This window comes from Cheilinus undulatus, linkage group 13 (assembly GCF_018320785.1).
Source record: "Cheilinus undulatus linkage group 13, ASM1832078v1, whole genome shotgun sequence".
In the NCBI taxonomy this organism is placed as follows: domain Eukaryota; kingdom Metazoa; phylum Chordata; class Actinopteri; order Labriformes; family Labridae; genus Cheilinus; species Cheilinus undulatus.
The window spans coordinates 46,422,421-46,494,509 of NC_054877.1; the positions used below are offsets into that span (position 1 = coordinate 46,422,421).

Genomic DNA, 72,089 nt, shown 5'->3' on the forward strand with positions numbered 1-72,089 from the left:
TTACTCACAGCTGGAGGTCAGTGCAGTTTTCCAAGTTTCATTCAACGTGCCAGCCAAGGAAAAATGGTTGGGAAGCAGTGAATCTAAGAGATGGTTTAATTTATGCAAATTTCTCTTAAACAACTCCTCATACGAAGGGCTGGACTGGGGGGAAAATTCGGCCCTGGCATGTTTTTGCTTAAACCGCCTCTCACTACAGGTTGAATGGCGTCAAAGTAGACACCATTCCTTTTCCACCCTTCATATGTGGAGCTTTCAAATCATCAGACTATCTAGAGCAGGTCCTGGAGAGTAAGCAATTCTTTGCAGCATCCTGATTGAATTTTTATTGATGATTTGTCATTTACTTACAGATCCATCAATCATTTTTGTGCCTAAGTTTCGTTTTCTCAGAACAATTTCACTTTTAAATTGTAGCTAAGTGGGGAGAGGAGGGGTGTAAGTGGACCTTTAGGACACGTGATTGGGCCAGTAAACTGTCATTATACAGTAACCCATGAGCCTCTGTGAGTGCTCTGTTGAGCCGGCGCTAAGTGGAAATAAATAAATAAATAAATCATACTGGCCCCAAAGCGCATCGGCCCACTGGGAAAATGCCAGATTGCCAGTCCACCCCAGCTCATACAACAAACTCCTTTTAGCGCATTAGCTTACAGTAACTATGTGGGAATTGTGTGCAGTGTCCCAACATTGAAAATGTCTCATTTTCATATTTCTCTAAATCATTTCCTATTAAAAGTATTATCATGTGTGCTTCTACTCATGTAGTTTAAGCTACTTGCCCATCCAGCCTTGCATATATTGGCTAAAGCACAACAAAACGTGAACATGAACATAAGAGTGCAATTTTTAAACATGACAAGGAATTCCCAGTAGCTGCCCGCTTCAGTGACACAGGACATAACGTGGCCTCCTGCCCAAGGTTATTGTAGTTCACTAAAACTAACTAAATAACTAAAACTAAAATTCAAAATCATTTTAGTTAATTGTAACTAAATAAAAGCTTGGCTTTACCAGAAAAAGGAAAACTAACTGAAACTGTATAGTGCACTTACAAAACTAACTGAAATAAAAAGAAAATAGACATAAAATATCCTTCGACACCATCATACTGACTGGAACCTACACCCAAGTCTAGGGAGTGTAAAATGGCCTGATTTGATTGGTTAAGACTTCACACAGTGGTAGTTGTATGTCTGGAGTTGTATTCAAACATCTTTTGGTAATAAAATGATAAGTGATGAGTAGCCTGTTTAAAAATGTTTTTAAAATATATAACGTTCACTCAGCCCCGACATCTATCCGTAAAAAACAATAACTAATAAAAACTAAAGTGAAACTAAGCATTTTTGCAAAATAAAAACTAAACTAACAAACCAGAAGTAAAAACTAATAAAAAATAACTGTAATTGAACACACAAAGTATAAAAGAAATACAAACTAATGAAAAATCTAAAACTATTATTACCTCCTCCTGTCGCTTCTGTGGCCTCAAGAAAACCTCAACAGTCAGAAGTTAAACTGAGTCTGACTTTGTCTTCATCATGACAGCGACCCAAAATGTACCTGGCCAAAATGACCTTATTGAGTGTCCTGCACAAGGCCATGACTTGAACCCCACTGAAGATCTGTGGTGTGAACTGAAGACCACAGTCCATGCCAGAAGACCATCAAATCTGGAGCTTGAAACATTGGCCCAAGAAGAACGGGCTGGAATTCCTCAGAAGACGAGTCTGGGACTGAAACTACAACAAACGACTGCAGGCTGGTAGTTTTGACATGTGCTTTCAAGATGGTCCATCTCTGAGGGGAGGTGGTGAAGAGGGTGAGAAGTTTCTGGCGGTATACTGAAGTAACTGGGGACATCTGGTGAGCTTTAAGCTGCATCAGCGACTACCAGATTAAGTGTTGGTACCCCACAAGACACAAATACAGCTCTGGGCTTCATCCGTAAGAGTCTGGCTTGGTCTTCTCTTCTCTTTCCCCTCATATTTGCTCCATTATTGCAGTCTTCAAACATGTTGCTTAACTCATCCAGTCTTTTCAAAATGAGGGCTGTAAGGCTTTCCCCGGCGGACGCTTCAACATCAAGGAACTCCAAAAAGTGTTCTTTAATTTGGGGGGAGTCTGTAGCATCAACGAGCCAAATTACTACAGATAGTTGCTCTTTTAGGCCCAGATCTGGGGTGCAACCAAGGATCTTTCCACTAATGTAATCGATGAGTTCATTTTGGATGATATTACCTAATCATGATGTATTCTGGCCCTCCTTACACCATGGTGTTTAAGGATCAGGTCAAACTCAGCCATGAGCTCTACCTCTGAAAATAAAAGCATTACTTGGGAGGAAAGGTTTGCACATTGTCTCCCTAAATACAATACGCACTTCACATAGACAGACCAATAGCTGCCAGTCTAATTAACACATCATGCCGCCGCCTCCTCTGAGCCTTTAGAAGTTTTAATTCCACTTTATCAATTGTTTGCACCTTTTTAAGACCAGTCTCCAGTTCTGTCCATGATGCCATATGTTTTAAATGTTCTGCACTGTTTTCATGGGATTTAAGTAAATCTTCACAATTCTTCCAGTCATCGAGCCCCTCAGTGATTTATCTGTAAATATTTTTGAGAACTATTTGCAGCAGAATCACTAAAGACCTACAGCTTTGGCTATCTTCTCTTTTAGGGAATACACAGTCTGATTTTACGGTGGTCTTCTGTGGGCGAACTCGATCCAGACCTGGTCAGACACTGCTGGTCAGTCAGCAGGATGGGTACGGCCTTGCTGGACGAAGGCGCTGAAGCAGAGGTTCCAGTGGATGCTGTGTAAGCTGGCTGTGACAGTGGGTATTGTGCTCCTTACACCACCTGCAGAAATCACAGAGAATCATAAATTATGAGACTAGTGCTTAGCTAGCTAGCTAGTTACAACAGGGACTGATTCATCACACGTTCCCCACAAAAACAGCTTTTATGTTCTACGGACGGCGTACCTCTGCATCAGGCTCTTTTCCTCCTTTTCTTTATTTTCACCCTTGAGCTCCTGAGGCCTTGGATCCTGTCAGTACAATCTAAAACACTAAGGGGTAAATCTACTATGATTTTCTGTGCTAATAGCAGCAACTAAAGCGAGAGATTCGTGCCCACAAATAACTCCCACATTAAGAATCTGCACTAATGACATGCAGGTGCAAACATGCCCACGTCTCAGCATATTTAGCACGTTTTCCCACAGGCCAGGTTGCACATCAGTGGCTTTGTGCTTAGATCACCGAAACCACAACAACAGAGAAAGAAAAAAACAGAAAAACACAATTTTCAGACTGATAAGTTGTTCCTGCAGAGCAGTGTCAAACTCAAACATGGCAGGGGCTGGATCCTGCATTTAGGTCTAACCTGAGGTCAAATTTTACATTTTCAATAGTAATAAATTTAAAAAAAAAAGTCAAACTTATTAGTTCAAATGTTTAAAACATGAACTCATATGTCAAAAGTATGTTTTTAAAAGGCAGATATATGAGATAGAAAGTGGTGGTCATAATTCACAGGTCAAAATATAGGACAAAAATTTTAAATTGAGAGTTTTTATGGATAACATTTTTGATTGTGAGTTTAGAGGGTCAAACTGTGAGATAAATTTTTAAATTGAGAGTTTTAAATGTCAAAATATGGTATTAAAAGTCAAAGTAAGGAGTTGAAAAGGTCAAAAACTGGGATAAAATTCATATAATGAGTTTAAAATGTCAAAATACAATTAAACGTCAAGTTGAAGTCATAATTGTAGGCTGCAAAATTAAGAATTTGAAATGAAAACACAAACTGATTGATTTTCCACATCCTGACTTTTGATCTAATGTTTCTAGTCTTTAATTTTTCATTTTTTTATGACTTAAAAAGTATATTTTAAATCATCAAGGTGAAATTTACATTTTGATTAAATAAAAAGGTGGAAAAACTGGAATTAAGTGGCATTTAACTACAAATGCAGCTTAAATGGGTGAGGAGTGGCAAAAATAGGCAAAAGTGGCAAACAATTGTAAAAAGCAGGATAAAAGTGTCCAAAATGGATGAAAGTGACAAAAAGACGTGGCAAAAATGGGCTAAAAGCAGGAAACACTGGGAGAAAAGTGGCAAAAATGGGGAGAAAAATGGTCCAAAAGTAGCAGAACTGTCCCAAAAGAGTGTGAAAAGTGACTTAAATGGGCAAAAATCAGTTACGGTGGGAAAATGGACAAGAAACATTAAAGAGTAGCAAAATGGGAAATCGTTTGCATTTAATTGCAACAGGCTGCTTAAATGGGCAAAAAGTGGCAAGAAAAGAAAAAAGGGCAAAAATTTGCAAAAAGCAGGATAAAAATGTCAGATAGAAGTGGCAAAAATGGGAATAATATTTCAAATAAAGACATAAAAAAGCCACAAATCATCACAAAAGCCCCCCAGGTTGAGTATCCCTGCTCTATACAAACTCATGAGTCTCACAGCTGTGAATCTAAGAACTGTGGACAGACTTTTGTCTTCAAGATTTGAGTGTGAAGATGTGATTTACTCCATCATGTTAGCCTAATTTCAAAAAACCAAACGTTAGTTGTTAGTGTGATTTTCTGACAACTCTTTACTTTGGTCCCTATTTAAAAGTAAATCACAAAAAAAATCTCCAGGAGAGCTTCTGCGTGTTGTAGCATTTGTTTCTGCTCAAAGACAAATCTATTTTCAGAAGCTTTAGCAAACAAACACCATCATGTTGCCTGAACAGCTGTCAACAAACAAGCAGCTTCTCCTGAGATCTAACCTCAGTCTCTGTCTCCTCTAACCAACGCCGCTGAGGTGAAGAAGCAGCAAACAGCTGAGGGAGGGGACTCAACAGATGGGACCACTAAGAGCTGGTACAGGTGAGAACTTTAAATACAGATCAGATCCTTCTGTAGTCGGCTGATATCTCTCCACACACACTCAGCTGTTTATTCAGTTCAGAAACATTCAAGTGAAGGGATAAAAGAGATTAACACTCCCACTCACCAGAAATATGATCCTCTCAGATTGAAAAATGTTACAATCTGAATGTTGACTTTATGATCAGCTGCCTGCTTCTGTGCCAGAGGAGAGACAAAGTTCATTTTCTGGCTCAAATCTCTGTGATGATGCTTTAAATCAGTGTTACTCAACCCTGATTAACCAAAGAGACACACTGTTGAAAAGTACCTTTGCAAGAGCCCCAATCTAAGCGGTGAAAAGTGGAAAAGACTGCTTGAAGTAGCAATAAAGATAAATTTAAGGTGGCAAGAATGGTCAAAAAACAGCAAAAATGGATGAAAAGGAGCAAACACTGGGGAGGAAAGTGGAAAAGAGTCAAAGTAGCAAAAATGAGTGAGAAGTTATTTTAAAAAAAATAAGTTACAGATGGCAAAAAATGGTCCAAAAGTTGTAAAAAGAAGGCAAAAAAAGAGTGAAAAGTGACTAAAATGGGCAAAAAGCAGTCAAAAGGGGCAAAGATGGGGAATCAAATAGAAAACTAGTAGTAGTTAATGGCAAAAGGCAGCTGAAATGGGTGAAAAGGTGGCAAAAATTATGGACAAAAGGGCAAGAATTGGGGAAAATATTGGCAAAAATGGGGAAAGGAAACTATTGGTTTTTAATGGCAAAATGTAGCTGAAGTGGGTGAAAAGTTGCAAAAATGGCTTGAAGGAGCAATAAAAATAAGTTAAAGAGGGCGAAAATGGTCAAAAAACAGCAAAAATGGATGAAAAGGCACAAAAATGGGGAGAATGATTGGAAGAAAGAGTCAGCTGCAAAAATGAGTGAGAAGTTACAAAATGAGTTAGAGGTGGTAAAAAAAATGGCCCAAAAGTGGTAAAAAAAAGAGTGAAAAGTGACTAAAATGGGCAGATAGCAGACAAGAGTGGCAAAAATGGGCCAAAAATTAGAAAACTAGTAGGATTTAATGGCAAAAGGCAGCTTAAATGGGCAAAAAGTGGCAAAAAGTGGTTAAAAAAAAGAGACAACAATGGGAGAAGGAAACAAGTGGTTTTTAATGGCAAAATGTGGCTTAAATGGGCAAAACGTGGCAAAAAAAAGGTTTAAAAAAAAGGGTAAAAATTGGAAAAAATTGCTAAAATGACGAAAAGGAAACAAGTGGTGCAAAAGGTGCAAAAACGGCTTGAAGTAGCAATAAAAATAAGTAAAAGATAGCAAAATGGTCAAAAAGCAGCAAAAATGGATGAAAAGGCACAAAAATGGGGAGAAAAAGTGGAAAAAGAGTCAGTAGCAAAGATGAGTGAGAAGTTACAAAAAATAAGTTACAGGTGGCAAAAAATGGTCCAAAAGTGGTAAAAACGTTGCAAAACTGTGGACTGTTGGCATCATGAGCCCACAAATGCCCCCCCCCCCACACACACACACACACACACACACACATGAAACCCAGCAAGCAAAGAGGTGAAAAACTTTCTAACAGTCTAAATCCACAATCCAGTCACATGTAGATCTCAGTGTTTCCACATGTTTACAGCAACCATTCCAACATTTCCAGAGTCTTAAAACAAAAACTTTGGATTTCACTTTACAGGGTCTTTAAGATGTCAGTATTGTTTTTGGACTTCTTGCCATCTGTTGTGTAATTTATCCTAAAACTGAACACCTGCCTGAGGCTTCCATCAGGTCCAGTCCTTGTTAGAGGGTCTTCTGCATGTTTTTAAAGTCCTCCATGGCAGACTGCAGGTCCTGTAAAGTCTCAGGGATAAAAGAGCCATTGTCTTGGACTTTACCTTTCTACCGGTTTGCCGTGTATTTTCCTTAAAACAAATGCTGGTCCTGTAAAGGAGTCTGCATCTCACATAAAAACCACTGACCCGGGATATGAGGGCAGGGAGGGGGTCTGTCAACGTTCAGTGGAGGAAGTGTGCCTGCAGTCAGCAGTGAGATTAGGATTTGTTTCAGCACACACACAGACACTCTCACACATAAATATACTCACACATGCTCTTTCTGTAAACCATACATTTGTATTAAGATACAACAAGGAAAGAAAGCTGCACACACACACTTCCTCCTCCTCAGAGCAGATTCTCCAACCGTTCACCAGCAGCATGAGTGGGTTTGTTTCCTGTTCTTTCCTGTGTGTCGGCTCATCCTCTCATCTCTCCTGCCTCCTCTTGTTCTCAGACTCTTTTACCTTTTTGTTTTTAAATAAATATATTTCCTTGATCGTGTTGCTATGATCTAGTCCCTTATGTCTTCTTGTTCTTCAGCTCTGTGCTGTTTTTAAATAACTGTATTCACATGTTCCTGCCATGTGAATCTACAGTAAGAAATATTTTCCCTTTAACTGTCCTGAATGAACGAGAATGAGAAAAGCTGTGACTGCATCAGATATTTAAAGTACTGTATAGTCAGTAGTAGAGTACTTCCTTTGAGGAAGACAAATGTGAATTAACTCCAGTCTAAAAAACAGGAAATATTTTAAGATACATGCACCAGATGTGGACACTCCTACTCTATAAGTTGTCCATTTGTCTTTTTAACTTCCAGGATGACTGTTAAACACCCTGTAAAGTGAAATCTAAAGTGTGTCTTAACACACTAGATATATTAGCGTGTGGTTGCTGTAAATGTGAAAACACTGAGATCCACATGTGACTGAATTCTGGATTTAGACTGTTAGAAAGTTTTCCACCTCTTTCCTGGCTGGGTTTCATGTGGGCGGGGCCAATATGTGGGCTCATGATGTCACGAGCCCACAGTAGGAAATGACCCCCCCCCCCAACACTACAATCTAAAATCACAGAGCAGCTCATCTCAGTCCAGTCTGTTGTAGCTGATGTCACTGCCTTCATTCAAAGGTAACTGTCAGATAAATGCTGTTTTTGATCCTTGTGAGGTAAATTTACCAAATCTATCAGCCACAGTGGTCTATGGATCATTGAAAGCATGGTCAAAAAGTGGCAAAAAAGGGAACACAGTTGAAAATTTGGGTTAGAAGTGACAATAAAAAGGGTTAAATGGGGCAAAAATGGTCAAAAGCTGGCGAAAACATGACAAAAAATGAGTGAAAAGTGACTCAAAGGGGCAAAAGGTGGTGTAATGGGCAAAAACGCAGCAAAGAGTGGCAAAAAAAAATTGGCATTTAATGGCAAAAGGCAGCTTAAATGGGTGAAAAGTGGAAAAAAATAGCAAAAAGGATAAAAGAGTCAAAAACCAGAGAAAATGGGCAAAAACTGGGAAAATAGTTACAAAAAGAAGTGGTAAAAGTTGGCTTAAAGCAGTAAAATTGGATTTAAAGTGGCAAAAAAATGAAAACAGGGGCAAAAAATTGCAAATAAGGGCAATCGAAATAATTAGACAAAAAATAAAGGTTGAAAATTCAAGTCTACTGTGTAAGTGTGGGAAACAAACTCATTAATGTGACTTGCAATAGATAATTTCTGAGGTCAAAGTTTCCTTTTTTTAAGGTTTACTGAGGAATAACACTTCAAATTCAGACATAAAAGAGCCACACGTTGAGTATTTACTGATTTAAAGCATCATAACAGAGATTTGAGCCAGAAAACAGACTTTGTCTCTTCTCCAAAGGTCAACAAAAGGTCAGGAGGCATGCTAATTGCATGAGCGCTTTCCTAAATTCAGATTGTAGTAGTATTTTTCTGTCTTATTTCTCCTGAGTGGGCGTGGCTTCAGCTCATTTTACAGACACGCCCACACCATCCTGGAGCAGATTTTACTGCCTCATTTTTCATGATTTTGAAGCTTAATTTATAAACTTAGATTTTTATTTGACTGAAACATGACCTGTCATCATAAATTGGAGGTCTTGGAGGTTCCGATGTGATTTGAAGCAGTAACATAATCGTGTTGACACCACACACACGAGGATCATTCAGACAAAAAGTCGTTTGCGGCGAGGCTCCGCTCGGCCCCCACGATGGTCGGGGGAGGCAAATCTTGCCTCAAATCAGGCTTAAACTCCTGTAGTGTGTGGCCAGCCTCAGTTGGACAGTCAACCTGCTCCAGAGCAGGTTAGTTCTGAAGTCTAAGTAACCATGGTTACTCAGCTGAGAGTCCAGTTAGCCACGTTGATGGAATGGAGTTCCTACTAAAACAAGCCAGACTAACCGAAGTAAGCCAGGCTTAACCCTTCATCCACTTTCACTGGAATGCCTCAGGCCTCTGTCCCCTTCCTTTACTCCGTTTGTATGTTGATCAGGAGTTGAGCTGAGATCACCTGCTGCCAATCAAGCCTCCACACCTGCTGCTCACCTCTGATCAGACACAGCTCTGCAGGATAAAAGCTGGCTCAGACCTCCACTCATCGCCAAACCGTCCATTTACCCAGCATGGTACACAGCTGCTCAGGTTCATAGTCATGTTTGAAAACCACCTTTTTTGCATCGTTCTAATTCTGCATCTCAGTCTTCAGGATTTAAAGTTAGTGATCAACCTCAGAGCTCCATGATACACAATAACTAGACTGTGCAAGCTGGGGCAAAGCGTGCATCGATGAAACACTGCAACAGGAAGGGAGCGTGAGAGCAGAAGCACTAGGGCGCATTCATTTTGCCTTGATTGCACCGTGATTAACAAAATAATAATATTAAAAATCTCTGCTGTGTTTACTAGTAGTGATCCCAAAATGTGTGAGGTTATAGAACCTGATGCTGCTGTACAAACTCCAAACATCTGACATTATTACTCCGTCAGGCTTCTTAACAGCACACAACTTTGTCTGCATAAGTGTCAAAGATGAATGAGTGACAGGCTGTGATTTTGGGTCAGCATGTTGAATTATTAGCGCCGCCTTGTATTTCAAAGAGAGAATCGGGGCCGAGTTTGTCCTTGATATAACATGACTACATAAGGGATCTCTGTGGCTTTAGCTCGGCCTTTCCCGTCCTCATTATAACAATCAAAAGTCCAGGTTCAAATTGAACTTGTTCAGGGTAATGTAAGGTAAGGCATTTCTCTTGCCTTACCCGATTGATACCGGTGATTTTAAAGAGAGGACGGGCTGACTGCTGCTGCTGTCAGGGGGCTTTTTTCTTCTCTTTAATGAGGAATTTCTGAGGGAGACTACAGACAGAGAGAGAGGGAGAGAGCATCAGTGCATGTGTGGAGGCTCAACAGCTTGTATCACTAAGTGTGGCAGCCCAGTTAGCCTGGCAGCCTTGATGCTGCCACTGGAATAACGAGCTCCTCCACCTTCAACACCCAATCCCCACAAAGGGAGGGAAAGTTCACTCTCTCGTCCCAGAAACACAGCAAAACATTATAAAAGTCCAAATTTAACCACACTGAATCCCCCTTCATTTGTTGCTCACAGATTTCTCCACCATATCTTGTAAAGATTTATTTTTGGGCATTTTTGTGCCTTTATTGGATAGAGGAGGACGGTGGATAGAGTCAGAAACAGGGTCAAGAGTGGGGGAGAGACATGTGGCAAAGGGCCTCAGGCCAGTTTGAACCTGGGCCGCCTGCGTACATAGGGAGCGCCTTTAACCACTAGGCCACCTGCTATCCAGAGAGTGGAGTTGTAGCACCAGCATGTTCACACTGTAGGCCTTTATGCTCAATTCTGATCATTTGGTCTGATCTGATTTTTTTGTTTGCCCGTTCACACTGTGGTTAAATTCCAAAAGATCAGATATCTATCTGATTTAGTTTCACATACGAATGTAACCTGAACCTAAAAAAGAATCAACCTTATTCATGGCCAAAGTCTGGCAGTTGCATTCATGAAAAAACTCAGTTAAAGGCATCACAGACTAAACAACATTTCATAAATGAAACAGAGAAAAAAATAAGGGGTCTAACCCAGGGGTAAACCATTTATGGACCTGCTTTAGAAGTAGCTACAAAAACATTGGCTCACTTTAGCTTCATTAGCTTTAGCTAAAGCTAACGTGGCTATCCTAAGCTGCATAGTTAATTTTATAACCTAAGCCAATGTTGCCAATGTAGGCTTTAGTAATGTGAGTTTGAGCAAATCTAACTATTGCTTATGTAGCTATGTAAGCTGTGTAGATAACAAGGCTATGTAGCTTGCATAGCTAACGTAGGCTTTGCAACTTTGTTAGTATAGATATCCATGAGCTTTGGCTTGAGCTGTGTAGCTTCATTATTTGTGTAGTTTATGCAGCTAATGCAGCTACATAAGCTATGTAGATAATGTAACTATGTGGCTACATAGATAATATAGCTATGCAGCTATGCAATTACATTAGTATAGATATCATGAGCTTTAGCTGGGTAGCTACATTAGTTATGTAGTTATGTGGTTAATGTAGCTACATAAGCTACATAGATAATGTAACTATGTGGCTACATAGATAACATAGCTATGCAGCTATGTAACTGCATTAGTATAGATATTATGAGTTTTAGCTGGATAGCTACATTAGTTATGTAGTTATGTGGTTAATGTAGCTACATAAGCTACATAGATAATGTAACTATGTGGCTACATAGATAACATAGCTATGCAGCTATGTAACTGCATTAGTATAGATATTATGAGTTTTAGCTGGGTAGCTACATTAGTTATGTAGTTATGTGGTTAATGTAGCTACAAAAGCTACATAGATAATGGAACTATGTAGCTATATGGGTAATATAGCTATGTGGCTATGCAACTACATTAGTATAGATAACATGAGCTTTAGCTGGGTAGCTACATTAGTTATGTAGTTATGTGGTTAATGTAGCTAAAAAAGCTCCGTAGATAATGGAACTATGTAGCTACATAAGTAATATAGCTATGTGGCTACGTAACTACATTAGTATGGATATCATGAGCTTTAGCTGGGTAGCTACATTAGTTATGTAGTTATGTCGTTAGTGTAGCTACATAATCTACATAGATAATGTAACTATGTGGCTACATAGATAACATAGCTACGTGGCATGACCTTAAGCTTTGTGTTCTTGCTGGAAAACCCTCCAGTGCTGCTGAAATAAAACAATTCTGCTACACTGAATAAACATCTTAAGTTTTTCCTGTAATCTGGACTACCCTTCCAGCAGAAAAGTCTGATGTTTTTGAACTTTTCCATGATGCTCATGTGTGCAGGAAGTCAGCCAGGGAGGATCCTGCTCTCAGTACTAACAGCTTTGGAGCCAGTGAGTCTCTCTTTAGCATTTCCATCACATCTAAAGGATCTTCACGTAAGGCCAGCATGATAACAGAGCAGCTGTTCTCCTGCTCCACTCGTGTTCAGGCCAGGTGTGAAGTGTAGATTACACTTTGATGGCAGTATACACTCTCTGTTTCTCTGCAAGAACAGAGCTAAAGCATTAAGGTGAAGTTTAATAAGAGACTGATGCAGCCATACTGAGTGTAGACGGCTGTGCTGAATCAAACAGAAATGTATTTCCCTCCTCAGAAGGACGATTGAGTTTAGATGAGTTTATTTAATGATGGGAATGGAGCAGCAGTTTCCTCACAAGAGGACACAATCACATTTGTTAGTATTTCCGCAGCGCCACTGTGGTATTTTGTCAAATCTAATGAATGAATGTGATGGAGATGTGCGTAAAGAGGAAGAGGATTTAATCTCAAGCATTTCCTCAGACAATGAACTCCTGAGGGTTTGGCCTTTTTTTTTTTTTTCTTTTTTTTTTTTTTTTTGCATTATTTTGCAGCAGCCATCCTGTAAAAACAAGTGGAGATTTACTGCCAGCTTACTAGTTCAGCTGGGTATTTCTACATAGATTGTTCAGTTCTATGATTCTAAATGCCTGATGGGGATCAGGAAGTGGGGACAGCCATTTGAAATGAATGGGAACAAAGGAAAGTTAGTACTTTACAGCTCTTACGGGACCTCTTCTGAAATTATCAGAAAATCTCTACATACAATGAGTTCAATCCCTACACTTTACAATAAGTGTTTTGTTTTTATTATTTTAACTGATTTACCTGGCGTGGAGGTGACCGATCAGTCCTACAGACCTCCTAGCATCTACCAGACCAGTGGTTCTCAACGTGGGGGGTCACTTTGACATTGAGAGGAGGTCTCTAGAAACCTTATAAAAAGAAGAATATCATTTTAATTATACATTTGCCACTTTGCAATAATTTTGCAAAGTTTTTACCCACTTTCATCTCTTTTTCCCAAAAACTGTGCCCATTTTAGCACAATTTCTGCCACTTAAAACACATTTTTGTCCATTTGAAACCCTCTCTACCACTTTTTTCCTGCCTATTTTGCCACTTCTAAAACAATTTAGGAACGTGAGAAAAGAAATTGTGTGTTTTCATTGTAATTTTAAATTCTGCCTCTCACAATTGTGACTTAAAGTGATGATTTTGAATTTTTTTTTCATATTGACCTTATAGATTCCCAATTTTAAATTTGAAGTCACATTTGACCTTTTAAAGTCATGTTTTTTTATTTTATTTTAAATTTTGCCTTTAAACGTATGATTTAGACTTTCAATCTCTTATATTTGACTTTTAAAAGCATTATTTTGACTTTAAATTTTGTGTTTTGACCTTTTTAATTAATAAGTTCAACTTTTCATCTCAGATTTTGACATTTTGACATTTTAAATCTAAAAAATATTAAATTCATTACTAGTGAGCATGAGGTTGACCCTGTTAGACTCCTAGGTTAGACCTAATTTCAGATTCTGGCCACTACTGTTTTACAGGCATCCCTGTAAAGGACTACACATATATCCCTTGGGAACATTTTCTGCACCTACTTTAATGCTAAAATTGATGATTTATATTATTTTTAAAAACAATTTTTAGGTTTGTTTCTGTTATCACTTCCAGCTTTGATCATGAAATAACAAATTTTTGGTCATTTTCAGGATTTGATTTGTTTTCATCTCTTTAAATGCCAGTTTGTTCAATTTTCAATTCAGCAGAATGAGGTATTTTCCATATTAAAAACACTTAGTGGATTTTTTAAATTATTATCAAAAATGGTCAATGGTCATGAATTACCACCAACATCAAGTTTTATGCATTTTCAGTTTGTGCAGTGTCCAGAAATTGGTGGAAATTATGCAAAAGATGGGCCCCTAGGAAACATTTTCACCCCTACTTTATGTGGTTATATTCATAACTTGTTTTTGTTTTTCATAATTGATTTTTTTTTTTTTTTTTTTTTTTTTTTTTTAATCACCTCCAGTTCTAATCATGACATTATTTGAAATACCTGATACTCTAAACTTTTGACTTCCTGTTTGGAGATTTCTGATCAGTGGGTATTGATGCCGGCACTGAATATAGACCTGCAGCTTATCTCCAACAAAGCACGTTAGAGTGGCGCTTCAGAGATGCAATTTCTCATATCTGACATGCAAAACCCAAGTTTATATTCATATTAACACCTACAGACATTTTTTATTTCATTTCTTTATGCCTTTATTTCACAGAGCTATAAAAAAAAATCCCACTGTAAGTGCGTCTTTTAAGTGCCCTACAGTCTAGTCTAAGGTTCCTATTCAAAATTGCGTCACAGATAATGGCGGTAACAGAAATACATGGTATTGCAAATTTGCAATCAAAATAAGCAATTATAATGGGTTTAAATGGCCAAACTTTGTCCTCAAGGGATGTATAAAAGTATTTTTCCTGTGCACAGTACCAAACAGGTCAATGTAGTGATTTGGCTTGAAAAATTAAAAATGAGCAAAAATACACATTTTAGTGTTTTATGCCAATTGCATCAACAGAACACAAACTGGTTCAAGAATTCCAAAACAGAATGCAAAGAATGTGCCCAGGTACACCTAAGGGTTAAAAATGAGGGAGGCCACAGGCATAAAGACAATTCCAACTGATTTTTCCTGTTTTAGTCCTCTGAGCGCACACACTAGACGCCTCAGCCAGACTGTAAGGCCGCTGAGACCACGTACCTGGCGACAACCTCGCAGTAAGGAATCCGCTCACACGGGACAAACATGGAGGACTATCGATAACCTTGGCTTGCTGTCCTTCACAATAAGCTGTCCTGGCACATGTTGAAGCGAAAACCATAAAACAAGTACAAGAATCAGGATGAATGATCTACGTTTTCGACACAGTGTTAAGGCGAGCCAACATACAGTATTTTCTCGGCCCATTTTTACATAAAACTCTTTAAAGTTCGCAGATAAAAAAATTCCCATCTACAGCCCTAGATCTCTCTCTGAGCTCGTAATAACCACAGGAGAAACTTTCACAGAAATCACTGGAGGCTTATGCCATGACTATAGCCAAGTACCTCATATGACCCAACATCAAAAATCCCAAAATATTCCTTTAAGACCTACAATCCTAAATACCAGATGTGTTTGATATGAATCAAAATCTGGGAGGCTATGGCTAATTGTGTTTACACCACACACTTCATTATTCAGACAAATCACTGTTTGCCCTGAGCCTCCACCCCGGACACACCCCCATGATCATCTGAGGTAAATCTGTCTTAAAATTATGATGGTGTAACCAGCCTAACTTTACAAATCTAAATTTTGTTTTTATTTCATCAATATTTCATAAGAAAAATGTCAGACCTCTGCGGTTTGGTCTATGAAGAGCTCATTACCGGACTGTGGAGTCTGACTCAGACGTTTTCACTGCAGATGAGGGGGAGATATTTCACTGAAATCAGTGTTTGCACTGATGAATGAAGATGCTTTAGATGCCTTTTCTCTTAGTCTGTACAGACAGAAAGATTCAGGGCTGTAGAGTAAAGCATGTAAAGCTTTTCCTGTGATGCCTCACAGGAGGGAGTACACTGAGAAACGGAGTCCTGCCGAGCTTCTAAGCTTTAGATTTTCTTAATCTTTACCCCCCAAAAGCATCTCCCTTCATTCAGCTGCAACATAACTGAAACAACCTGAGCCTGGTGATTAGCATACAGCCCTAAAGCTGAAATTTTAGCAGTCCTGCTGTAATGGAGCTGTAAAATGGCGATCTGTGAACTGCAGGTTGCAGCTTCTTGTGGGAGGATTTTACCGTACCATTAGGGACTGTGTGGAGCACCCTTGAGAAAAGTATTTAACCTTTAACTGCTTCTCTTAATGTCACACTGCCCCGATAAGGGCCGAAGAAAAGAGAGGAGGGTGGAAATAGCATGGAGCTATGCTGCCCTCTGCTGGCAACTCTGAAAGCTACAAAGTAAAAACAGTTAATTCTGTTGCTTTACTTTGTGAGGGGAAGAAAAAAGACATCACAACTTAGAATCACATCATCAAACCTGACAAACATAAAGGAAATAAAAACAAGTCTGAGAGAGATTAAGTCCAGCAGGTCGATCACAGAGTTAGGCTCAAATAAATAAGATCTATCTGAAGGGACACATGTTGCTAATTAGCCTAATTAGTTTCACTTTCCCAGCCTTTTGTTGCACCATCCCTATGTTTTTGAGATGTGTTGCTGCCTTCAAATTCAAAATGAGCTTATATTTTTTCTATGGAAAAGCTAAAATGTTTCAACACCTGATATGATGTTTATGAGGTCTGACAATCATTGACTTCTTTACATTTTCAGGGTAAACACAAATTTAGCACTTTTAAGGCCTTTTTAAAAACCTCCTTCATACGTTTCATGACTTCATAGAATCTGTATTTATTTCCTTGGTAGACTGGCGGCAGTTATGTTTACATTTTGAGCTGATTGTAAGAAAAAAACTGTAAATGCATAGAAACCTAATGTCAGAATCATTTTGGTATTGTTTTTAGAGAAATATGAGATTACACAGTGAGTAAAAAACACAATCTAGAAGTTCCTATTTACTAATTTTGCCCTGTAGTAAAAAACATAAAGCACAAATTTAAATGCAAAGAAAAAATATGTGGCAGAATGCCGCTTCAGAGAAGTTCACCATGTTATTTTGATGCTCTGATGCAGTGATATTCAACATGTGGCTCTTTTATGTCTTAATTTGAAGTATTATTCCCCAGAAAACCTTAAAAAAGGAAACTCTGACCTCAGAAATTATCCACTGCAAGTCACAGATCACATAAACTCCTTGGTGGAGGTAATGAAGTAAGAAATAAACAGATAATAAAAGGGGGATAAAAAAGGCTAAAAGGTAGCAGCAATATGCTCGAACAGGGAAATAAAACACTTACGAAGAACTTGGGGAAATAAAAACAAGAGAATAAACTACTAAAAGATCATTCTGAAGGTCAAACAGAATAAGATAGAACCTGAATTACTAAAACAGATTAAGATGAGTATATTAAATTCAGGTAAAAGCCAGACTAAAGAGGTGGGTCTTGAGTTTAAGTTTTCATACAGTCATGGATAAAAGTATTGGCACCCCTGGAATTTTTCGAGAAAATACAACATTTCTCCCAGAAATTGTTGCAATTACAAATGTTTTTGGTATACATGTGTTTATGTCCTTTATGTGCATTGGAACAACACATTAAAAACAGAAGAAAAGACCCAAAATTGACATAATTTTACACTAAACTAAAAAAATGGGCCGGACAAAATTGTTGGCACCTTCAACATAATATTTGGTTGCACATCCTTGGGAAAAAATAACTGAAACCAATCACTTCCTATAACCATCAACGAGCTTCTTACACCTCTCAACTGGATTTTTTTTTTTAATCTGAGAGGATTGTATTTCTCCTGAGTGGGCGGGGCCACAGTCCAGATCAGACTGAGGGAGCCGGTCTCTGGTCTCATGGGGGTGCCATGACTGGCCTTCATCGTAGAACCTGAGCATGTTGAGGAACGTTATGTTTTGCGATGAGTCCATTACAGATGTCAGTGATGGAGAACAGCTATGTCATTTATAGTCTATCTCTATTCTCACATGACAGAAAAGTTAGTACAGCCATCAGTCAATCCAGCCTGTACTTAAACTCACTTCTACATTAGACTGCTGCTGGCAGCACTGATGTGCTAATAGCAGTCAGTGATAAGTGAAAACAGAGCGTTTCTCACTTCAAACTTATTATAGGCTGTGTGAATACATTGGCCTTTAGTCCCTACAGGGTGAAATGTCTCACATTCTGTGTCTTCTTTCACACTGAGGTTAACACTCTGCACAGAAACGCTCTCATAGAGCAGAGATGATTTAGTGTGGCAGGGCCTGCAGGGACTTCAGATCCAGACAGAGAGCCTATTGCTGCTTTCAGTGACAGTCCTATTAGTATCACAGGCCTGTTCAATAGAAGCGGCTGAAGAATTCTAGCCTGGATGCAGATCTTAAGAAGGCTAGGCGTACTGCCAGAGCAGACACATCAATATGACAGCTTCCATAAAAACTGGCCTAACTTTTATCTATCAGGGCAACAAGATTTTAAACAAATAACACACTTTTTTAGATTCACAGTTCAGTTTGGGGCACTGTGCTAATAATTCAGAGCTCTACGAGACATTAAGGATCTTAAAAACAGTCGTCATAGAGTGATCTGATCTGCATCTTAGCTACAAGTATAGACAAACACCAGTATGCATTTAATGACTGGTTGAACCTCCTTTGGCAGCAAAAACTTTAACCAGGCGCTTCTGGAGCTGCTGATCAGACCTGCACAACATTCAGGAGGAATTTTAGACCATTCTTCCTCACAGAACTGCTTCAGCTCACCCGTAACCTTAGGCTGTCTGGTGTGAACGGCTGTTTTAACGTCAGATTCCGGTCTGGACTCGGACTGGGCTACTCCTAAAAGTGGATATTCTTTTTCTGAAGCCATGCCATCTTAGATTTACTTCCATGTTTAGGGTCATTGTCCTGCTGCATCATCCTCCTTCTTCTGAGCTTCAGCTGGTGGACAGACACCCTGACATTACCCTCTAGGACAGGGGCCACTAACTGGCAGACCGCGGTCTGGGTCCAGATCCGATACGGACCTGGACCCTGACCGACAATCATTAGATTAAAAGAGACCTTTAAATTTGACGAGGTGCTTCTATTTTAACCGGCGCAGCTATTCTATGATTTATGGTACTGGTTTTGCAGATCAGAAAATGCACAGACCAATTGCATGTGAGTTAAGCCATCTCACATGAAGCTACTCAGCCAATAAACTGTCTGCATTCCTGGTGGTAAACATTAAACCGCTGCATTCATATGAGGGACAGACAAGAAGAAGACAGAAAGAGAAAAACCTTTATGAAGCTAAACACTGTCATCAGTAAAGATTCATGGTAGGTCACATCAATAAATCTGTTACCCACACAAAGAAGACAGGCTTTCACCCCCCTTTTTAAATGTTTATTATTATAAATCCATATTTTATTACGGTTGGATGCGCTCGACGGAGAAGCGTGTGTAAGAGAAGAGAGCAGAAGAATTCCCCTGGTGTTGCGTCTCTTCAGTAAGTTCATTCATTGAGGTCTGCTGTCTTGTGTTCAAACTGAAGCTTCACATTTCCTCGTTTTAACTTTTTCTCCAGCCACTTCCTGCCGACGCTCTCTCACACCCATATCTTATTACGATTATGCCAATGCGCGTCATCTACGAGCATAACACACACGGATCACATGTGTAGATAACATAATGTTTAATATCTAGCTGTCCAAACGTGGGTGTTTTATTTGATCTTTAATGCACTAATGATCATAAATATTGTCAAAAGAGCAGAAATATAAAACCAAAGCTCCAGAATGAGGCAGGGTCAAACGATGTGTCTGGAGAGCTGCAGGTGTGAGGCAGGGCTGGTTTTAGTCATTTGGAGGCCCAGGGCAAAGACCACTATGAGGCCCCTCCCCCTTTAACGAAAGGATTAATAATGAGTGGAAAAAAATTAGAAAGCATCTCTTTTATGTTAATAAAGCCACAGAACTCCAGTAAAGGCCCCAATGTGACATATAAATACTCAAATAGCCAACCATCATTCATCAGTTTCTTTGAAAAGCATCTCATAGTTCAAACTCAGCTCATTCTAATATTTAACAAAATCTTAAGGCCAGGTGGAACTTTCATAATACTGGCATTGGGCCAAAGACTGGTATCTCCAAAATGACCACTCTTCAGGGAATGAAAAAAGGTGTCTTTTGACATATTTTACAGCTTTAAAATTGGTTAAAACCTACTGACAGATGTAAAGGTGATCAATAGCACTGATTTATAAAAACAAATTAAAATCATGAAAACTTGAGATACAAGGTTTTAGCCTGATGTCAGTGATAAATAAAATAAACATATGCTCCGACCCCCAAAATAAAGTCGGCAGAGACTGGGGACCCCCGCTGTCCCTGGAGGTGGTTAAACAGCCAGGAGCATTCAAGAATAGTCATGTGGAGACAAGGCCGTCCATAAGGAGGGATGAAGGGGGAGGTTTCTGGGACCCAGCCAAACTGGGGACCCATGGAGGTCAGCAAAACCAGGGTCCATTGTGAAGTTCAGCTGTGAAAACTGTATTTTATATTTGACCTGAATAATAACCACTCCTATTAAAGACACAAATAACTTTATTTATTCATCTGGCCTTCTTTAGATGAAAATAACTTTTGTCAAAAACATAATTACAGTGGAATAAAAAACTCAAAATTTGATTAATGTCAAAAAATGGTGGAAAAGGTGGTGAAATTAGATTTTTAAAGAACATAAATGTGTTAAAGTGGCAAAAACGGGCACAAAAAGAGGATTAAAAAGTAGCTGAAATGGCTTTAAAGTGCAAAATATTGGTGGAAATGGGGTGGAATGGAATGACAATGGATAAACTGGCAAAGATTAACATATGTTAAAGAGGTATAAAAGTGGTTGACAGAGGCAAAAACAGGCAGAAAGTGACAAGAATTGGTTTAGAAGTGGAAAAAACAGGCAGAAAAAGGTGATGGGAAGGGTTTATAATGAACAAAAATTGGTTTTAAGTGGCAAAAATGTGCTACAGTTGGTGTTAAAAAGTAATGAAAAAGGGTTAGTATTTGGTAAAATTAGCGTAAAGTGGCAACGGTGTAATTTAAAAATATTCTTAGTTTTTTTGAAGTATCGGGTGACCCCCCTCTCAGTGCCCGTGACCCCCAAGGTTGAGAACCACATAGGGAACATTCAACAGTTATTTACTCTCCAGATAAACTGTATAGTTTCTAAGTACAAGTACATTTTCTTGATTAGATTACACTTTTTTTTGACTGGGGCTTTTTGGTAAATTCTGAGTGACTTAATCCAAACCTTTACAAACATAAACCTTCTCTCTACATTAATATTCATCATCATGTTTATATACAACTAAAAATGTAACAAATCACATGTAATCATATTGCTGTTGTTGTGAATTTCTTATGTTGTGTATTTGGAATTATTTTATGTATATTTTTATCACTATTTTCACACAGATATTTGTATTTTGTCAGCAGCTGTGAGCATGGGCCCTGCTGCCGTGGCTGTCTGCTTCAAGAATCGCCATGACGTGTTTGACTGATCCGATAAAATCAGTCAAATTTGGAGTGAGCCCTAGAAACTTGGAAGTGGTAGAGGAAAAAGTCAAAGTAACATCTAGCACAGATAGAGACATCTTTCCTTGAGGTAGCATAATGAGCCCTTGACCCCAGACAAAAACACAGACTTTAAATTAAATCGCGCTATCTTTATTGACACTTAACCAAGGATTCAGCCACTTCGAGGCTGAGCGGTCATAGATGTGTGTGGTGGATGGTGAGGGGAAGGAGTTTTCCATCTGAGGGCAGACAGGGCCAAGTTTTGGATGGTGATAGTCCATATGACGCGCTGTTGCTCATTCATCCAGCCTTTTCAAGTACAGACCCTCTCCTCTGAAGGACTTCATCTTGACACTGCAGTCAAACTTTAACTCAGTGCCAATGTGGAAGTCCATCATGGCCTTAACCCTCGGATCCTACCATTTTGAGGACATTCATCATTTTTATCATCACTTTTTTGAGTTGATAGTCAAATTTCTATAGATTGAGGCATCAAATTTGGCAAAAGTTATTATTTTTCTTCATATTAAAAAACAAACAAACAAAAAAAAAAAGTGTTGCCTTTAGAACTCGATTGATGCAAAATAGCTCCTTCCATCCTTGTTTGTCCAAAATCAGACACATAGACTTCCATTAAAAACACGTTTTTTTGAATGTGTGTCTATGGCACCAAAACAACTTATAGCAACTGTTTCTTTGCAGTCACTCGATCACCAGGGATCTAAATTTCACCATTCCTCAGTGATCCAGCAGATGGGGCCAGCTCATCATTTTAACCCCTTCAGCAACGCACACATGGTTTACCTTCCATGGACCCAGATTATTTGAAGCGCTATTTCACCCACTGAACATCATCAGAATTAAATGAAACAATTCATGCCATTAGATATGGATGTCTGAGAGTGGGCTACATGTGTAAGGAAAAGTTTGTGAGCTCCTACGTGTGTGCTCGGGTGTGAATCTGCATCTATTTTCCCATGCCATAAATGGAGAGTTTACAGTCGAAAATGCTACTTCTGAGTTCTGCAGTCTGGGACTAAGAAAGGGGGACATTTGGACAATTTCAACTTTGCCCTCACTTCATAGCAAGTGGGTGGACTTTCATGAGGATGCACAGGTCCTTTCGATCAATAGGTAAGAACATATCATATCTCAAATATGCATTGTGGTCAGATTTTGGTTAGAGGTGGAAATGCGCATGTTTGTGATTCATATCCTACATATATCCTCTGATTTTTATGCCTGTACATAAAATAAACCTAACATGATCAAATGCATTCGCTCGCATATGATTTGGTAGAGGAGGAGGCTTGAGAAAAGGAGGGTAAAACTGGCGTGTTTTACGCATCGATAGACTCATCTGTTTAGCATGGACGCTATCTCACTGAATCCAAGTCATAGGCATAGTGTACAATAACTGGAATAAAAAGGGTGTAACATTGATTTTTTTTTTTTTTTTTGTGGTCAGGGTTGGAGTTGTTGAAGAGATCTGAAGCAGTGAAAGTTGAAGCATGTCTGTTTTCTGGACAAACAAGGACAGATGGAGCTAAAAATTACAAGGGAGCGAGGGTTAAAGAGGATGACGTGTCTGTCCTCATCACCACATGGACAGGCTTGAGGTTGGGTCTTTTGGAGGAATGATTGATCTTTCTCCCCGCGTGTCCTTGTCTGGATGGCAGTCACTGCAGTCTGCCTAGGCATCAATGCAGAGGTCCCTCTGCCCATCCTTGAAGAAGAACAGGTTCCCAGCTTGGTCCATGATCTCCATCTTGTCTCTGCCTTCTGCTCCCGTGATCACCTTCCCATGGTAGTCACAGACAATCTCTCCCTTTGCAAAGTTGCAGCCTGCCATCACACCTGGAATCAAAATGACAAGTTTAGAGACAGAGTAAAAGAACTTCGCCACAGTCTGACTCCTCAGTAGAGATTTCCTTGTCCTATTGGTAATACTTTGAGGAGGATTTTTTCTTACCTTGATCTTTTTCACCTCCAAAGTCTCTCACACTGAGGCCTTTCCATTTTTGGGCAGTCACTCGGCGTTTCAGCCCGTTGTCCGTCTGTAACAGCCATTGGAGGCTTCCAACTTTGGAGCGCTTCTTCAGCCCTCAGGCAGTTGGTCACCTTTGCCAACGTTGGTTTCTAACCAAAGTGCGCTGCAGACAGGAAGAATAAACAGGGTCAATCATGCAACACAGAGTCTTTGATCCCATGCATTGTTCACTAACAGCCTGCCAGTGGAGTAAATTTGCATTCCTATGGAAATGTACGCAGGTTGTACTGCTGATACTGCCACTTGTCATAGAAGGACTCATTGCTGAATCCCTGTTCAACCCTCTTCCTCTTGCTCGGGATGTGCTCTGCAGGGTGACGGGGTAGGTGGTCACAAAGTCCTCATAGGTATCCCCGGCTGAGGTTGTAGGGTTGGTGCTGGAGGTGGCGAGGTGGAAGGCGAGATGCTGTAACACAATGACATCCTTGGTTAATGACTTTCAGATGGAATTGGTCAGTGTCATGTGACTATCAGATAAAGAGACCTACCTTCCCAGCGTGCCCAAGATGGCAGCAGTGGCTACGACCTGCTCTGGCTGGCCCATTCGGCAGTGCTGGGGCAGGTAGTGAGTGACGCTCTCCTGCTGCTCAGCCGAGGAGCTCGTTGCAGCCTCCATCTCCAAGGCCCTCCTGACGATCTGGCTGGGTCTTGTAACTGCAAGAATAGCAGCCAATCACATCAACTTTCAGCACATGAAGAGGATATGTACTTACTACTCTTGAAAGCAGCTAAGATCATTGCTGACCTTGCCCACTCCTGTGCCTCGGGAGGAAACAAAAACCTTTGACAGTCTTCCTCCTCCATCACTGTACTCCTGATCTTCTTGTAGTAGGCCTGAAACCACTATAGGAACAAAGAACACATGGGTGTTAAACAGTGTAATACAAACACTCTGGATCAGACTAATCTGGCTGCTCAGTAACTTACTGCTTCCTCCTCGTCCACCAGTGCCAAGTAGGCCAGCTGAGAGGTAGCGGTCTTGTGCTCCGCGACAGCCACAACGACCCTGTTATCCACCTTGTCTGATGCCCCACTCATTCACCTGAAAACCAATGTCAAGGAAATCTAAGTTAATGATGAAATTATACACATATGACCATCTAAACTATGAGACAACAGTTCAAGGGTTTAATGTCAGAGTGGAGCTCAAAACTTCAAACTTACAGTCATGCCCTTCATGACTCCCGGGCTCTGGAAATGTTTCAGCACCAGCAGGGCTTGCAGGTAGTACCGGAAGAACGTCTTCTCCTGGCTGGACAGGGGAGTGTGGCAAAGCAGTTTCCCAAATGAATTCAGGAGGTCTGCTTTGGCCACCCAGAGACCCTCCTGGCACTGGTAGACTGTGGGTATACCAGCCACAAACCGTTCGTATCTGTTAGAAAGAAACACAGGTGTTACTTCAAAAGCACACTCAGGATGCTGGGACTGAATCAGCACACTGAGAAAAAAATGGCATACCTCTTCTTTACAAGACCCTGGGTGTGAACCTTGGACACCGGCTTCCGCAGGGCTGCGAGCATGTCGAGGAAGGCCTGGCACCTGTTCCTTCCCTCCTGGTCCACAAGATCCAGCCTCGTCTTCAGGTACTGGACAAACCTGATGAGGCTCTTGATGTTGCATAGCAGTGATGCAGGCTGCAGGCCACAGGCCTCCAGTGAGGCGAAGAAGTTCCTCGTTTCCATGGACTTAGTGAGGAAGTCTGTAGTGGGCTCATCCCCGCTGTCCTGCACAAACCTGAGGAAACGGTTGACATTGTTGACCTATGAGGAGAGACAGAGTGACATTTTAGTATTTACATCACAAAAACACATAAAACAGATACACATGGATATAAATGATCTGTGGATTCCTATGTAGGGCCGTGTTGTGCATGGTTTGGAAACCTGAACTTGTCCAGTAAGAAAAGGCTATTCTAGATTGTCCTAATCATCCACTTCAGAGCGAGTTTGAGCTTTTACCCTCAGGCTGTCGTCTTAGGGCTCCTATGAGGAGGACTCAAAGACTCCAGGTCTCATTTATTCCCAGTGCAATTTATTTACTTAATGGCAATTAACCCTTAGGTTGCTCCTGTTCTTCTTGCACTATTATTGCTCATTTGCACATCCACACATTGCACTTTTTGCATAACTTGGTAGTAATTTTCCATTTTTGGTATGAGCTCTGGACTCAACTTTTGTTAGTGATTTTGTGTATGTGCATGGTGTTTCTTATATTGTGTTGTTTTTTATTATGTCTGATGTCACTGTGTACCTTGTCTTTTGCGTGCACCTGCTGCAACATTAATTTCCCTTCATGGCACAATAAAGAGATTCTGGTTCTGGATTTACGTGACGGGGCTGACCTCCACCCCTCTGGTAGAGACGTGGCAGACTACCTACAGAGACTTTACAGTATTTACTGACTTTCCTATTCTTTAACAACTCAAAACTTTCCATTCAGCCCCACAATTCAGAACTCTCTGACTGATTTCTCAGTCATGACTTGTTTTGAACGTCTGCGATTCTAAACCTGAGTGAGTAAACAAGCAGCTCCTCTCTGTTTTTGGTTCATGTTTTTCCAGAGCTGTGCATACAGACGCGTCTCAGTTCTCTCAGACTCACAAAACAAAGATTAATCATGTCTGTTTTAAAAAAGAATTGACTCTGCATCCCCTTCCACTTATTTTTCATTAAGTCTCAGGATATAGGAGCCTGCTCTTTATTAGTACTGCAATCATGGACCCTGGAAGTGGTAAACAAATGATGAGGGGCCTAAATTAGAACACACACTCCGTGCATGCACTGCAGATCTTTAACTGGCTGTATCTCAGCAGGCGTTCAGCTCTGTGGTCAGTAAACCTGCTGAAATTCACATCCTAGATGGAATACTGTGCATTTCAGCACAATATAGCTGAATATTTGGCTCTGGCTGTAACACATACAGTGTGTTATTAGATAGTTTTTTAAATAAGTGGTCATTATTCATTATGTAATACTTTTCACACGTCCTGGAAAAGGACAGCAAATACAAAGAAAAGGCAGGTACAGGTACATCTCAGTAAATTGCATTATCATTAAAGAGATGATTTTTCAGTCATTCAGAAAGGTAAACTCATATATTTTAGCGGTTCATTAGACACATACTGATATATTTCAAGTGTTTATTTTGGGATTTTGATGATTATAGCTTACAGCTAATGAAAACAGAAAATTCAGAATCCTAGAAAATTGGATTATTGTGGAAAAAGTTGAATATTGGAGACTCATGATGTCACACTCTGATCAGCTGATTAACTCCAAACACCTGCACAGGTGTCCTGAGCTTTAAAGACCCTGTAAAGTGAAAATAAATCTGTATTTAGGTTTGTCGTATGACAGGTCACTGTGCTATGAACCTCCAGGTCAAGTTTCAGTCAAATAAAACATCTCGTAGTTAAGAAAATTAAGCTTCACAATCATTAAAATGAGGCAGTATAATCTGCTCCTGAGTGGGCGTGTCTGTTAAATGAGCTGAAGCCACGCCCACTCAGGAGAAATACAGTCCTCTCAGATTTTCAAAAATGTGTCCATAGACCACTGTGGCTGATAGATTGGGTAAATTTGCCCCTTTTCACCTTTTTGTCAATTTAAGCTACCTTTCATTATTTCATAATAACTTTTTTTGATTTTTCGGATTTTTCGGATTTTTTTGGTCATTTTGCGACATCTCTTTGCCACTTTTTCCCAAATTTAGCCACTTTTATCCAATTTTTTGTCCTTTTTTTTAACCATTTTTTTCCACATTTTGCCCATTTAAACTACCCTTTGCCATTACATACCACTTGTTTCCTCCTTTTTGCCCATTTTTGCCACTCTTTACTGCTTTTAGTCCATTTAAGTCACTTTCCTAATTCTTTTGTCACTTCTCACAAAGTTTTGCTACTTTCTGACCATTTTTCCACTTCTTTTTCCCATTTTCACCCCTGTTTTGCTGCATTTTGACCATTGTCCCACCTTTAACCAATGTTTATTGCTACTTTAACCCATTTTTGCCACTTTCACCTCTTAGATTGTGGCTCTTGTGAAGGTATTTTCAACAATTTGGCTGTTTTGTTGAGTAACACTGCTCTATAGCATAGTCGCTATAGTAACTTTAAGTTTATCCATTTTGCTCCATGAACAGCAGAGTTTGGAGTTTGAAAACCACTGATATAGAGGATGATTTTAAGGACTTTAAAGGGATCTGTAGGTTAGATGATTGATATGAGGGGTCTAAACATCAGTACTTCTTTTTCTACAGTTTATTGACCTATCATGTTAATGAAGGATACCAAAATCATAATTGTGAAGGACCTTGTGTCTCCTGCAAAACGTGAATCTGATTCTGGGCGTCCTGCTGGTACTCGTAATTGACATTTCTCTTTTTCATTCACTAATTCAGCACTTTTCTGTAATTCCTTAAGCTGTAAGTATTAAAATAAATAATAGGAACCATTGGAATTTGGAGAGACAGCAGAAAACTCTCAATCTTGCAATTTCAGACTTTTCTACAAGCTGCCTCTACTCCCCAGTTCTGGAGTTTGTTCAGGATTTCTGTATCACCAATGTATACTGGGAGGTTTGGAACGAAACGGTCACTTCATTCCTAGAAATGTCTTATGCTGGCACCGTTGTGTTTTTAATTTTGAGTCCATGAAGAAATTTCTGTTTGCCTTCTTCTCCAGCCAGCGTAATCTCTTATCCTTTTTCCTCTCAGGGTCTACAGCCCTCCACTCTCCCACACCCCTTCTGAATTTACTGCAGCTGCTTAGCTTCCAAGATCTGGCGTGCCCAGGGTGGGATGGCCGTAAGTGAGAGCTGGATGCACAGGTGAGCCATTTAAAGATCTGGCAGTCAGTGTCAAAAATGTGGTGGGGCTGATGCCAACATATTTTGGACATGGACACAGGATACATTTTTCTATCTTATTTTGAAATTTAAGGGTTAATGTTCAGGACAGCCATCTCACAGTACAATGTACCAAAGAAATGAGTTTTATATTAATGTAGACTGCCTATGAAAGTACCCCCTTGGATGTTTTCGTCTTTTTTTATTTTATAAGTCAATTATGGTCAATATGATTTTACTTTTTGTTAATTTACAAAAAAAAAAAAAACCCTCTTCAATGTCAACGTTGAAATAGTTTTCTACAAAGCAATGTTGAATAGTTATTTGTAATGCAAAAGAAGTGACTGCATAAATATTCGCCCCCTTCTAGTCAGTATTTAGTAAATTCACCTTTGGCTGCAACAGCTCTGAGTCTGTGTGGAAAGATCTCAGTCAGGCTCATACATCTGGAAGCTGCAATTTTACTCCACCCTTCTTTGCTAAACTGCTCAAGCTCTGTCAGGTTGCACAGGGATCAGGTGTGAACAGCCCTTTTCAAATCCAGGCACAATTTCTTAAATGGCTTCAGGTCTAGGCTTTGACTCGGCCACTCCAGAGCATTCCCCTTGTCTTTAAACCATTTCTGCGTAGCTTTCCATATTTTGCCGCATTCATTTTACCCTCTACCTTTACAAGCCTTCCAGGGCCGGCTGCTGAGAAGCATCCCCACAGAATGATGCTGCCACCACCGTGCTTCTCAGTGGGGATGGTGTGTTTGTGGTGATGAGCAGAGTTTGGCGTCTTGTCTAATGGATACAAAGCTCCATTTTGGTCTCATCAGACCAAAGAGCTTTCTTCCACTTGACCATGGAGTCTCCCATGTGCCTCTATCTTGACAAGATGCCAAAAAGCATCCCCACAGCATGATGCTGCCACCACTGCGTTTCACTGTGGAGATTGTATTTTTGTGATGTGCAGTGTCCTCCGAACATAGCGATCTGTCTGACAGACAAAAAGCACCATCTCTTCCTCTTGCCCATGGAGTTTCCCACATGCATTTTGGTGAACTCAGTCCAGATTGAATCTGGGTTTTCTTCAACAGTGTCTTTCTCTTTGCCACTCTCCCATAAAGCTCTGACTGGTGAAGAACCCGGCCAACAGTTGTTGTCTGCAGAGTCTCTCCCATCTCACCTGCTGAAGCTTGGAACTCCTCCAGAGTAGTCATAGGTGTCTTGGTGTCCTCTCTCACTAGTCTCCTTCTTGCATGCCCAATCAGTTTATAAGGACGGTCTGATCTAGGCAGATTTACACGTGACATATTCCTTCATGTCTTCATGATGGATTTAACTGAACTCTGGGGGATGTTCAGACACTTGGAATTTTTTTTGTATCCATTCCCTTTCATTTTTCAATAACCTTTTCTCTAAGTTGCGTGGAATGTTCTTTTGTCTTCATGGTGTAATGGTAGCCAGGAATACTGATTAACCAGTGACTGGACCTTCCTAACACAGTCACTTTAAAGGAGTGAATATTTATGCAGTCACTTATTTTGTTACATGTTTTTATTTAATTGACATTATGATGTAGAAATCTATTTTCACTTTGACATTAATGAGATTTTTTGTCAAAAGCCCAATTATATCGATCATTATTCAATTATAAAAATACTAAAAGGGTTAAACATCCATGGGGACTAAAGTGGGGTTTGAAAGCTGCAGTGTGGTGTGATGCTTTCTTGATGTCACAGTCACAGACATGTTGAAAAACTTTAATCGTTGTCAAAGTGAGCATGGTGAGTCCAGAGTGGCTGCTGAGAGTCTGCCGTTTGATACGTATATACAAAGATCACAACCATGTCTGACGTACAGAGGCCGCTCTAACACACAGTAACTGAATCAGAGGCTACAAACTCAAGTCTGACTTCTGTTCATCACTATCACAATGCATCATTATTCTCTTACCTCATAAAGGGAAACTCCACTCAGTTTGGGAAACCAAAGCATGACCGGTAACGGGTAGGTTTACCTGAATAACTAATGTCACAGTTTGCCTTTAGAGATTTCAGACTAAAACTGAGCAAAGTATGAAAAAGATCTGTGCTAGTATAATGAGGGCAGTGTATGTGAACAGAGGCTGCACCTATACCAAGCTTAAGTACTCATAAAACACTGCTGATACTGTACTGGAGATAATTAACAGCATAATGACGGTCTCTAATTCTCTGAGCAGATCAGTAAAGCTGGATCCATGTCTGCAGTGTGCAAGGATTTAAACAAAAACAAGGATGAAAAAAGAGCAGACTATGCACTGCTAAACTGTCAAGAGGAGGGTGAAAGTCATTAACTTTAACCATAATAATATTTAATAGAGATATTGTACTTTCTCAGCATGCAAATGTAAAAATTGGTATCAGTGCATCCTTTTAAGTTGTGTATTCAACTGCCTCCAATCCAAGCCATGCTTCCAACTTAAGCAAATAACAGCTTTTTTTGGACCATACTGCTTTCTGGGCTCTTGACTAGAAAAGTATGTACTTTTTGTGCACTCGAAAAGCTTGATCAAGATCGGAGCTTTAAGAGTTTCCTCATAGAAGAGCTAATTCACAGTAACAGGGATTGTCAGAAACCAAAGTAAAAGCACGCATGGACTCTTAAACTGAGTGGGATTTCTCTGGCAGCGAAATAAAAACAACTATTCAAGAATTAGCATACACGTGTGGCACACTGCATCAATCTGTGGTTAACATGTGAATGGTATAACCAAGGCATTTACCACAAACAGTAAAGAAAGCGGCATGAAATGGTTTGAGACACATCCCATAACATTAAAACTCATTTTTAACACATTGTGCATAACTTTAACATCAGACAAACACTCACCCCGCCTTTTAAAACCCCCTCTGCCACTATAAAAACAAACTAAAGTCTCAGACTCCCACATTGCCATGGTCTATGGTCGATCATAGTTAACAGAAACTCTAAATCCAGATCAGGACCTGCATGCCCGTGTAACTGTAGATAAATAATGCAGCCTTGTGTCATCACAGTCCCATCATTGCATTCAGTCTCAGGAGAAACTTTGTGACACATAGCGAGTCGAGGCATGTTGTGATGCATCCATGAAATAAATCCTCAGCCTTAGGTCTGAATTGTCTGATTCCCAAGACGACCTCTGATGATTTACACGTTTCCCCCACCTGGAAAGTTCAAAACCCATAAAAAATTAAAAGGAAACAAAAAACAAAAAAAATCGAAAATACAATCACAGTGCAATAAAACTGAGAAGATTCATCCAAAACAGTTTCATCATCCACTCAACTGTGTTTGCCTCCACTCCTTTCTCCACTCAGTATGGAAGCCCATAAGTGCCACTTAAAAGAGCAAAATGTGGAAGTTAGGCAATTAAGAAAAAACATATATGTTCTAAGTCATAATTATGAAATAAAGTCTAAATTATGAGATAAAAAGTAATAACTTCAACTTATCCGATAATTCTGATATTTTATCTGATAATTCTAACAATCTCATGATTATGATTTTTTATCTCATAATTTCAACTTTTTATCTCATGATTTTAACTTTTCATCTCATGATTTTAACTTTTTATCTCACAATTCTGACTTTTTATCTCATGATTTTAACTTTTTATCTCACAATTCTGACTTTTTATCTCATGATTTTAACTTTTTATCTCACAATTCTGACTTATCTCATTGATTTTGACTGTTTTATCTCATGATTTTAACTTTTTATCTCATGATTTTAACTTTTTATCTCACAATTCTGACTTTTTATCTCATGATTTTAACTTTTTATCTCACAATTCTGACTTTTTATCTAACGATTTTAACTTTTTATCTCACAATTCTGACTTTTTATCTCATGATTTTGAATTTTAGTCTCATAATTTCAACTTTTTATCTCATAATTATGATTTTTTTCTCATAATTTTATCTTATCTCATAATTTTGAATTTTTTACTCATAATTTTGAATTTTTATCCCATAATTTCAACTTTTTACCTAATAAGAACGAGTTAGGAATTTTTTTTTTCCAAGAATTGCCTTTTACATGTTTTCTTTTTTATGTGGCAGAAATGGGCTCCATATAACAGGGATCAGATTTGCAAAGAGAAGTCACTTTGAGCTCTGCAGAGGATCCTTCTATGGTCTGAATCAGTGCTGCACCTCCAGCAGGGGGCGCCATTACACTGTGCTGCATATGTTGGTACTTGGATAATAATTTGAAGATGAGAAAACTGAACAAAAACAGCGTGCATCTGAAAACCTCATGACTGTGAAACCCTAAACAATAAAAACCATCTGCTGACTGCCGACTTGGTTTTGTTCTTTTCTGACATCCACAGTTATGAGTTAGGTGATGTGGATCATAGTCTTCCTTTTCAAAAGTTCACTGGTGCTACCTTTGACTCTGCATGCAGTTAGGTGTAGAGCATGAAACAGAAATCCAGTCACAGTAATCTGGGATGCATAAAGTAGAGCTTTTAGACTAGGAACTGTTTCATCCTCCTCCAGTTTATCAGGATTTTATGCAACTTTCCAAACAGAGAAATCTCCAGATGCTGCTGGAGAATGACGAGTGCCCTATTGGTTTGAATCAGCTTTCTTATTTAACTTAGGGGTGTCAGACTCACCGCTGCCTGGGAAACACAAAGTGATCAGATCTTCAAAATAAAACACAGCTTCAGCTCTGCATGAACAGGTTGAACTAATTCAAAAGGACATTGAACTTGCATCCTGGGTCTCAGCTTGGCTTTGGAACAATGACTTAAGCTTAACTTGTGCATTTTTGTTATGAAGACCGGATGCTAAATTTGTCCATCCTCAGCCAATCACTGGTGCCGACTCTGGAGCCAGAGTGACCGTATGACTGTGACACAACACTTTCTAAAAAGTTGCTACGAATCCTTCAAAGGGGAAGATGATAATCTAGGTTTTATTTTATTGTCAACAATTCTCATATATCTATCTAGAAAGTATCTACTAACAGACAATATTCCCGCAGCAGCCATGTTCCTCTGGTGTCCCACTCAGGTACGCTACAGGTCGTTCATCATATAAACAAAAAGATTTTACTATTGGTTTTTAAAGTAGTGACGCATTATTATTGGATGTTTCCAATACCTGATATGCTGACTTTTCCAAGCTTGTTTTAGCCGATGCTGATATCGATATCATCAAATACACACCCCTTTTTTTATTGCTAGGAACACCAAGTGTCTGTCGGTGGTGTCAGGCTGGTCTATTACATAACTGCATAAAAGGCTGTGATTATTTTTGTTTGCACAAACGCCTGCAGAAAGGTCTTTAAATTCAGAGTAGTGCCACGGCAATTTCACAGTAAAAAAAGTACCTGTATTTTTAGAATGGAAAAACTTTTATTATTTGGAATAATTTTGAAAGCAGTGCTTCAGGCTACTTCATTTCTCTCTGTTAAACTACCATTACTCTGCATTTTCCTTTATAACCAAGCATGCAGACTCAGGATGCCATTTATGGATCATATCACCCCCTTGAAAATGAGATGCTGCATCTCAAGAGGCTATCCTTTAATAAATGCAAATAAATTCAAATCATAACTACAATTGCAAATCAATTCTCCAGTATAATCATAATAACACTTTTATTTACTTTAAGCTTTTATTTTTTAACCTGAAATGCAGTCTGATCTCTCTCTGGATTCCACTATCCACTGACTTCAGGGAACTAATAAAAGTAGAAATGATAGAATTGTATGACAAATAACTTGGTACAACATCTGAGTTTCCAACCCTGAGCAGGACATCACAGAAACATGGCTGCCTTGAGAATATTGACAGTTGTGTGAATGTCATTCTGCCAAAGAGCTCCACTGTTAAAGAAAATCCTTAAAATACAAATCTGAGCTCCCCTGATGAACCAAGTTACCTGTTCTTTATATTTAACATGTGATTTGAAATTTAGTTAAATATCTAAAAACACAAATAAGACTGAACAGGCCTTGGGCAAGTGTCATTTTCGTTCTGTGTTCATTTCTGTGAGATTTGTTGACAATACAAAAACTGTTAACATCTCAGCGTTCTTCAAATGAAGTTCACTGGATCTTTTTTGTGAGGTAAAAGGATTTAACTGTTAGCTACACCATGACAGCCTTTGAGGAGCCAAACAGACACTGTAAAAACAAATGTGTGCACTTCATCGCCCTCTGAATGCAACTGCACTGTCGTATAATGCACACAGTGCACCCAAGAGCCCTCACAAATGATCATGTACAGAAACATGTTGGACTCTGCTGGCGTCTACAGCCCGTTTATGAGTTCAACTGCTGCCATGATGTCTATCCGTGGCTGAATAGCTACATTGGAGAGGCTAATTTACAACAAGCTAGCTTAGGTGGGTTTGTAGCTGCAGATCTAAATGCCTCACAGCTGTCTGCTATAATGATGCCTGCAGGGATGCACACTCTGCAGTTAGACCACTGTTGTTCTATTGTGTCCTGCTTTTTAATTGGTCACCCTCTCTGTATTTTCCTTAGCTTCCATGACCCTCTCTACTATGTTTTAGCCTCAGACATTCTACCAACAGGACTCACAAAGAGTAAAACAGTGCTGAAACTGAGCAGGTGTGTGTACGCCTTCTTCCAGTTTATTTTTTATACTGTTACGTCGACTGAATTGATGTTATTTTGAGGTGGAAAAGTTCAACATTGTTGCTTTAAAGCCATTTATGTTACTTCTTCACTGCATAAAGACTGCATTCAGGGTTGAATGATGATTTTGATTCCTACTGCAAATTCAATATGAACTCCTGTATTGAAGGAAATGACCATTTTTATGTCAAAACATACAAAAATAAGGAAAGTGGGGATCTTTTGTAAACTGGATGCTTGCATGATGTGTTGAGCATAACATCTCTCAATTGTATGAAATTTTGACACACATTTCAGGTCAAAGATATATTGCACTTTCTGCAATTTTAAAACTGCAACAGGACAAACTGCAACCTCATCTAAATTCAAATTAACTGCCCAGTCTTACTCGACACGTCAGTCAATATTTCTGAGAAAAAATGGCAGACTATGTGATGGTATAACAGCAGAACTTTCAGTGTTCCCATCTTAAAAAAACAGATATGCATACTGTGGATTTCCAAAATAAGGGCTGCAGAAATATAACTGGCCAATGTTCTGATAACTTTTTAAATAAAGCCTTAAGGATTCAGAAATGAAGCCTGGCATAAAAAAGCATGCTTTTGGTTTCCAAACTCTCTCTAACGAGGCTTTAGACTGAACTTAACTAGTCAGTAAAGGATCTCTAAACCAGATGATGGGAATCATAACTGACACTTGACACCCAAAACAACCTACAGGCAATAGTTTTCTGTTTTCCAGTGCTGCTGCAGGGTCCAGATGCATATAAGGAAGTTGGTGACAATGCAGAGTAGATTTCTTTGTTTAAATCCTTGGTGATCATCACTGCTAAAATAAATTACTGCTCTATTGTGACCCAACCTGAAGACTTTCAGACAGCTCTAGTGTTTGATGCTACACAGGAGGTCTAAAGACAGAACTGCCACAGCTCACGTGTAAGCATGAAGCCCTAAGAAATGTAGTGAAAGAATGAGAACGCTTCGCCTCTGACTTTAAATATGTGACGTAGTGTCTTTGGGGATAAACCAAACTCACAAACAAAAGTGGACAGCCTGTTTTTAACTCAGCCAAAGTGGGAATCACTAGCGAGCAAAGAAAAGGTGATGAAGGCTTTCACAGCTTCAAAAACTGGGAATCCCTGTCTTATTATCCGATTCCTTTGAACTTCTTGAACCTCAGACCCCCCCATCAGCGGAGCGATCTCACATGCCAAATCCAATTCTCCAATTCTTCCCCTTGTAACAAAAGAAAGACAGTCCGGTCCAAAGTGGAAGCCAAAGGATGCTCGGTAGACTTCTGCGCTCAGTGCACTTCACGAAAAACCGTGGTCAATCACCAGAGACAACCAGGGTAAAAGTTAATGACCTCAGAGTGGAGTTGGGGATGAACTAGAGTTCAACGTTCTTCATCTTTAGGTGTCCTCGCCCCCAACATTTCTCCTCATCCCCAGATGAATCCCAGTGTCTCTTTTGGAGGCACGAGAGTTGGTGACCAGAGGCATCCACTGCAACGTGATGAGAAGAATGACCATGTGTACATGTGGGGGGAGTTCGTGTTACCATATGTGGGATTCACAGTGAGTCATTTTTATGACGCCCACTCCTCCGCCTAGTCGGCGATAGTTCATTCCTCCGTACAGCCTGGAAGGACGGGAGAGAGGATGAAGAGCAAAAGTTCACAAGATGTTTTAGAAATACAGATTGCATTTAATAATCAATATATTAAAGAGCAAATAAACCCTTTGGCCACTTTTTTCAGATGAAAACTACATTTTGTGTTAAAAACGGGCTTCCTACACACTTTTATACACACTAACACAGCAAATTTTAGCAACTGTGTTGACCTGATCCTTAACAGTTCAACCATTAAAGAGGAGATTAAGATTTTTAGTCAGGGAAGACCTGTTAAAGGGGACATATTATGAAAAAATCTTTTTTTTAGTCTTTTCTAACAAAAATATGCGCCACTGGCCTGTCCACAATCCCCTCAAGTTCTCTCCACCTTTCAGAAAATGTTCTCAGATTTTCCCCTCATGATGTCATGTGGGGAGTTAGCCCCGCCCCTAGGTCTGGTTGGCCCCCCCCACTTGGAAGAAAGTTCCGCCCTCCTCTCCTGATCTTCCTCTCAGCTGGCAGCCAAGAGGAGGATCAGGGAAGCCACATCCATTTTCTGAGAGGGGCGAAGTCAGACAGATTGAGTGGCACCACTGGACTGAACCATGGACTGTAGGAAGAATCTGAATGAGGAAGTTTAATGGGCAGAGGAGGGTTTAGCCAGTTAGAGACATTGCTGTGACACCATTAATTTTGGCTAATGTAGTACTGTTGGCCAAGATTGTGGATAAACTGTTTTTTTAATGAAAAAACAGGTTGATTACATTAGAAATTGTGTCTTCTATGTGAGCTTAAATCATCATTTCACACTCAGGTAGCTCATCACAAATCCACCGAGAATGCATATGGCTAATAATCAGATCTTAAGAGCAGCATGGACTGAATGATGTGGCTGATTAGGGAAGGGGTTTTCAAACTTTTTCCCCCAAGGCACACCTAAAGTCAAGCCAACATCTCAAGGCACACTACATATTCATATTGGTGCAAAATAGACTTCTTAAATAATGTTACAGTCAAGGTGGTCCATAAGGGGGATGAAGGGGAGAGCTTTCTGAGGCCCAGCCATCTGGGGAATCATGGAGTTGGCAAAAGGTGCCTGAAAAGTGGCAAAAATGAGTTAAAAGAGATGAAAAAAAAACATGGCAAAATTGGGCAACAGGTGGCAAAACAGAGAGAAAAATGGAAAGAAAATGGCAAAAAGTGGCCAAGAAATAGGTTAAAAGTGACAAAAACATGTTATAAGTGTCAAAAAGGTGGCAAAAATGGAAAACAAGTGGCCTTAAGGGTTACATGTAAAAAGGTGGTAAAAATGAGTTAAACGTGATAAAAAAGGGCAAAATTTGGCAAAAAAACTGGCCAATTAAAGGCTAAAGTGGACAAAAATTGGCAAAAATGGGGGAAAAAATGGGTTGAAAGTGTCCAAATGGTGGCAAAATAGGTTACAAATGGCAGAAAAGTGGCAAAAATGAGTCAAAGTTGCGATAAGGTGTTAAAAGGTTTAATGGGGATCGTAAAGAGGCAAAAAAGTGCCAAATAATAGCAAAAACAGGCAAAGGGATAGCAAAAATGGGTTAAATGTGGTTAAAAGTTTCAAAAAAAGTGGCAAAAAATGGGTCAAAAATAGCAATAAGAGGTGGCAAAATGTAAAAAAAAAGCAGAAGGGTTTAAGTTGTAAAACAAGTGGTAAAAATGAGCAGAAAAAATTCTCAACTTGGTTAAAAGTTGCATGAATTAGTAATTTTACCACTAATTTCAACCCATGCTTGCCATGCTTTTCAGCTCTTACTGAGGTAACTGTTAGCCAGGATGCTAGCACCAATGCTGCTGATCCAACACTTGTGCACTGACATCACAAGTGGGGAGGGCCCATTCTTTCAGGGTTTTTTCAGTGCTTGCAATGAATCTGTGGTGAACACATCTTTCTACTGCTTTTGCTCTCACCTCCATGTGTTGGCGTCGGGGTCGTAGACTTCTATAGTTTTAAGATACGTTGTTCCATCAAAGCCTCCCACTGCCATCAGCTGACCATTCACCACAGCCAGGCCCACCTACACACAGACACACACACTCTAGAGTTAAAGCATCTTTCATAGCACTCCAGTACCTCCATACCCAGCCTGAGCACATCATGAATCCTTGTTAGATCTCTGGTCTTTGACACATGGCATACAGTCAGTCACACACAAACTTACTCCACTCCGTCTGGACGTCATGGCCACGACAGGAGACCACTGGTTGGTCCTGGGGTTGTATCGCTCAGCACTGCTGAGCTCTGTGGTGTCGTCTCTGCCTCCTACAGAGTAAATCATGTCCTGGTACACCGCACAGCCGAGGTGCTTCCTCCTGGTTCCCATGGGAGACACCGTGTGCCAGCGGTTCTCTTGAGGGTTGTAGCGTTCCACTGAGTTAAGGGGAAGCACGAGAGAAAATAATATTAGGGGAGAGGAAATACTGAAGCATTTTGGCCCCCATTCTGATTCAAATCCACTGACTGGTTTCAACGCCTTCATGTAACATCCCTGTTACTAATAAACTTCCAAACTAGTGACTTTGCTTCACTGTATAAGCAGGTGTGTCCAAACTAGCCAAATGCGGCTCGCAGTCTAATTTTGCACAGCAAATTTTAGAATAAAATGCAATGCACATTTGAACATGGAGCTGTAAACAAACATCTTGACAAGAAGAATTTATGGATGTGTTTTTTGAGACAAAATTGAGACAACACTGCACTTGTAAACATACTGGCAACCCAAATAATAACAACATCTTGTTTTCCAACTCCCTGATGAGTAATGGCAGAAATAGCCATACTAATGATATTCCAGGAGGCAGAGCCAGTGGTAGCTAGGGCCTAAGGGCCCCCTGAAAACTGAGCGGCACCCCCAAAAACCTGGGAATCACTGTCTATTGACTTTGTCGGCCAAATAAAGTGTATAGTGTTAGTTCAGGTGCTGCCACAGGTCCTGATCTTACCCAAGCCCTCATCAGCTGCCAGCAAGCTGATCTGCTCTAAGCATGCTATTGGCTAATCGCTCTCATGCTGCCTCATTTAAACTGCTCTTGCCTTGCATCTCCTACCGCTCTCTCTGCAAGCTGCTCCTGCGACCTCCTCCACCCCAGCTCCTCCTTCATTCTGCTTCTGATTTAATCAGTGTGCTTTCCTTATCAGCATTGGAAAAGTAGAAACAGCCACAGTCGTAAATCATGTGTTTCTAGCCATTTAGGCATGCTCGGTCACTAGCATATCTTAACCTACATTATATTGGTTTTACAAACTTTCCCATACTTCACCTTGTGGATATTAAAGTGGCCCCATCATCCTTATATATTTCTAGATGTGGCCCTCAGTGGAAAAAGTTTGGACACCCCTGCTGTATAAGTGAGCCGGGAAAAGTCAGGATAAAAAGGTGAGTTTCTCCACAGAAACGCCACGTGGGATGTTTGAAAAGCACAAACCAGAAGTGTAATCTTTCTGTTTATCTTGCCTGTGACTTATTCTATCAATGTTGACATGCATATCTGCTAACAAGGTAAATTTGGCTCTCCATTTGTCATTATCCTGTCTACTTTGGTTAAGAGATGCACACAGCACGCAGAAAATAAAAGCGAGCCTTCTATTCTCTGGATCAGTCTGTCCAAATCCTAAGCTCAGGATCTAAAAAGAATTGCGACCCAGTTTTATTTGGTCAAAAACTGCCAGATTAAGTTACCTTAATGATGATTCAATTCATTTTTTTAAATCAAAATACCAGAAGAATTGGTGTTCTTAAAATACAGGTAAAATTGATGTTCTTTTTGCACCAAATGCTGCACACTTTCATTTCAGCCGCTTTTATCTGCAATCTTATTCTTTCGGTCATTACCCAGAGTTCATGACCAGAGGTGAGGGTCAGGAGGTAGATCAACTGGGGAGCTTTTGGTTCAGCTTCCTCTTAACCACAACAGTTAGGCACATGTCTGTCAATTTCACGCTCCCTTTAACCCTTCACTCGTGAACAAGACTCCGAGATACTTGAACTCCATCACCTGAGACAAAGACTCACTCTTATCCAGACTGCTTCGCACTCAGCCACAAACCATCCTAATGTCTGCTGGCGGTCCCATAGTGAGGAAGCTAACAGAATGCATACACAACTCTCATTTTGGTTACACAGAGACCTAATGGCTCATTGCAGTGGCCCCAGAACCCCAGATTCCTACAGTACCCCCCACGAGCCCCCGAGGTACACGATCATAAGCCTATCATGACACACCTGTGTTTAATGGCGACGTCCCATCAGACCCTCCTACAGCGTACAGGAACCCCCCCAGCACAGCAACAGCTACACCTAGTCTCCTGGTGCTCATAGAGGCCACACGAGTCCATTTGTTCTCCTTAGGGTCATACCTGCAGCAGGAGAGGAGGAGACAGTCAATGTAAACACGTTTCAGGCTTCAAATGGTTAAATAAAAAGTTTACTTACAGACACAACATAAAAAAGTTTGGAAAGATACCTCTCTACAATGTTCAGACAGGAAACCCCATCCTGTCCACCAACAGCGTAAAGATAACCTCCGAGGACAGCCACTCCCACACTGGTGCGACAAGTGCTGGTTGGAGCCACATCGCTGCTCCACTGGTTGGTCTTAGGATCGTATCTGCACAGGAGAGAGGGGAAACATGAGTGAGAACTTCCTTAAACATCCTGCAGTTTTGGTCTTTATCTAGAAAAATGAAATACTTTTAAATGAAAATCTTAATGCCACACCTCTCCACAGAGTTAAGGTATGACGAGCCGTCATGACCTCCAACAGCGTACAGCAGGTCATCCAGAACGCTGACACCTACTCCGCATCGCCGCTTGCTCATTGAAGCAACCATCCGCCACTCGTTGGTTTGAGGATCGTAACGTTCTACACTGGAAATAGCATCACCGCTGCACCAACCACCAACTACAGAATCAGGGTTCACAAGAGAAGCGGAGACATTATTAGACTGGGCTACTTCCACTGTGGTACCATTCAATAACAACAAATACAGACCTGCAAACAGAACTTCTCCACAGCGGATGGGTTTCCTTGGCCGGGTCCTGGGACCCTGCATTAACGGCCTCTCCTGTGGCAGTAGCAGGTAATTCTTGGCTTCATCAACCAGGTCTCTGAAATAAAAGGAAAACAAGTGCATGATGCAGGTTGTTGTGTAATTATATTAAAAAGTAGAAGTTTCTTCTCAGTTCATGGTTTAAACCTCAGAGGGGAACGACTAATGGTCTCTTCTGAGAATCTAAATAATTCTATACTTATTTATGGTTGATAAACACACCTGCACTCCTCGTCACTTTTTATAAGAGGATCTGACCCGACAGTGCCCACCAGGAACTTTGGGCTGAGTAGTGGTAGACGGACGTGTTGAAGAACCTACAGAACAAAAAAAGCACGTCAGTTTCTTCTGCTACAACTGAAGTCTAAACTAATGATGACTGTTTACACCAAACAGACATAAAAATGCACATTGGTTTTTAGGGATGCACAATGTCCATCCATCCATTTTCTATATTGCGTATCCCGTTGGGGGTCACGGAGGGGCTGCACAATATATATCAGTTTATTAGAAAACAGTTTAAAATTTTGGTTATCCTCTTTCAAGAGACATTTGGAGATTTTTTGGAGTTGGGTGCTATGAGGTACTTGGCTATAGTACTGACCACCGGAGCAACTTTCACAGAAATCACTGGAGGATAAGCCAAGCACCCCACACGAACTGACTTCAAAAATCCCAAAATCCCGAAATATCCCTTTGAGACCTTGCATGGCCTGCACCTGCATACCTAACTGACTTACTGAGCACATATTCAAGTGGCTGCACTCTCTGATCACCTGACCAAGGCATTTTAACATTTTCTCATTCATATTTTAAATCCTGAAGTTTGCAGTAGAAGCTCCTAAACTCTGGAATAGTCTTCCCCTGAATCAGGTCTGCAGAGCCCATTGTTTCTTATAAACAGCTAATTTTTATAGCTCAGCATTTTTGTAAAACTCTGCCTGTGTTGTGAATGCATGCTGGTTGGAGGTTTTTTATGTTTTTAAATTTACTGTCTGGATGTTCATTTGTATGAATCTGGTGTATGTGTGACTTAGTGTTAATTTCGTCAATTAAAACTATCCGTCGACAGCCTTTTTTCCATGACAAAAAGAGACTAAGACTAACAAGAATAGATCTGTGATGACTAAAACTGACAAAAAGTCAGTTTAGTTTTCATCAAGATAACTAAAACTAGACTAAAACGCAATGTAGTTTTTGTTGGACATTCAAAACCCATGATATTTTTCCACTGTGGGTCAAAAACAATAAATCTGTATTTATTCTGCCTCTCAGCTGTAGAAAGCAGGGACCCCAGGTTTGACAGAGTGAAGAGAACACACTACCATGATCTGGTACCAGATTTAGGCAAGAAAATAAATGCTTGGACTAAAAGTAAAGACCAAAATGTGAGGACTTTTTATTGACTAAAACTAAACTGAAATATTTTCGAGCAAAACTCAATCCTCTGTTTGATATCTAGGTGTGGTCTTTGGTCAAGCTCTTTCGTTCGAGTTCCATGTTAAAGAGGTGACCAGAGTGGCCTTTTTCCACCTCAGAAATATTGCCAAGATTAGACCAGTTCTATCGACACAGGATGCTGAGGTCCTAATTCATGCTTTTGTTTCGTCATGTTTAGATTATTGTAATGTCCTTTTGTCAGGTTTGTCAAAGAAGAGCCTTCATGGTCTGCAGATGGTACAGAATGCAGCAGCTCGTGTTCTGACCAGAGCGAGTAGATATGAGCATATCACTCCAGTGCTGGCCTCTCTTCACTGGCTACCTGTTCATGTTAGAGCAGACTTTAAGGTGCTGCTGCTAACATATAAAATTGTAAATGGCATTGCCCCTTCTTACCTATCAAATTTGGTAAACCCATATGTCCCTACTCGTGCCTTGCGTTCTCAGGGGACTGGGCTTCTTAGCGTCCCAAAGGTCCGAAAAAAGACAGTTGGGGAACGGTCTTTTTCTTTCCGTGCACCGACATTATGGAACAATCTACCTGTTGAAATCAGGCAGGCATCTTCCATCGATGTATTTAAAGCAAAGCTGAAGACCCACTTGTTTACTGTTACATATGAGTCTTAAATTGTTTTACTGATGTTTATTTGTATTGTCTCAGTATGTTTGTATATGTGGATTCTCTGATGTTTTTATTGTCAAGTTGATTTTATCTCTATGTACAGCACTTTGCCTGAAAGTGCTTTATAAATAAATTTATTATTATTATATTATTATAGTTTTCGTCAACTTAAACTATAAAGGATAGAAATGACTAAAATGTGACTAAAAGACATTTTGTCTTTGTCAACTAAAATCAAAAATAGCTGCCAAAATGAACACTGGTGTGACTTTTATGTTGATTTGCTCGTCTTTTTACTCCTGTCTGTCTGTACAATGGGATTTTATTTTTGCTCTCTCTTTCTCTCCTGCTAGTGAAGCACTCTGTAAATTCGTACCGATATCCATGAATAAGTGGCCAGAATTGCAAACTATTTATATCATGTTATTATTCTGATAGGATGAAATCCACCAATAATAAAGGCATTTACTTCCTAAACACGAATACACATTACAAAACAGTAGTAGGCCTGTGACCTGCCAATGCCCAGGTGCAAAAAAATGCAATACGGCGAGTGTCCACTTGAGGCTGTCTGCAGGAACACCAGAAGTCCCGTCTGAACACTTGTTAAAAAGCCATTTTTTACACCAGAAATAAACTGGTTTACAGCCTGGTTCAATAAACAAAACATGTCTCATTAGCTAATGTCTTCATGAACACACACTGTACTTGGGGTTAATTTTTTTTGTACCACAATCATTTTGATTACATTTGTGGAAAAAACCTCACTGCGCACTGATTGGCCCGTCTCCTTTGATTGATAGATAGCTTGACAGGCAGACGCTATCTATCTGTCAACCAGAAGGCTAGCTTTAGTGATAGCTTAGCTAACAGGAAGTCTGCCGTTAGGTTGATCCAAAGTTCAGCTGAGATAGCGATTTCAATATAGAGGCCACCACGGATTGGCTTCAAAAGCTGTTTGAGTCCACCTGTCATAATGAAACAGCTGACGTCACACAGGGTTTGTCCAATTCTTTTTACAGTCTACAGTAAACATGCAAAGATCCTGAAGGGAGGTGAAAAATCCTTTACTTTTTAACATGCTGAATCTACAAGTGACACAAGAGTTGTCATCCTAACAACAAACTATTAAAGGAATTAGGGGTGTGACGAGGTCTCCTGTCATGATCTTGTGAGATCAATAGGCTGCACAGACAGCTCCTATTCAGTAGTCCAGTTTAACTGGAAACTGCCTCTGACACTTTGTAAATAGTTTGTGTGGCAGCTAGTAAAAAAACGGAGCACAGCTGATGCCCTGTGTTTGACAGCTGCACAACAAACCTTTCCATTTCTTAAGCATGAAAGCGTGTCATTATGGACCTTTAGATGTGCTTCATCTGCATACAAATAAGCAACAGGCCTATGGATTTAATTTTCTCTAAAGCAAGGGTTCTCAACCTTTTCAGCCTGTGACCAGAAATGCCAAAAATTAGATAAAGTGGCAAAATAAACAAATAAAAAGCAAAAATGGGAGTATTTACTGGTAAAAGGGGATTCAAAAGTGGCTGAAATGGTGTTAAAGTGGCAAAAATACGTGAAAATTTGGTTAAATGGGATGAAAATTGATATAAACTTGCAAAAAAAACAGCTGAGGCAGAAATAGTCATAAACTGGTATAAATGGGCATATCAAACTGTGAAATGTGGCTTAAAAAGTGATAAAAGGGGTTAATAGTGGCAATAATGTGTCAAAAGAGCTAACAATAGACAGAAAGTTGCAAGATTTGGTTTAGAAGTGGCAAAAACAGGCAGAAATAAGTGGTTAAAAGGGTTTAAATTTGACAAAAAATTGGATTTACGTTGCAAAAATGTGCTAAAATTGGCAAAATTGATGGAAAAAGTGATGAAAACGGGTTAAAATTTGGCACAATTAGTGTAAAATGTAAACAGTGTAATTTAAAAAATGTTCTTAGTTTTTTAAGGCATCTGGAGACCCCTCTCAGTGTCTTGCGACCCCAACGTTGAGAACACCTGCTCTAAAGGAATGCACCCCATTTTAAATAGGGACGTATTTCAGCTACATTTTTGTTTAGCTGCTTGAAATGTCAGATTTGAAAGTTTGTTAAGACATTTCAATCCAATTCATGGCAAAAGAGGAAAAAATAGCCCTTTAAAACCAAAGTATGACAGTTGTTAGGTTATGATGTTCTTTGGTACAGAAATGTTTTACTTAAAGCAAAATAAGGACAGATAACAGCTTTAAAGTCAGAACAATTCTTACTTTTTTATGCAAACACAGTGATGTCTGTTAGAATTGGTCATAAATATATTTCCTTGCTACCCTCCAAAATACATCACCCATCACTGTTTTTCTAGATCTTGTCCTTCAGCCACAAACCTGGGGCAGCTGCGGCCGTCTTTCCTGGATGCTGTATTTGACCCAGGCCATTACAGCGTTGAAAACCTGCTCCTCGCTCCGCACATTGAGCTCATCACTGGAAATTATGTCAATCAGCTGGTTGGCAGGCAGCAGCATGAACTCCTCACTTTCCATTACCTAAGACAGCAAAGCAGAGCAGTAAGTCAGCAGTTCTGCCACAGAGAGAACAGTTCAGTCTTACAGCTCACAGTGACGAACACATCCTATGTCTTCAGGTAAACAACACAAGTCTTAAAATATCATTTGCCTTGTAAATACAAGTGTTTCCTTGTAACCAGTATCTAGGGCCTTAACATTGAATGTGGACAAACAGTGGTGTGGTTTTTTGTATTGATGAGCCCATGACAGCATTGTGTGGTGTAGTTTAGCCTCCATATAATGGAAGTCAGAGTATATTTCAAACAAAGACTAGGATATTTATCAATACTGGTGCAGCAAGATTTGGTAATAATGAGGGACACACGATAATTATCAGTATCAATAGAGAATCGGCTGATATTGCATATATTTTACATGTTTTTATTATCCCGATAATAAAATATTAACCGATAAAATCCACCAATAATAACGCCGTTTGTTTTCTTCTTTCTCACAAGACTAGACATTCCAAAACAGTAGGTGGCGCCACGGTATGTGACCCGCTATTAAGCACCAGAGAAGGAGAGGAAGCAGCCACAGTGCTAAGAAGCTAATAGAGGCTAAAAACATGGCGGTACTGGTGGAGTTATTCAGTATTTACAGGGACAGTTTTTGTAACATTTGCCCAGCAACAATCCCTAAGGCCAGCCACACACTACAAGATTTCAAACCCAATTTGAGGCAAGATTTGCCTCCCCCAACAATTATGGGGGCGTATCCCGAGTGGCCTGTCGCAAACGGTTATTTGTCTAAATAATCTGCATGTGTGTGGTGTCACACTATTATTTCACTACTCCAAATCGAGTCGTATCCCCCCAGACCCCAAATCATAAATATCAAACACGTTTGATATTTACTATTCTAGGTCGTAGTGTTGCTGACGTAATACCTATGGCGGCATAATACTGTCAAAATTCGAGAGAAAATATGAGATCCGGGAGAGAAATATGAGATCCGCGCACGCGGCTCAAACATTAGCGCAAGCGAATTACTTTTGCGAGAGCTTTCACACTGCTCACGCAGAGTATTTCTACCCACGCAAGCAATATTGTGGCCTGAGAAGAAAATCATGCCTTGGACGCACTCAGAATCTGAGAGACCACACAACTACTGTCATTGCTCTCCTGCTCGCAAAACCTTCCCCTGCTGCTTGGGAGCAGATTTTCTTTTTGGCTGAAAGTTGGCGGACCCAGACATCATCTTATCCCTAAATGTAATTGGTTGGTCCTTGTCTTTTATGATTGGCTGTTGTGCCATATTAACTGGTGACAGTCAGAGCAGATGTTCGGGGGGCGTGGCTTCCAACGATCCTTACCTTCTAAATGGCATTAAAATGCAATAACATCGCTTGCTGCTCCAATGTAAGACTTTATTGTTGTCTGTAGACGCATTAAGGCAGTGAGGAAGGTGTTTGTGTACCAACAAATTAAGTTTTAAACCGTAGAAATGGGAAAGAAAATACAGGTGACTGTGCATGTGCCTGTTCAAGACAACGCAACTGGAGGAGACACGCTGAGAAAAACTTCTCGTTTTAAGTGGTTATGAATCTGATGGATATGGGAATGTTTATACTTGCACACAGTCTGCAATGGGCACATCCTGTATTTGGGATGCGTTTAAACCAAGAGGCCAAGAGATTTTTTTCAGGGCTTCAAGATTCTAGTATTAGATTTAAAAGCAGGCAAACACCACCAATATCTGATCCTTTGTTTTCTGTTGATGCATAAGAGACTTGCATCTTTATACACTCAGAAATCTGCATAACTGATAAAAATCTGCTTTCCTCGTTTTCCTCCTCCTTTACAGTGCATTTCCACGTTGTTGCCATAAGCATGAGTCAATAGACCGTCTGGGATTTTTCCATGTTTACAGTCCCCTGTGAACCAAACACCAACGCCAGTCCTTGCTATTTTGCATGCAGACGTCCTGAGGGAGGCTTAGATAAGTGAAGGTAAACAATGCTGGAGAAGCTATGAGCATGTGACAAGATCTCCTGCTGAAGAAGTTACCTAGTCAGTCTCTGGTTAATTCCAGATCTTTAAAAAAAGCAGGGAAACTAAGAGTTGTACTGCTAATATTTCTGCTGTAACCTTTACCAGAGATTTCAGAGTTCCCTTTATGCACAGAAATGAAACACCATCATTTCAGTCTCAATGTTCTTCAACATGCGAATGATGTAGAGTTTAAAATGTTCAAGAACTGCAGGTGTTCCCATGTACCCACGCTTTTACCTCTTGAAAATTGTGTTGGGTGAACTTGTCTGCAATGCGGAGCAGCTCGCGGCAGGAGTGTGTGTCTGCAAAGGCCCTGATGCCCAGACAGTTGGAGGGATCCAGCTGCCTCTTGAGGAACTCGCAGCAGGCCTCCTGGATCTCAGCCAGCTGGAGGAGGCAGGCGGCAGGGAGCAAAGTCTGGACGTTTCCCTCCTCTACAGTCACCTGGAACATTAAAGACTCATCAGAAGTAGTCAAAAGCCAGAAAACTGAGACTGGGATCACTCAAGGTAGAGTAGTTTTTGGCAGTGTCCTCCGTTTAAGTCCTCTCAGTCCCTACATACCACGCAGACATTCAGCATTGGATGCTCTTAGTCTCAAACACAAAGAATGTTGTTTGTATTTTGGAGGACAGACCAGAGGCTCTGTGCAACTTATTTTTGCTGTCATGTGATTTAATTTGTCTTTGAAAGGTTTAAGCACAGGGCCTCATTTACCAACCGTTCTTAAAAATAACTTTGTTCTTAAAACACACCCACTTTTTAAGAAGATTCTGGCATTCACCAAAGTTTTCTTCTGATTGGTTCTTAGCTAAGAACAAAATCTAAGAAAACTCAAGAGCACTCTTGCTAGCATTTGAATCCTAATAAGTGAGAATAAAATGTTTAATTATGCACGAATCAGCACTGAAATTTGCTCGGCTAAGAATCACACAATTAGATGGAATTTTTTATTTTATTTTACTGCATTTTTATCCATGTAACAGTTTTATCTATGTAAATACTCTGCACAAATACATGACATAAATATAATTAAGTCTTAATCTAACATGCAGACAAATTGCGTGTAGGTTTTTCTTATAAATTTAAGAAAGATCTTAGGGAGACATTGGTGAATGAGACCCATTAATCCTGGCCTGAAAGCGTTCCTCACATGTGGAGAAATCAAAGCATCTCTGTCTTGCCATGGTAGGTAACATAGCACACATAAATTTTCAAATATAAGGATCCTGTTGTCTTCTCTTCACAGACTCTAAATAGAAATGTAAGATCTGTACACAGCTTTCATTCTTTGAGCAGTTTAAATCTTGTGGTTTCTGTCAGACATCCATAATCCAAGCTGTATTGACTAATCACTAATCAATAGGCTTTGGGGATTACAGGTAAAATACTCTATGTTGATGTAATACAGACTGCAAAACAGGCAGATTATGCCAATGCTCCCACTGAAAGTTTTTTAATGATTGACCAATTTATACAAATTGATATCTATATAAAAATGTGGCTAAGAATTCCAAATATTGTGGCTTGAATTTCTGTCGGTAGCCAGTGTTTACCTTTTGTGTCGTATCAATTTAATGCTGGAATATAGCAAACCTAATTTATCAAAGAAGGCTTTTCTACTGAGCAGAAGGAGTCACCTGCTGGACAAAGTTTGACTTTATTCCCTTTAATGGTGAGTAGGTCACACTGAAACTAGTTTCCCTTCTAGGTTCAGACCACTTGAGCCAAAGTGCAGCCTCTTAATAATTCATACTCCACTGTTGAACCAAGGCTTAACAGATGCACAGGCGTGTATGTGGACTAAGAACTGACAGTATTTATATTGCAGACTTAAACACACACAGAGAAGAAAGTCTTGCCTGAAAGTCTGCGGACACTAACCTCTGGGTTCACCTAAATTACTGAGGAATTCCCACCCATACCCAGAGGCATATACTATCTATCCAACAATGATAGTTGATGATTGTTGCTGGACCCAGTGAATGCCTGCAGCTAAATAGCAAAGAAACCCAGGTAAGGGCTTCAGCTGTTACCTGTGAGGTGTAGGCGAAGTCAATAAGCAGCTCCATGGCTCTCTCGTCGATGTCACGGATAACCACCTCAGTCTGCCTGCTTTCAGCCAGCTCTCCAGTGAACATCGCCCTGAAGATATCAGACATTTAGAGATACTGATTCCTCCTATCAGATTTCAGGTGAGTATAATAGTAAATCCATTTGTACCTGAAGTAAGGACTGCAGGCAGAGAGGATCACGCGGTGAGCATAAATCTTCTTGGCGCCCACCACCAGCACCACGTCACAGAGCTCTCGGTGTTTTCTCAGCAGGTTGATCACCTCCAGGGTCTGCCGGGGGTGTTTGTCTGAAACATAGGGCATACGCGCGGGCTGGGGGACCCCTTCAGGAAGTTTGTTAGGGTCCCCCAGAGTACAGCGGCTGGTGATGTCCATTCCAGTGGCGTCTTGGCGTGCGCTGGTGGCCCTGAACATCAAGCAGATGAGAAGCTGATTATGGGGGTGATCACGCCTTATTCGTTCTATATATTTCACAGTCAAGGTACTCTTCTCATTGTGTTTTCAACTGCTGATTGACTGAAAATTGTCATGCTCTTTTTAGTTTGTGAAACTCTTAAAGCTGCATACTGTAAATGAAAGGGAGTTTGTAAATCAAGTTTAAAAGTGCATCAATTCAGTCTTATTAACACAGTAGCCATGACCATCATTTAGTGAGAATAACAACCAAAAATAGTGTAATACATTTTAAAGAGGCTTTTTTGAACGGATATGGAAATGGAAATTGTGTGAATTGAGATTTTGACGTGATCTTAGGTGGGCCTTGGGGGGAAAACATGCAAACCACCAGCCCTTAAAACCTTAACGAGTCTAATGAGTTTAATGTTTTAGCTATTTTATATATTTTCAGTTAGTTTTAAATACACTGGTGAAAATACCTGTGAATGCAAAAGCCCCCTCATCATTAAACACACCTGATCTTCTGTCTTAGTCTGGGGGAGTCTGCTGGACCAACACTTCCCATAGCCTAACTCCTCCTGACATGGGCATGGGTATTATCTGAATTATATTTTTAGCACAAACCAAAAATCTTTCATCTGGACAAATATAACCCAACTAGCCTCACCAGTTCAGGTGGGACAAATAAAACATGCTTATGATAAACATTAGAGATAAAATCTTAGTGACTATGCTGAAACACACAAATCTAAAATGTTGCTTTCTGAGTTGTTTGCTATCATAATTTCTAAAAAATCTACAGTACATGTTGTGGATTGAAACACTGTTTAAATCTTTAAAAATCACGATGCAACTCAATTTGAAGCTTAACCATAAAACATCTGTCTGACAGGTTATTGAAACTTTACAAAGTCAGTCCACTTGTAAACATGATATTTCCTCTTTACAAAGAGTAGGCTGCTGTTCAGTTTGTGAAACATGCAGGATAATGAGCTTCTCTAATGTGAAATATATAATCCTGATTACAGCATCCGGCTAATCTGGATTAGAGATTTAAAACTTTTAACTCCTGCTTTGGAAACTGAAGTTCCAAAAATTAGGAGGCATGGAGGTGTTCCCAAAAGATTTCCTCCATTTGCAATGACCTTTCTACTAGGGCTGGGCAATTAATCGCAAATTAGATTAAATCGCAATATGGCCTGCTGCAATTTTCAAATCGCAGAAGGCGCAATATTTCTTTAACCTGGAATTTAAGTCAAAATGCTAGTTTAAAACTTTTTTCTTGCAGCAGAGATGTTATGTATTACATAATTATGCAATCATTCAAGAGCCTCTTTCTAGAATGGTCTACAAATAATCCTACTTTCTTCATTTCTATAATTTTGTCTTATTAAATATGAGAATGACAATACAACAATTCGTCTCCAGTTTACAATACGAGTCGAAATCATCACAATTAGGTATTTTTTTTCAAAATTGTAGAAAACAAAAGAAGGGGGTTGACTGGCTGCTCAGTGTGACTAAGGTGCTTCAATAGTAAACCAAAAGTGGGGGCTCTTGGAAAACAGGGGGAAAAAACTGTCCAAAAAAAAGGGAGAAAACCAGGCAATCCAAACACAAAAAAGTGCAAATGAGGAAGGAAATACTGAAAAGCTTTTATTGTAATGGCTAAATCATTAAAAAGCCAATATGTTTCAACCACACTGGTCTTCATCAGGGCTAACAAACATTTGTGGTGGACTACAGCCAACGAAGGCAGTCGTATGAATCAAAGAAAAGAGAAGCCAGGTGAGAGTCTTCACACAGGGCTCACTAATCAGGTATTGGTCTCTCCCAATACTGGTGAGAGGTAATCTTATCACAATTGCATACTAAATCGCAATATTGGGGGGAAAAAAAATCACAGTAAGATTATTTTTGCAAAGCGTTCAGTCCTAATGGAAACAGTGGATTATTTTGCCTTTCTTGGTTTGACTTGCCAACATGGTTCCATGTTTTGGGTTTGTTTTCTGCTTCCACCATGGGTGAGTATATAATGAAGTTAAAAGGTTTATGTTTTCTACAAAGGATGTGTGATTTCATTTAAAATTCTGTGGTTTTCAGGGTGCAGATGGCCTACTGGTTGGGTCACGCCCCATTTACATGGGGTTCAAGTCCAGCCTGCGATTCCTTGACTGCATGTTTCTGCCCCACTCTGGTCTAGGGCTGGGCAATTAATTGCAAATTACATTAAATCACAATATGGCCTGCATGTTTTTATAATGGTTTACAAAAATCCTTCTTTTTGTGTTTTATGTATGTTTTTATTAATCAACATGAGTGACAAAAAATGATAATGCCCTTAAACCAAGCAAATGACATCACATTTGCAATACGAGCCAAAATAGTTAGCTCATTCTATCTAAAACTGATGAAGCCTAGCATTACCAGCTGGCTACCAGCTGTGATCAGCTGGTAGCCAGCCTCACCTCCCCCACCCCAGCTGCCTCCTTTATAGCTCAAAGCTTGTTATGCCCTCATATTCAGATTCATGCTACCATGGATTAATTTCGTTAGAAATAATTTCATTGTTTTCAGGACACATGGTCTTATTTATGGAATCTTTCTATTGCTTGAATTTGTCGAAACATACATAAGATTAACCCAAGAATAATCGCATATTAAATCGCAATCGCAATATTTGGGGGAAAAAAATCGCAATAAGATTATTTTTGCAAATCGTTCAGCCGTACTCTGGTCCCTGTTCCAGATTCTATCCACTCTCTTCCTCTATCAATAATGGCATAAAAAGTTTAAAAATAAATATTTTTAAAAATGTCGTTATTCATCTCAAAAATTAACCTTTATTGTCAATGGCGCCGAAGTAGCTCTGCTAACAGACAGCACATATGACCGTAAGAGCATCGATGACATCAGGAAGAGATGCTGCTAAGAGCAGCAATACATTCACTAAAGATGTGCCTCACATAATACAAGTGACAGCAGCAGTAACTCTGCGTTCTCAGTTCTCTGACTGCTGATGGTTATCAGACAGAATTTTACTGTGAATTAGTCGTAAAAATTGTGCTTAAATAAAACAAGATAAGCAGCATGATGTGCTTAAGATATATCCTTCAGCCTTACTATTTAGTAAATAAAACCTTGTGAGGTGCCGTTAGATTAAACTGACTCTACAATTTGAAAAAAGTGACCAGTGAAGTTGGACAGACATAAGCCACAGTAAGCCTGCGAGCCACAGAAATGGTGCATCGGCTGATATTTGCACAAGAGCCGGGCAAGCGGGTTCCAAATTTAGGTCGTCACTGGAGACGTACCCTTAATGCAAAGTGTGAACGTACACATTAACATGCAGTCATTCTGGTATCTGAATGGCCAAAACAGATGTAAATGCATGTATATGCTGGGTTAATAGTGGTGACTGCATTAAAGTCAGACATCTGTTTTAAAGATAAGAATCATACACTTAACAAAGGTTTTTGTTGTTTGTCCCCTGCCAGCTTAGTTTCCTTTAACCACAAACAAATCAGATTTAAAGACACTGGAATTAAGTCCATTCATGTGTGTGAGCACAGAATCACTCTGCAGGCTTGACAGGTAGAAATTCTCTAAAGGTTGATATCTTACCTGCGCATTGGCTTTGCGTCCATGCACTGAAGAACAATGTTTGGTCCAACACCTTCAGGGTAACCTGCAGAGATGAGATGTTGTAAATTAGTTTTATCATATAACAAAACGATAGGGTTCAGGTGTTCTTTCTGATTATGCTTAAAGTGCAGACAAAAAGGCATCCTCCTCCAATAAGGGTACACTAATTGGTTTCTGCTTTTAGCATGGCAGTTTATGGCATCCATCCTGTCAAGGCCATGCTCTGATTTATGTGTTTGCCTGAGTGAACACAGACACACCCGTACCTTCTCACTCAATAAAACACCATCAGTGCACAATGAACCCTGACTTTGCAAAGTATATATCTGTTGTCAAACAGGTGCAGCATTACAAGGCTAAAGTTATGTGGTAACACCTCCTGTTTCTGTTACATAAGCACATAAATACAGGGCACCACCACAACATTAAAACAACAAATGAGGGGAATACACTTACTTGATACTGTTTCTACAATATTAGCTGTAAAAGCTCCAAAAGGTGGCTTTTATTGAGAGCTACCCTTTACAGGTGTGACACTAGAAACACAGAACTTTAGTGTGAATACCAATAATGACAAAGCTGGAGTTCTGTGATTCCTCTCACTGTAAAACACTCGGGAGACAAAAGAAAACTCATCAGCAGAGGAAGGAGTAAACAATGCTCAGCTGTGTTGTTGGTGTGTGAATGAGATAATCAGTCCTCTCTGCCTTTAAATAACACACAGGTGCTGTTTAGATAGTTGTTGAAATACTCATAACACATTTAAATAGTCCGTGGGGTTAGGAACCAGTCATGAGAGAATGTAGCAGCCAATCAGCATCCTTTTCAGATAAGTAGTAACCTTATCACAGATCAGGATTAATCAGTGGAGGATAGGATGATTAAATGGATACTGTCACGCCAACAGAGAGAGGCTTCGAAGATCACGGATTTTCAGCAATAGTTTTTAGGGATGCACAATATTACATTTTGCAGATATCTCTGAAATGCTGAAATTTATAAATTCATTTTAACTAACATCATTACTGATATTGCACTGACGATTCTGCATTAATGCAGAGGCACCTCAATATCGATGCAGAAGGACACTGCTTGTGGATTTTCTCCCTGCAGCTGGACCTACTGTAAATACTCTAATAACAACCCCTTTCCCTTCCAAACAGGGTCATTATAATGGTAGCTTTTTCTAAATGGCACAGGGTTTCCTGTCTTTGCAGTAGCACTATTCATCAATGATGCTACTAAACCACGGGTGTTAAACTCAAGGCCCGGGGGCCAAATCCAGCCCGTGATGCAGTTATACCCGGCCCACCAGATCATGTGATATATTTATTAGAACTGGCCCACCAGTATGAGGTCTGCAGATTTCCTCCAGTATAAGAAGTAAACTTAACGTGATGATTTATAACATCCTTGTTGAGTCATAAAAATTAGAAAAAGTAAACAGTAAAAATAGATAAATAGTCAGGAACATGGGAAAGAAATTTGTTTTCTCAATATTTATAATTTTGCATCTCACAGTTATGACTAAAAGTTATGGTTTCAAATGTTAATTTCATATTTCAACCTTTACTTCTCCTAACTTTAACTTAACTCTCATTTTTTTTAACCTTAAAAACTCACAATTTTGAATTTCATCTCAGTTTTGTCGACCTTTTGAAATCATTTTGACTTTTGTCTCACGTTTTGACCTTTTTCAACTCCTAATTTTAAATTATATCGCTTTTTTTTTAACCTGAAAAACGCGTGACTTTTAATTTTATTTCATATTTTGACATTTTAAACTCATGATTTTTATGTTTACCTCATATTTTGACTGCTAAAAATCATGATTTTGAATTTTATCTCAGTTTTTGACTTTTAAAATTAATGGTTTCAATAATCCATCTCATATTTGGCCTTTTAAAAACATTATTTTGACTTTAAATGTCATGTTTTTACCTTTAAAACTTACAAGTTTCACTTTTTAACTCAGATTTTGAGCCTTTAAGCTTATCATTTTGACTTTTTAAATCTCAAAACCATCTATCCTCAGTGCTAACTTTTCCCCCCATAACTTATTACTGGCAAAAATGAGGTTAACAGTTTGGTTAAACCCTGTTAGGCCCTTCTGTGATTGAGTTTGACACCCCTGATGTAGAGTAAGCATTGTAAACAGATTATCGTAGAAAATAAGCATATTACTGTTAGGGGTTCTCTCTGTATTAGGGCTGGGCAATTAATCACAAATTAGATTAAATCGCAATATGACCTCCTGCAATATTCTAATGGCAGACAGTGCAATATTTCTTTAACCTGAAATGTGTCAGAATACCAGATAAGCTTACAGTTTTTTGCAGTAGATGTTTTATGCTCTACAGCAGTGTTACTCAACCCTGCTCAACCAAAGAGCCAAATCGTTGAAAAATAGCTATCTTTGCAAGAGCCACAATCTTAGTGGTAAAAAGTGACAAAAATGGCATGAAGTACAATCAAATAAGTTAAAGGTGGCAAAAATGGTCAAAAAGCAGCAAAATGGATGAAAATGGGAGAAAACGTGGAAAATGGTCAGAAAGTAGCAAAAATAGTCCAAAAGTGGCAAGAAATGAGTGAAAATAACTAAAATGGGCAAAAAACAGTCACGAGCAGAAAAAATGAGCAAAAAAATGAGCAAAAAAATGAGCAAAAAAATTGGGGGAAAAAAAGTGGCAAAAAGAAGAGGCAAAAATTTTGGAAAAAAAGGAAACAAGTGATATTTGATGGCAAAGGGTAGCTTATTTAGATGAAAAGAGGCAAAAAATGGGAAAAAGAGCAAAAAATGGAAAAAAGTGACAAAAAGAAGAACCAAAAATTTGGGGAAAAATTAAACAAGTGGTATGTAATGGCAAAAGGTTGCTCAAATGGGCAGAAAGTGGCAACGGAAATGGTGAAAAGGGCAAAAAGAATTGGATTACAGTGGAATAAATGGGAAAAAGTGGCAAAAGCAGTTGCAAAATGGCCCCAAAAGGGGTATTTAATGGGAAAAGATAGCTGAAATGGGTGAAAAGTGTCAAAAATGGTGAAAAAGGAAAAAAGTTTTTTTTAAGGTTTTCTGGGGGAATAATCTTTCAGATTAAGACATAAAAGAGCCACATGTTGAGTATCACTGCTCTACACTATATGCAGTTTCTTTTGTTGATTTGCAAAAATCTTACTTCTCTCCCTCGTGTATGTGTTTTTCTTATTCAAAACAAGAATAACAAGAAAAGATATGGATAAAAATGGCTTTTCTTTTTTAAAAGTTATGTATTCCTAGTTTTGTTTATCTAATATGGTGCTCTTTTTAATAAAGAGTGATTTATTGCTTGTGTTTGTTAAACAACACATAAGATGGGGAACCTAAAAACAGTCGCACATTAAATCGCAATATTGGGAAAAATAATCGCAGTTAGGTTATTTTTGCAAATCGTTCAGCCCTACTCTGTATAAAACCTTTATACTGTGCATTAGGCCTAGCATCCTTTTTTAAAATCAGCATTTACAACACTGAAGTACACCACACTGTCTTACCCTTTAACTTGTTCAAAATACACCAATGCACTGTTTCTGGGGTTGGGATCCAGCCATGGCGAGCTGCTACAGTCAGATGCAGCAGTCTCTCCAGATAACACTACACTTAAAGTAACCTTATCACAGGTCAGGATGAATTAGTGGAGGACAGGATGATTAAATGGATAGTGTCACGCCATCAGTGGATGAGGATCTGATGTTCATGGACTTTCAACATGAGCTTTCAGGGTCACATTCTGTCCCAGGAGAGGACATTATTTTACAGGAGGACACAGGCAAGGACAACATTAACAGTAAAACCATATCCTGTTTAAAAGGCTTGGAAGTAAGACAAAAATAAAGCAAGATATATAATATAATAATAAAACTAGTCAAGAGTATACAAAGTACAGTGTGGAGGTGTGCAAATGGGCACAGGCAGAGTTAAGGAATGCTGATTTAACTTAAACCAATCATATATATCAGTATCTTTTGATTTATACATTTAAAGCTGCATTTAGCAGCAGTAACAGTTCGTACCTACAGGCTAGCTGTTCGTTATTAGCAGTTTCAGTAGGCAAACAGATACGAAGTTAGCTAGCCTGTTAGCCTGTTAGCATTTCTATCGGACTGAAATGAATTAAGTCCGAATTGCCTGAATGGATCCTCATGTAGGAAACCATCAGACTCAGGGGAATGAAGGCGTAATTTCAGGGCAAATATGTAGGAAGCAGAAACATTTAAACCCCGACTTACGTTATTCCCAAAGATGTCTGGGAACGCTATGTGCTATCGCTAGCACCGCGGTGGGGAATCCACAGGAGATTCCTGACACACCACAAATATAAACGTTTAACTCGTCAGAACACGTGGAAACACTTTCGTGGAAAAACAAAGACATTCACAATCACAGTCGATATGTAATAGTTAAAAGAAGTCGTTTAGAAGTGTTTCCGCTCGGGATTGTAAACCATGGTTTTGATGTTAAAAACTAGAGCCGTTATGCTAACATTAACTAACTTGTTGTCAACAATCCTCAGAATTCTGACAGAATTAGCCGTGACAACTTTCACACTGGGAATACAGAGACGTTTAGGACTGTTTTTACCTTAATTTTCCATCGCGGCGACACAGAGTTCCCCAACTTGCTAATGTTTACAGTTTAATGCCTTCGGTTGGACACTGCTGCTTTTCTTCCTCGGTATTTTTATGCGCATGCCAACTGCCAAGCGCAACGTCCGGTGAGATTTTCAAAATAAAAGGATTCGATTACGTCATTCTTGAGCCAACGAAAAGGGACTTCAACGCTCCTAAATTAACGTCCGACATAAATTGTGTTTTTATGTAAATTGTGAACTCGAAAGTATCCGCATCTTATTCTTTGGGTTTCTCTGCATTCGTCTGTTTTGGTTAGATGCAGAGCAACTCTTTAACTGGCTAAAAACGTTCGGTTAAAAGAAAATTATGTAATTTTTATGGCAAACTGCCAAAAGCAAACAGCCAAAAAATATATATTTTGAATTGATTGGTACTGTACATGTTAAAATGTTAAATCCATAAATGTAAAAGGATTCAAACAATACAAACAATGCAACAGTTTAACATGGAAATAGTATATCAGCTTACTACATGAACTGAAAGAGGATAAAACAAAGAAGCACTTGATATTAGGTTCTCAACCTTTTCAGCCTGCGACCCCCAAAATAAAGGTGCCAGAGACCGGGGACCCCCATGTACCTGAAGCCATGCACATCCTAGAATAGTCATGTGTAGACAAGGCTGCTCATTAGGGGGATAAATGGGAGAGTTTTATGGGCCAAGCCAAAATGGGGGCCAGCAAAATCATGGTCCATTGTAAAATTAAACTGTGGTATTTTATATTCAACCCAAACAAAAACCACTCTTATCAAAAAAACACATTTAAATCCATTTGTGTAGTAAGTAACCCTCTTAAAAATGTAAATCCTTTTGTTAAAATAGAATTTAAATACGTTAAGACTAACTAAAATGGATTAATAATGGCAAAAATGGTGGGAAAGGTGGTGAAATTCAATTTTAAAAGTTGCAGAAATGGGTTAGATGTGGCAAAAATTAGGTAAAAATGACAAAAATAACCAAAAACAAAATTGCAACAAAAGGTTAATGTGGCAAAAAATGGAATATTAAGTGGTAAAAGGGGATTAAAAAGTGACTGAAATGGTGTTAAAGTGGAAAAAAATAGGTGGAAATTTGGTGACATTGGATGAAAATTGATATAAACTGCCAAAAATGGACACATCAAATTGTGAAATGTGGCTTAAAAATTGGTAAAAGGGGTTAATAGTGGCAATAATGTGCCAACAGAGCCAATAATAGGCAGAGAGTGGCAAGATTTGTTTAAAAGTGGGTTTAAATGGACAAAAAATGGGTTTTAAGTTGCAAAAATATGTGAAAATTGGCAAAATATTTGTGAAAAAGTGATAACAATTTGGTTAAAATGAGGTAACACTTGTATAAAGTGGTAACTGTAATTCAAAAATATTCTTAGTTTTTTTAAGGCATCTGGAGACCCCCTCTCAGTGTTTCTTGACCCCCAATGGGGTCCCAACCCCAACATTGAGAACCTCTGTATTAATGAATGTATGTTTGTATGTATTTACATAAAATAGGCATATATTGCATGTAAGTGTATATGGGTCAATGATATCACTTGCATTATGTTTGTGTCAGATTCAATGTATCCCTTTCAAAAAACAATCAGTTCATGAAATTTTTATTTTGTTACAGTGACTTTGATGTGCTTTCATTACATTTAAATAATATAATAAATGTCCTATTTTGACATCTCAAAACCTGACAATGTCAGGTGGCACTCCAGCTGACACTCATAGGCCAGTGAAATGGTTTATAGATTCCTTTTCAACTAAAATAAAATAAAAAACAAAACATATTTTCAGTCACAGGGGTTGGTACACTTTCCATATCCAGTAGTAAAAGCAATGCAAAACTGCAAAAAAAAAAAAGAAATGCCATTGTAGTCAGGTGGTAAACTACAAGTACCAACACATGAAATAAATAATTATGTTGAAAAAGATATGAATATTTACTTTACCACCTGTTCCAGAAAGAAAAAAAAAAGATCGATTGCAGTTTTGCTTAGGTGAGTAGGTACACTTTCCATGTCAGATGGCACAACCAAGGTATTTCTTTCTAACAAGACCTGACACTATATGTCAAAGTATTGACCTCTTTAATTTGAAATTAATTGCAAATTCAGGTAGTAAAACCAGTGTGTCATGTGGTGCAACCACAACTGAATAAAGCCGTATATGTCGCAGACCCATATCCACAGGGAAATTGTTATTGTGATGGTGTTGTTGATGTCATTAAAGGGGAAAAAGCCAACATCACTGGCCCTAAAGGTACCTCCCCAGTACTGACAGAAACTACTCTAAACATGTCAGTTAACAAGAGATTGTGTGTGTTAATGATTGAGGGTGCTATGGTTTGATTTGCATGCTGATCACACAGTGTGGACTCCATTCAGACAGGCAGACAGCTGCAGATGATGAAAGGAGAGAGATAAGAGAGAGGGATCCACAGATGATGGTAAACAGTGAGACACGAAGGATTAATCTGGATACGTAAATGTGTGTGGTTGTTCAGAAACATTCTGTAGTATAACAAACTAATGGTGAAATAATTGCATTGGATGTTTTTTAAATTCCAGTAATGACCTGGGAGCTGGTGCTCATCATATCTCAGATTTTGGAGGATTAAGACAGTGAATGTTAGAACGTAAACGGGAGCAGCGGTGCCAGAATCAAAACTGGGGTTCAGTGGCAGACAGTAGGCGCTGTTATCCTGTGTAAGTACACAGATTTATTTATTTAAATGACTATTGTTTGGACTTAATTCAATAAAACATGAAGCGAATCCTCTTTTGTCACAGGTCCAATAGGTGAATGTGAGCAGGTCACCAGTCAAAGCTTTACAGGAGAGTGGCAAAGAGAATGCCACAGTTGAAGAAACTCAGAAATCTGGACTAGAGTTCACCAAAAGGCATGTGGGAGACTCCATGGTCAAGAGGAAGAGGTGGTGCTTTTTGTCCATCAGACAATTCGTTATGTTTGGAGGACACTGCACATTACCACAAACACACCATCTCCACAGTGAAACATGGTCGGGGCAGCATCATGCTGTGGGGATGCCTCTTGGCAGATTGTAAAGCTAGAGGGTAAAATGACTGCAGCAAATAATAGAAATCCTTGAGGACAATCTTGTTTAGTGTGCAAGAGAACTACATCTTGGGAGAAGATTTATTTTCCAGCAAGATAACGATCAGTGAAAGCAACACAAAAATGGTTTAAAGACAAGGTGAATGTTCTAGAATGGCCGAGTACAGGGCCAAAACCTCAGTCCAATAGAGACATTGTGGCTGGACTTGAGAAGGACAGTTCATCCCCAATCCCTGTGCAACCTCAAAGAGCTTGGGCAGTTTTGCAAAGAAGAATGGAGTCAAATTGCAGAGTCCAGATGTAAAGCCTGACTGAGACCTGTCCACACAGACTCAGAGCTGGGATTGCAGCCGAAAAGTCTATCTACTAAATACCGACTAGAATTGGGTGAACATTTATGCAGTCACTTATTTAACTTTAATCTTTTTATTCAAATGACACTACTTTGTAATCTGTTTTTACTTTGACTTAAACAGGTTTTCTGTATTTTCTTGTCAAAAGAGGCGGTTGCCAGGAGAACGGTACTTGTCTGACTGCATTGTGCCAAGTGTAAGTGTAAGTGTAAAGTTTGTTGGAGGGGGGATTATGGTGTGGGCTTGTTTTCAGGAGCTGGGCTTGGCCCCTTAGTTCCAGTGAAAGGAACTCTTAATGAGACTGAGAGCCAGGTCTTCTCATCCAACATCAGTGTGTGACCTCACAAATGCGCTTCTGGAAGAATGGTCAAAAATTCCCATAAACACACTCCTAAACCTTGTAGAAAGCCTTCCCAGAAGAGTTGAAGCTGTTATAGCTGCAAAGGGTGGACGGACGGTCATATTAAACCCAATGGATTAAGAATGAGATGTCACTTAAGTTCATATGCATTGTATTGGATTGTGGGTAATTCCTGCAAGCGGAGGATCCAAATGTGCATCCTTGGAAATTCTCTGTTTGAAGGACTCAGTCTTGAAAACATTTTTGGGGATCCTCAACATTGGATTGGCCCTCCGGTGGCAGTCAATGACGTAGCATCCTCAAAGACAGATCCTTCCTTGGCTTTGAGAAACAGCCAGCGTCAAGTCTCAGTAGTCTTTGTTCAAATCTGCCTCTCAGTACATCCCTAGATAAATCAGAGAAAGTACACAGACAGCTGGAAACAACAGTGACCCTCTTGCTAATGGTCTGTCTGATTATGTAAACCTTCTAGTGGTATTAAACAGAGTCTGGTTGACATTAAAACTCACAGAACATAAAGGCCTGATTAAAAACAGCCTGTTTAGTTTCAGTCCTATCAGGGTCAGAAACGATTTCAGACAATAAACAAACAAACCTTTCTGGAGCAGCCAAGAAATTTATTTCAAACATCTGATTTGACAGTCAATCTTTTCCCAGTGTGTAGTTCATACATGGCTTATAGAGTCAAACCTCCCCAAATCATTAATACATTTTATTTTGTCCATCGTTACACATACCCCACAGAAAAGCTTCCTTAGAAATGTTTTGTGTTTCACATTAGACACGTCCATGCTTAGGAACAGCAGACCTGGCACCTAGCTGCTGATAAACAGAATAAATCTTTGGTTATGTTGGGTTTTATTTGCAGCATTTTCTAACTACGTCTTAGGTGTAACCTAATTCTATCTGTAAGAAAGCATAAGACTTTTACAAAACTCATCCCTAAATATCAAACTGAAAATTACATCTTCACTCAATTTACATTATTTTCCACAAAGTGCCTTCTCGTTAAATTCTCTGAATAAATTAAAGACAAAAACACAACATAGACAGGAACTAAAGTTTTATCTCACATCTGATAAAGTTTGCATGAGTCTATCTCTGTATGAGTGAACAAAATCATTTCAGGAACTTAAATTCATTTAGTTTATTCTTAGTAGTTTTAATTAATTTTGATCAGTTTTATAGAAATTTGATGAATTAAAGTCATTTAAATTCTCTGTTCTTTATCGTTGATCAGCCAATCAGTGTCTTCGTTTTTTCCAGAGGCGGGCTGTAGCTCAGGCGTGGCTGACTGGTAGCTGTGTCAATGAATGGGAAATGAGTGGCTGAAGCAGAAGTGGATCTGGATTCTGGACTGCAGAATAATAATAAAAAAAAAAAAGAATCCATTACATCAGAAGATTATCTAGATCAGCATTTTCCAACCATTTTTCCTTGGAGCCCCCCCAAACATGTACCTAAGAAAAGTAAAGCCCCCCCCAGGACCCAAGAGAAAGGAAAAAGGGACACACTGCCGCCAAAAATCAACAGGTTTTAATTGTTTCACTGATATGACCCTAAAAAAGGCCTATAAATGCTTTTCCTATCAAAAAAACCTCTGTATAAACTACCTAATAACTGCTGTTTCATGATTTTAGTCAATATTTGCACATCAAATTTTGGCAGCCTTTCACCCACCCCTAAGATCTTTGGTGCTGTTGCTGCTGCTTGCTTACCTCACGACCCTGCCACGCCTAAAAGTACTGCCCCTCATCGCTGATTGGTCCTGTCAGTTTCTAACTGGACCAAAAAAGTTCAGATGGGAGCTTAACAAGATGAATTCACCAGTGAGAAACACAGAAACAGGCAAATCGCACGAATCCATCTGCTTTGCAAGGTTATGCTTGGGTGTGTTTGAACCTGAAGTCCAGTATGTTTGACCAGTTCCAGTACATTCATTCTGTGCTTGGCACGCTTCATGACCCCAGCACAGAAGAACGAGGTGGGCTGAGGCACGGCATGGATGCAAATAAAGGAGCACAAGCGCAGGAATGTGTCGTAACATGAAGTAAACACAGAGCTCACCAGGCAGCAGCTGCATGCTCAACAGCCACACAGTCCCACAGAGAGAGGATGATAGAGATGGCAGGTTTTTTCTTTTAGAGAGATCTATATATTTTGTCTCATTGTATTTCAACAAGTTACAAAAGTTTTATCAGAGCTAAAGAATTTAAAGGTTACATATTTTACCCTTTTTAAGACAAGTTTATATTGTCTCAGAGGTCCCCACAACATGACTGAAGTTTGTTGCTGAAAAAACACTCCAGTATTGGAATCTTGCATGTCTAAAAACCCCTCTGTTTCATCCCTGCTCAGAACGAGCTGTTTCTGCATCTGTGGATGCCTGACTCCGCCCCTCTGGGCCAACCAGACCTGGGGGCAGGGCTAACTCTCCACATGCCATCAAGAGGGGAAAATCTGACAATGGCTTGTTTCAGAAAAGCCTGAAAAAGTGACTTTTGCATAATATGTGACCTTTAACTGACTTCGCACAGCTACCACCCCTCATCCTAATGGATCCCTGTCCTGTTCATATGTCTGACCAGTTTCTAGCAAAGTCAGGCTTTAACGACTGTGAGAGGTTGTTTTGCTTTGTGAAATAAAATGTCTTCCCTTGATTGAGCCACAAAAGCAGCTCACGCGATAACAAGCACCTTTCATCCTCCGTACATAAAGGAGAATCTGAAAAATACATGATAAAGTGTGCTGGGGTTAATCCCACGACTGATTTAAGCTCTAATTTTTATGAAATTATAATGACAAACTATTATCCACTGAATTAATTTACCTATGATTCTATTTCATGTCTTAAAAAGGTGAAATTGCGGTCTTGATTGCTGGCGTTTGAATGGAACATCGTTTAAAAGTCATTATGTTTTTTAGAATTTGCGTATTTTTCTTAGAGACAAAAATTACAGAGGTTTCCCTGGAGAAATGACAAACAGGGGGTTGGTGGAAGATGGCCAAAAAATACAGGAGAAACCCGGGAAAAACAGGAGTGTTAAGTATATTACAGCAACAGACCAAATGGCATGTTTAGCTGCACCAAACTGTGGTTATTTTCTTATATCTGTCCAGCTTGTGACTGAAAAAAAGCCAACTTTGATGAAAGATTTTTATTCGTGATATTCTTGAATCCTGAATTATATTTAAAAGCATGTGTCTTCTTGTTGTTGAATGTTAATGTCTGATCATTAGTTAGTATTTGGCACATTGTAATGACGATTAACAAGTGAAAATGTTTCTTACCATCCATGTAAGTCAGTGTGGTGAGCAGAGGTGCATCTGGGGAAATAAAGGCTGTGTACTGTTGATCATCCATCAGAGGAGGCGTCAGCTGACAGGGAGTTAGCGATGTCATCATGGTTGAGGAGGCAGGATTCGGGGTGATGTACTTCTTTTGACGCGCTCTACAGTTCTGAAACCACACCTGGATGGAGGGGGATCAGAAATCACTCTTTTTGTAGCAGCAGGTGTGTCTTCTTTTGCTGAAGCTTAAACACATTTCTTCAAATGATGATGAAAATAATGTCCATGTTTTAACCATTAGAGGTAGTCAGCAGTGGGGCACAAAAGAAACGACAGTTTTCATTACAATATTCCAGTTTGAACTGAAAAATACAGGTGCTTTTGCACATTTACAAGCTTTTTTCAGTTCCTAGCCCATTTCATATGGCTGAGTATGTCTGAATATGTATGAGTCATGTCTCTAGGTGAGCAAAACACCCACCTGAGAGCAGACAGCTACCTACCTGAATAACCCTGCGGCTGAGACCAGTCCTCTCTGCCAGTTTCTGGAGAGTCTGTGCGTCTGGGTTGTTATCTTTAGCAAACTGAGCTTGCATTACCTGTGCAGGAGTAACAGAGGGGGACATGGTTGTTCAAGTCAAATTTACCCCTGATATAAAAACAGAGAGGGGGTGACTTCACTGAGGATGCTCATTTTTTAATACAATGTAATACCGACTTCAGACACTAGAGGGCAACCACCTCAAAAACAAGGCTGAATATCACAGTGTAGGCTCCAGCCTCAAGTAAGGGTAAAAAGTATTTTATTTAAAGTTCATTCCAAGTATAGAGGGCTTATTTTTGATACCTGAGGGGGTTAAAAAATACTATATAAAAATTTCCGTTATATGAAAAGAAAGAAAATACACGTCTTCGACCATATTGTTTAACCCCCACAGCTCACGTGGCACGGATCCCTTTATAAATCACTTGGTAACATTTGAACTGTAAGTCATAGGCTCTAACTTGTTTTTTCCTATGAAAGCTCAGGGTTGTGCATTTCTAATCATGTCCTCCATGCATTCGTAGCTCTTACAGAACATTTTCTAGTGAGCCCAGAACTTGGCTGACTTTCCGGAGTCTCTTAGGACAGCGTTGTCGTATACAATACGTGACACAGTTTATAAAAACGTTGATAACTTTTGAACCATAAGCCACAGAAACTTATTCTTTTTTCCTCTGAAAGCTGACCATTTTTTCCGTTTGTTTGCTACCATCGATGTCTTCGCAGCCCTAAAGGACGCCGTTGTAGCAAGCCCGGAACTTCGGTGACTTTTCGTGGTCTTTGGAGATTAAGTTCAAAACGTTTCATCCAATAATAAGTGTCTTTTTGTCCATCTGTAATCCATTTTCAATGATGTCCTTTTTTTTCCAGTGGGCAGCACCATGTTTGTTGATATGCAATGCATTGTGGGATTTTTGTCAATTAGTTGCTTCTTTTCTGCTTAGAGAAGTGGCACAAATGAATCTAACTGCAAAAAGCACATGGACTTTTTCTTTGTATATATGTAGAAATTTTGAAAACTGTTAGTCACAGAGTGTTTATTTTTTCATTGTTTTGTCCCCAAGAGATGGAGAACAAGTCTGTGCAAAGAAAAAGCTCAGTCACAATTTTTAACTGTGTGTTATCAATAAGAATCTGTGAGTTTCAAATTCCGATTTTTTTCCCCTTTTGTCTTTAGAGTCCTTTAACTTTTTTAAAATGAAATTGTTTGAATTGTGGGTAATTCCTGCAACCAGAGGATCCATATGTGCATCACTAGAAATTCTCTGTTTGAAGGACTCAGTCCTTGAAAAAAATTTTGAGGATCCTCAACATTGGAGTGGCCCTCCGGCAGCAGTCAATGATGCAGTATTAAAAAGCTTTTGCACAGTCCCATTCCTAACGTTTAACCCTACCCTCAGTTTTTGGGTGCCATTTTACCTCCTTTACCAGATTTAAGGGGGGTAGTGAGGAAATCTTCAGGTTAGGTCACTGATGGTCTTAGCTGCAACAACAGTACCAGACATTTCTACTTGGAGCATTTTTAAATGATTGGTCAATATCTGAAGGACCATAATGCATTAAAATATGAAATTATGATATTAGATTGGTGTCATACAGATGAGAACATAATTACTGCCCCCCCATGAACATTATTTTTTTCCAAGTATATCCCAAGTGCCAATAAACAGAGCAAGACTTTTTATTAACACAGCTTTTCCAAACATCCTAGCTTTATTTTGGATGCTTTCATTATTTTACTTTGCAAACAGAAAAAAATATATTTTACGAAACCAAAAACTACCAATGTCTAAATTATTAGCCCCCTTAAGAACTGAACTTTTTGTTGAGCCATAGCACGAGCTATTCTTCAATGGTGTTCTTTATGTTTCTAATGCTCAGAGCTTGAAGAATCAAGTTAAAACCAAGGGTTATCTTCACATTTACACACAGTCTAAAAACTTCAGTAAGAGTTTGAGCTCTCACTGGAGAAATATCGCAAAAACCAAAGAAATAAGTTTAGAATTAGAATTGTTGAGGCTCACAAAGCAGGAGAAGGATCCACAAAATTACCACAGCATTTCCAAGAGTCAAGAACTGGAGTGAGAAACATCATCAAAAAATTCAATCAGAGCAACACAGTCCAGAACAAGCCTGGCAGAGGAAGGAACAGAAAGGGGACCTCTGAGACCAATATAGACTTTTCTTAAGCTACGCATACATCAGCGGACTTTGAAAAGATTTCGAAAAGACTCTTGGAAAACTATCAGCTCACACCTGCTCACATCTAAAGACAAGTTTTTAAAGTTTTTCAGTCACAGCCTAGTCTCAGACTGAGATTTTACAAAGACTGAATCTTGCAGGGTCACTATTTACAAGACTACTAGTAGATTCTTTTAGCTATTTTTTCCGACCATGCAAATTTTTTCAAAGTCATGATATGTTGGACAATTCATATCGAACAGGCTGGGGTGATCTGCCCACAGCTCCACCAGTCGCTCCTCTTTCTGGATGGTCCATATTGGTCGGGCTCTTCGACATTTCACTGCCGGTGTTTCTTGTTCGTCCATGCCGCTCGGCCACTTTTGTGGTTATTTTGACCAGCATTAGAAGGGTAAAATATGTCCCCTTTGAAAAAGGACGTTGTCATATGGGGGGGGGGGGGGTAATAATTTTTGCCCTCATCTGTAATTTTCAAATCTTACTGGGAGATTTCCTGTAGCATTCAGTTTTGTTTTATGTAAAATACTTCCCTGAAAGTGTTCTTAAATAAAAGTAAAATTACCGATTTAATAAAATACTCAAAAAGCACAAGTACATAATAAAGAATACTCATTTAAACTAATGTGAGTAAATGCTATTAATTACTTTCCATCCCTGGTTAGATCTACCTGTAACTGGTCCACAGTGAAGCTGGTCCTGGCTCTCTTGGTGGGCCTGGGCACAGCGCTGGACTCATCTTTGGCTCCACCCTCGTCCTCTACAAGAAAAGAAATGAGACATGTGACAAGGATCGGGGATCAGATACAGGCCAATTCAGGTCCTCAAATGGACATCTGTAGATCTGAGCTTTTGTAACGTCACAGATAAACGGCTGTTAGAGGGTAAAGTTTTATTACAGGATTGGTCTAACTGTTCTACATGTGGTGGCATTTTTCCATTACCATACAGTCGTAGCACTGAGTTACAACAAAGACATGACTGTGAAAGCTGCTGAAGTGGGAAGAGTTTGTATAAAGCTACCACGTTTACATGTCTTAAATCTACTGTAGCACAGTCAGGGTGAACTGAGGATTTATTGTAAAGGTTTAAGAGGGTGTTTGTTGCAAAAATCCTGTGTTTTCGTCTTTTCTATGAAACTCCTTTAATGGCCATGACAAACTTGAGGAGAACAAGGAATGCCCAACTGCCCTATATGTTCTGTGATGTGATGAGATCGCAGATCGAGATTTCTCAGGAAGGTGTCTGGGTTCAGCCTTAGAGACAGGGCGAGGATTTCAAACATCTGAAGGGATCTAAAAGGAGAGACGTTGCTCCATTGCATCAAAAGGAGCCAGTTGAGGTGGTTCAGACCTCTGGTCAGGATGCCTACTGGTTGCCTCCCTGTGGAGGTCTTCCAGACCCCGGGACAGACCCAGAACTCACTGGAGAATGCACCCCAGAATCCCTCTGGAGGAACCGAAAAACATTACTGGGGAGAGGGATGTCAATTAGATTTTAAGCTCATACCCACCGTTTACTTTCACCCGTTTGATATTCTCCACCATGATGTCATAGTGGGGTCGACAGAAGACCCTGTTCTCTAGAAGTCCACATTCCTCCCCAGTGGAAAGCTGGCGCTTACAAGAGGTACAGGAGAAACAGGCCAGGTGGAAGGTGCTGCCTCGGGCCCGACGGACCCAGTCACTGGAATGGATGTTACGGCCGCAACGGGCACAGCGCGTCCCATACCTCCTGTGGGCAGATGAGAGACAGGCACAGAGTTTAAAGAGGAATACTCACTAAAGTTTAGGCTATCTAAGGTCAAATATGTTTCAGTTATAAATATCCAGGCCTGGTCTGATAATATCTAATTAAGTCTTCAGTCTAAGCGAATTCTCTGACCAAGTCATGCCGACCATTCTGGGCATTCTTAAAATATTCTGCATTAGGAGTCCAATCAGAGACTTCTAAAAGTGGACTGTTGGTGAAATGAAAGGGTAAGATATTTTAAAACAACCTGCAAAGAGCAAGAAGGAGAAGCTGGACTCTGATTCCATTTCTTCTTTAGAGCTCAGCTCAATACAAGTTTCAGTTATCCCCATACATGTTTCTGTTAGAATAAAATCCTGTGAACCTGATCCTCACAAACACCAACAAGCAGCAGAAGTCCTCAACTTCTCTCAACAAAACATGTAAATCAGTACTTGCTAAAGCTAAAAAGCTCACAAAAATGTACAAAAATATGGTAATGACAAAAAACCCTGATAGTTTAAACATTATAATAAGACTGCAGATGAAATTAGCTTACATCAAACTTACCTGAAGTAGTCCAGTTTGCAGAAAACTTGTTTATCCTTGATATAGCAGCTCACATGTCGCCCCAGAGATGTTTTACATACACTGCATGAGAGGCAGCGCACATGCCAGCACAAGTTGTTCACCTAAGGAAAAAATAAGATATTTGATTTTTTTGGGGACAGCTTCTGTGGTGTGGAAGTATTCCTGCTCTTTTACAGACAGAGAGAGAATCCTTCTGAGCATGTGCAGAGTTAGTTTCATCACTCTAGCTTGTTTCTAATTGGAGGAATTGAGTGTGTTAAAATAGCTCCGTGTTACAATTGCTCCCCATCTCCCCTACTTTATACTCTACTCCTTACATTGTCTAAACCCTTGGTTCCCAAACTGGGGTCCGGGACCCCCCGGGGGGGGCGCCAGAGATCTTAGGGGGGGCCAAAGGCTTTGTCTGCTCTGAGGCTGCCAAAAATAGGTTTGCAAATATTGACTAAAACCATGATAAAGCAGTTATAAAGTAGTTTATATAAAGGTCTTTTGTTAAGAAAAGTATGCATGGACCTTTTTTAGGGTTTAATCAGTGTAACAATTAAAATCTATGTTGATTTTTGGCAGCAATGTGTCACTTTTTTTTTCTCTCTTGGGTCCTGGGGGGGCGCCGCTTTTCTGAGGAGTGTGTAGGTGGGGGGCTCCAAGGAAAAATGGCTGGGAAACACAGTCTTTCCCAGCCATTTTTCCTTGGAGCCCACCCCGTGTATGTTTTTCTTAACAAAACACATGAACTACTTAATAACTGCTTTCTTGTGGTTGTAGTCATTATTTGCAAATCTAATCTTATTTCCTTTTTCCCCATTTTTTTCCTCCTCTTTTTGCCACTTTTATCCCATTTTTGCCCCTTTTCCACATTTTTTGCCACCTTTTGCCCATAAAGCATCCTTTGCCCATTAAATACCATTTGTTTCCTTTTTTGCCCATTTTAGCCACTCTTGACTGCTTTTTTTTCCCATTTTAGTCACTTTTCACTCTGTCATGCCTTGTTTATGCTACTTTTGGACCATTTTTTCCACCCATAACTCAA

At 39.6% G+C, this 72,089-nt stretch overlaps 2 protein-coding genes and 1 long non-coding RNA gene across 5 annotated transcripts in view; all 3 read right to left on the reverse strand.

Annotated features, from left to right (window-relative positions):
* Positions 1–22,795: 22,795 nt before the first annotated feature.
* Positions 22,796–25,129, reverse strand: LOC121520688. The gene is made up of 7 exons (XR_005992794.1): positions 24,834–25,129; positions 24,540–24,747; positions 24,303–24,417; positions 24,121–24,218; positions 23,864–24,029; positions 23,298–23,781; positions 22,796–23,182 (listed from the first exon to the last, which is right to left on the reverse strand). It is a non-coding gene; the product is annotated as an uncharacterized LOC121520688 (long non-coding RNA).
* A 7,050-nt stretch (positions 25,130–32,179) lies between these two features.
* Positions 32,180–58,995, reverse strand: klhl20 (kelch-like family member 20). 2 transcript variants are annotated; one of them, XM_041803434.1, is made up of 14 exons: positions 58,881–58,995; positions 54,245–54,308; positions 50,373–50,630; positions 50,186–50,294; positions 48,388–48,594; positions 45,977–46,135; positions 41,761–41,855; positions 41,481–41,596; positions 41,207–41,390; positions 40,953–41,096; positions 40,712–40,845; positions 38,651–38,859; positions 38,400–38,506; positions 32,180–36,485 (listed from the first exon to the last, which is right to left on the reverse strand). In XM_041803434.1, exons 2-14 carry the CDS (start codon positions 54,265–54,267, stop codon positions 36,401–36,403), a joined length of 1,830 nt encoding a protein of 609 aa, XP_041659368.1. In that variant the 5' UTR covers positions 54,268–54,308; positions 58,881–58,995; the 3' UTR covers positions 32,180–36,400. The 2 variants fall into 2 exon arrangements, with proteins under 2 accessions (XP_041659368.1, XP_041659369.1); XM_041803435.1 differs by lacking the exon at positions 38,400–38,506.
* A 4,304-nt stretch (positions 58,996–63,299) lies between these two features.
* The window catches only part of LOC121519621 (LIM/homeobox protein Lhx8-like), a 13,043-nt gene continuing 4,253 nt past the window's right edge, over positions 63,300–72,089 (reverse strand). For both annotated transcript variants that reach the window (XM_041802402.1, XM_041802401.1), the window contains 6 exons: positions 71,039–71,160; positions 70,251–70,471; positions 69,409–69,497; positions 66,498–66,593; positions 65,995–66,175; positions 63,300–64,060 (listed from right to left, as the gene is read on the reverse strand). In XM_041802402.1, the coding sequence (XP_041658336.1) occupies positions 63,984–64,060; positions 65,995–66,175; positions 66,498–66,593; positions 69,409–69,497; positions 70,251–70,471; positions 71,039–71,160 (786 nt within the window). In that variant the 3' untranslated portion in view covers positions 63,300–63,983. The remainder of the gene's footprint in view (positions 64,061–65,994; positions 66,176–66,497; positions 66,594–69,408; positions 69,498–70,250; positions 70,472–71,038; positions 71,161–72,089) is intronic.

What these genes read in the sequence shown, in the direction of transcription:
- klhl20 (XM_041803434.1), bottom strand. Translation starts at nt 54,267, where the DNA reads ATGGACGCAAAGCCAATGCGCAG. An exon ending in ACTTCGCCTACACCTCACAG is followed by an intron (nt 48,595 to 50,185) that starts GTAACAGCTGAA and finishes TTAATGTTCCAG; the next exon opens with GTGACTGTAGAGGAGGGAAA. An exon ending in TACCTTAACTCTGTGGAGAG is followed by an intron (nt 41,097 to 41,206) that starts GTGTGGCATTAA and finishes TCTCCTGTGCAG; the next exon opens with ATACGATCCTAAGACCAACC.